The 70,082-nt window shown below is 46.5% G+C and overlaps 5 protein-coding genes across 5 annotated transcripts in view; all 5 read left to right on the forward strand.

Annotated features, from left to right (window-relative positions):
* LOC123034742 (arylacetamide deacetylase-like 4) overlaps window positions 1-4,052 on the forward strand; it is a 4,779-nt gene extending 727 nt beyond the window's left edge. The window contains 4 exon segments of the mRNA XM_044452360.1: window positions 476-689; window positions 1,722-1,785; window positions 3,277-3,550; window positions 3,552-4,052. Coding sequence (XP_044308295.1) covers window positions 476-689; window positions 1,722-1,785; window positions 3,277-3,550; window positions 3,552-4,052 — 1,053 coding nt within the window.
* A 24,508-nt stretch (window positions 4,053-28,560) lies between these two features.
* On the forward strand, window positions 28,561-33,583 carry LOC123034714 (arylacetamide deacetylase-like 3). The gene is made up of 4 exons (XM_044452301.1): window positions 28,561-28,615; window positions 29,119-29,271; window positions 29,533-29,596; window positions 32,803-33,583. The coding sequence occupies exons 1-4, from the start codon at window positions 28,561-28,563 to the stop codon at window positions 33,581-33,583; spliced, it is 1,053 nt and encodes a 350-aa protein (XP_044308236.1).
* Window positions 33,584-43,527: 9,944 nt separating this feature from the next.
* Window positions 43,528-51,940, forward strand: LOC123034734 (arylacetamide deacetylase-like 4). Its single transcript, XM_044452339.1, has 4 exons — window positions 43,528-43,704; window positions 48,177-48,396; window positions 49,814-49,877; window positions 50,863-51,940. Exons 1-4 carry the CDS (start codon window positions 43,528-43,530, stop codon window positions 51,632-51,634), a joined length of 1,233 nt encoding a protein of 410 aa, XP_044308274.1. The 3' UTR covers window positions 51,635-51,940.
* A 4,019-nt stretch (window positions 51,941-55,959) lies between these two features.
* On the forward strand, window positions 55,960-64,474 carry LOC123034726 (arylacetamide deacetylase-like 4). The gene is made up of 6 exons (XM_044452320.1): window positions 55,960-56,590; window positions 58,076-58,292; window positions 59,483-59,546; window positions 59,932-61,012; window positions 62,006-62,099; window positions 64,464-64,474. The coding sequence occupies exons 1-4, from the start codon at window positions 56,414-56,416 to the stop codon at window positions 60,704-60,706; spliced, it is 1,233 nt and encodes a 410-aa protein (XP_044308255.1). The 5' UTR covers window positions 55,960-56,413; the 3' UTR covers window positions 60,707-61,012; window positions 62,006-62,099; window positions 64,464-64,474.
* Window positions 61,858-68,769, forward strand: CFAP107 (cilia and flagella associated protein 107). The gene is made up of 4 exons (XM_044452303.1): window positions 61,858-61,904; window positions 62,033-62,099; window positions 66,178-66,355; window positions 68,561-68,769. The coding sequence occupies exons 1-4, from the start codon at window positions 61,858-61,860 to the stop codon at window positions 68,767-68,769; spliced, it is 501 nt and encodes a 166-aa protein (XP_044308238.1).
* Window positions 68,770-70,082: the final 1,313 nt, after the last annotated feature.

Genomic DNA, 70,082 nt, shown 5'->3' on the forward strand with positions numbered 1-70,082 from the left:
ACCTCCCTGGGAGCTGCAAAGATTAAGTCTCCAAGACGTAAGACGTGAGACACCTCTGCTGGAAAAGTGGCATCAACAGACATGCCTGCTTGACACAGGCCACCTCTGGCAAGTGCCATAAAATGGTTTATGGTTTGTGAGCCGCCCCAAGACTTCCGCGAATGGGGCGGCATAGAAGTTGCCTAAATAAATAAATGAAGCACAGTGAAACAAGGCGTACCAGAATATGACACACACGCTGCTATTGGCAGGACACCTGCAATTACCTTTGCACGCCTTGGTCTCCTCCTGGTCGTGCAGCTGAAGAATTAGAGCAGTCAGCACGACCAGAAATTGAATCGAATGAAAAGCAAAATCCAACTCACAAATCTTCTGTTGTATTATATGAAAATGGATTATTAACCCCTCTTTGAGAGTTGAGTTTGCGTGTGCGTGTGCGTTATTGAGTTCTTCCCCCATGTCTTTTCCTAAACAGGGATTATTTCTTGAGAAACTTGGTATTTGCCATAGATACCAAATGTGGAGGATTGCTCTGAATGGTATTCCAGTAATGAAGAGCTCCTATCTGATAATCAAAGATCTGGCTTTTGACGATATTCCAGTGAGGGTCTACTGGCCCAGAACACCTTCTACTAGCAGAAGAGGAATATTGTATCTTCATGGAGGGATCGGCGTATGTGGAAGCATCTGTAAGTACTTTTAAGAAGGGCTTCAATTTTAATTTGCCTTGTTCTAGCAGAATTTGCTGTTAGTTAATATAAGTATTGCTGAAAGATTTGCTAGCAACTGGAGGGCCATGAATCCATTTCAGATTTTCTCTAGCTTCTTTGCTAATAAACATTAAGCAATCCTTTTAAAAACTGTGGGAGGAAATTCTATTTCACAGCTCAAGGAAGTTCGCAATGTATTTCTAGACATGCTTAGCAATATTTGGAAAAAAGGCCAATACAATATGGCTTTCTTTACGTGGCATGTCACTTCTGGGCTTTCCTGATGTCTCCCTGGTGCCATGTCGACATGGTCACAGCACCTTGGAGAACCTGAGCATAGTATGCCAGGGCACAGGTGGGCAGAAGGTCTTTCTCAAGATAGCTGGGACTTCTTCTGAAGCTCAAAGCTGCTGGAGGTCTACCTTCTGCCTGCCCCATCCTAGGCTACTTCTGTGTGTTCAGTGAAGTTCAGTACATCCTTCAGCAATGAGCAACTTCACAGAATCGTGCCATGAGGAGGAGAAATTCACCAGCAGGTCCTCCAAGGTGGGGTCTGTCACAGGCAGGGGTTGTCACACACATTTTACAGTGCACTGAAAATGGTTCAAGTCTCATTGTCGCCTAGCCCCGATTTCCAATCCTCCATAATGCAGGAGGGGAAGGAGTCTTGTTTAGGGTGTGTTCTGAATTTATGTTTGTGTTGTCGAGTGTTTCTAGTGACTCCTAGGCAGTCACCCGGTCTGTACATGTTCTGTGTGCATGTGTTTTATGTACCAAACGATCTGAAGGTACTGAGCTGAAATACGCCAATGGGAAGAGTGGTGTCTGTCCCCTTGGCCTTAACTGATGAGTGGAGAGCCAAGAGGAAACCAGGACGCTGCCTCAGGCACAGGTGCCTTGATGCCCCTGCTTGCATTTGGATTGCTCTGAGGAACAAGCAGCGTCCAAGAGGTGTGGCACTTGTGAAATGGACAGTTGTTCATCCTCCTTGGAATCATTTCTGTTTTTCAGGTTCACATGACAGAATATGCCGTTATTTTGCTGAAGTAACAGATTCAGTGGTAGTGAATGTGGGGTAAGTGCTTTTATTCAGTTGTGCTGAGAAAGAGAGTTTTAATCTTGCAACAGGAGGGGTCAGAACTGAACTCACCAAAGAGTCCAGCTGTCTGGTAGACTAAACTGTCCCAAACCAAGAGTCTCAGCACCAGGAAGCCACTGGCTGTATCAAGAGCAAAATGTGGCTTCTGCCTGTGTGGTGCAACGTGAGGGACATGGAACAACCAAAATGTTTTTGTCATCAAACCAAGCCTGAACCCCAACTCAACCTTAACCTTATAATCAGCCTGATGCAAGAACATCTGGAGATGGTTGACTGATCCTTAAAAGTGTATCCTACACAGCCAAGGTTCAGATGCAGTTTGCCTACTAAAAACCTGCCCTTTTTCTCTAGCTATGCTTGCAGTGCGTGATTCATCAGTTCCTTTCATAATATAGGTGCACAACCTGACCTTATGCTTAAAAAAGCAAGGTGCTTTTCTAAAGATCAGTGCAATTTCAGCCCTGAATTCAGCTTTATACATTTATTTATTTATTTAAAACTTTTGTAGATGGTCCCATTACCAAAGTCTCCAGATGGTTTAACAATGCAAAATGTAAGGGGATTTTTTTTTAAAAAAATTAAAACACAGCGTCCTAAAATTTAGCTAATAATAAAACCCCAATTAAAATAATCAGGTCTTAAAACATTGGAAAAATTAAAAGGTTTTGGCCTGTCACTGAAAAGAATAAAGTGATGATGCCAGGCAAGCCATTCTGGGGAGTGAGTTCCACCATTGGGGTGCCACTACAGAGAAGGCCCTTTGAGATAAAGACAACGTAGGGTAGCAGAGGAATGGAAGTCACAGAGGGAAAAGACCAAGCAGGACTAGGCCTGGGTCAAAGACACTCTTTAATCCTGCAGCAGTCAGTGCCTGAGCATTTCCGCTGCAAGGGAAAATGGAGGCATTTGAGAAATCTTGTGTCAGACTGGAATCCAGTGGACCAAAGAGCCCAAATAGGAATGTAGGAAGAAAAATTGAATATATGGTTAGAGGAAGTCTGTACTGTTTGTGCACATGTTGTCCATACAGAAAGCACCTGCTTGTTCACTTACATGTGTTGGCACCTAGGAATTAATACCAACAGAATGCTTATGATAACGACACGGGGAAAGTGAAACTGAACCATTGGAAGAGTCACTGCAGAATCTCACACTATCTAATCCCACAAGGAATATTTCTGATTTTTTTCCCTTCTTCCATCTATTTTTGTCCACTTCTTTTTAGAGTTGTTCCGAGTGTTATTAAACAAAGGATTTAAAGAACAATTAAAGGCATGCAGGATTGGGAATACACAGGACCCCATCACTGAAAAAAAAATATGCGGGTATCTATTTAAAAACCTTTCAAAGGGGGAGGAAACAGGAACATGCCCCTATGCAACAGTTGCTCAGCCAGCTCCGTGCAGAAGGATGCAAAATGCTCCTTTCCATTAACTGAGTTTATATTTCTGTACATCTTTGCATTAGATTCCGTTTAGTTCCGGAATATCCCAGCCACGTTACAATCCGGGACTGCTGCACAGCTGCAACACACTTCCTGAAGAACGCAAAGGCCTATGGGGTGGACCCCAACCGCGTCCTCATTGCGGGAGACAGCAGCGGGGGCACGTTTGCCGCCGCGGTTTCGCAAAAGCTGGTGATGAGGGACGACCTGCCGAGGCTGCGGGCCCAGGTCCTCCTCTACCCGTTCCTCCAGGCTGTGGACTTCAGCTTGCCTTCCCACCAGCAGAACCATTCCACCCCCCCCCTTGTTCATAAAACGGGCGATCAGACACGGCTTCTACTTCCTCACTGGGAAACAGGTGGATGTCGACGGAATTATGAAGAACGCCCATGTTCCTGAGCATGTGTTGGTGAAGTGCCGGAAATGGATCAGTGCTGACAACATTCCGGAGCAGTTCAAGGTCCGGGGCTACACACCGCCAGTGCCGGCTCCGTTTTCCAAGCAGCTGTATGAAACGTGCAAAGCCGCGTTTGACCCTACGTTCTCCCCACTGCTGGCCGAGGACTGCATAATCCGCCGGCTCCCGGACACGTTCATTTACACCTGCGAATACGATGTCATCAGAGATGATGGGCTGCTGTACAAGAAGCGGCTCGAGGACAACGGGGTGTCAGTGACATGGTTCCATGTCAAGAATGGATATCATGGAATCCTGTTCACACTAGGCTTTGGGACATTTGAGAGTTCAGGCTTAAAAAGCAGCTTGCCACATGTGCAGGCTTTCATAGAAAGGATGTGAAGTTCTTCACTGTGATGTTATTCTTCCATGACCCTGGTATATATTATTTTGTATCACTGATGTTTCACCTTTGAAAACAAGCCCTTTGACATGCCCCTGATTGTCTAATGATGACCTGGATGTTCATGTTATCCTGAATAAACAAACATTAAGGTTGCCAATGCGGGGAAACCAGCTGGTGGGTGCCAATGCTGTGTTCTCCGTGGTTCTCCAAAAATGCAAATCTTAATTTATTCCTATTTTGTTATCTCATGGAATAAAACGATTTACTGATAACCCAAACTGGCCTCTTGCGCCATTGAGGTCAGATCTGGTCTTGTGAATCAGCAAGACGAGGAGGGAAGCTCATCCCTCATAAAGCAGGATTGGGACGCCTGGCGTGAAGCCCTGCATCCAGCGTGAATTGGGCCGGGGCCACACCTGCTAGCCAGCGAGGTTCTTTCGGCACTGGGGTCATCTGGACCCCTCTAGAAGTGCCGGTCACCACGCGAGCCGCCCGATCCTGCACCAGTCGCGGGACCGTCCTCGAGGGTTGGGCGGAGGATGAGCGACGGGTGCCAAGCCGACCTGTGAGCTCTGTGGCTGAGTGGGGGCAAGGACCCAGGTTTCCATGGTCCTTGGACCAGCATTCAACTTGGCATGTCGAGCATCCCGTCCTTGTGCTTGCCTTCCTTTCCTCTCTTCTGCTTCCCTGTCCCTTGCTGCGCCATCGTCACTGTCGCAACTGTGCTCCTCTGCAAACCTCTGCTGACTTTCTGATTCTGCACGTTGGACGGACCGCACAAGATCCATTCTCCATAGGGAAGGCAACAATAACACGCATTAAGAAAGAGGGTGTGGCCATGTAAAGATCTTTGTCGGAAGTTCTCCGAAGGCAGAAGCTTTCTTCTGTCCAAGAAAACATTCCCTGGGCAGAAGGTAGTCAAAGAATTCTGTCCCTCTGGTCAGTTAATTACAGCACATTAAGGACCCTGCTCTGAATGGGCAAAAGAAAGCTGCAACTTCTGTTAAAATGAGGGAACGGACTTTCGTTGTGTGGGAGCATGAGCTGATGCTGACCTCAGTGGACTTGAGGAACAGGAGAGAGACAGAACCTCAGTGGTCCATGCACTTCTTCTCTCCAGGGTTGTCCGAAGGAAGCCAGAAAGGCAAGGTTTACTTTCCCCTGCAAGGATCAGCTGGACCTCTGGGAGCACAACCCAAAGAAATGGAGAGCAATATCACCTGTTGTGGTGAGACAGAAGGAATGTGAGCTACACACCATGGGCAGCCACAAAGCTAAGATGTTTGGTGTACTAAACCCCTGAGTTTTCAACAGCAGACCTGATGCATGCCTGAACCAGAATGAGAGCATAAAATGGGTGCAAGGAGGAGTTGGGAGTTGTCCCCTTGAGCTTCTCCTCCAAATGACTCGCCACCCAGAGATTTGATGTAACAAGAAGCTGCTGGGAGGAGAGAGTGCTTTTGCAGGCTGCTGTAAGAATGGGTTCCCCAGCATCCGCGACTTCACGGCTCCAAAGGGAAACTTGCTGTGGCGCAGGAAGACAGCCTAGATGGCTCACCTGCCCTGCTGTCAGAGGAAATCCATCACCTTTCCTGGGCAAGAGCACAGTCCAGGTGGGGGAGATGGCTGGGTCACATCTGAAATGAAAGTGTCAGGATCTTGGCCAGCAGTCCTAAATTGATAGAACTCACCAATTCATCCAGCAGAGTAGCAGTAGATCAGGTTTTCTGTTCATGCCCGGAGAGTTCCTCTACAAATCCCAGCCCTTTAGTCGCTATCTCAGGGTGTTTAAGGGTGAGCGCATCTTCTCATAGCTGTTGGGAATGAAAGCTGAAGAGCAGGAAGCCGGTGGAGTGGTAGGTGAAGAAAAGGGCTTCATGCCCCACTGTCCTTCCTGGTATTGGGTTCTTCCCCAGCTCAGCTCAGAATACAACCGTGTCCCTGCATGATTTCACTGAGGATGTGAGAGCTGAGCTGGTGAGCATTCTTGCAGCTCAGGTATTCTGTTCGCAGTCACAGGGCACCCTGGGGGAATGGAGTGGGGCCATGGCTGGGTCTATCAGCATCCCTGATAATCACTGGGGAATCCTCAGCCCAGGAGTTGGACGAGAGCGTCGGCATCTAGTGCCTGATCAAAAAGAAATGTGGGGATGCTACGTTACACCTGATCTGTCCCTAATTAAGCTGGCCAAGATGGGATCAATCAGTGTGAGAGAAACTACACGGTGTTGTCAACTACTCAGAGATCTCCAACAATTGGGTGGTATGGAAATTAAATTAAAAAGCAGCAACTCAGGATGATGGTTCATGGAGCCTCAGCATGAATCCGGATCACCCTCTGGTCCAGCTCAGGACTTCAGGACTTCCAGGACCACCACAGGACAGTTTCAATGTGCCATCAGTCCGCACACAAAGCAGGGCGCACCTGCAATTTAGTCTTCCCCAGGTGTCCTGACAGTCCTAGCGGAAGGTGGAACTGGCCGTTTCTCATGGCCAGACCACTTTTGGCTGAAGTTTGCACTTGTGGATGCAGTTTCTCTCTGCAGAGGTTCAAGAACCATTAGGATGTGTTGTGCTCAGAGACTCATGGAATCCGATGGTTTTCCTGAACGCCCTAGGCCATTTCCCACAAATGGAACTGGTGTGGTTCAGCTTTTGGGCATCCTTCTTGGATAAAAAATTGAGCCACTTAGATGTGTAACTGGGTATTTTCCTGTGGTCTCCAGACATACCTCAAGAATATTCACCTCTGGGTGCCAGCACATTCTCCTCATGACAGAAACCAAATATGGGATGGTGTCAGCCGAACTGGATGGGAAGATGAAAAGCCATTTAAGCACCATCTGCCCTCTTCACAGAGAAGGGGATCAAATGGCGACTGTCCAGCAGCTGATACAGCCATTAGGAATTCTGCTCCCAGAGAAGAGGGAGAAGCCCAGAAAGCCAGAGCCTGGGAAGCTGCAGGGAGGCCCCTCTCCCTCCCTTAGAAGGAAAGAAAGCAGACAACACAGTGGAAGGACCTGACCCAACCCTTTCTCCTCAATCCAAGTGAATGGTGTTCTCTATTTCTGTCTTGTCGCTGTGCGCCTCGTACTGGCCTCTGCAGGAACTGGGAGCCCTCTAACAGGCTCCGCCTACCAAGCTGTGGCAAGCCACTTCAAGAACCCACTTGATCTCCGTTGCCCTCCTGCCATGCTATTGAAATAGACGCCCCACCAGCTTGAAGGTCACAAAAGGCAAACCCAGTTAGGAGAGGGGTGTTCAGTAGGGCTGCATAGATTTGGCTTCATTCCTATCAAATCCCTTCTTTCGTCCATCCTATGACCTAAGGTCAGGAGCACCTGATGACCAAGGAGACCAGAATGGTATCATGCATGGGGTTATTTTATTTATTTATTTATTTATTTATTTATTTAAACATTTCTATGCCGCCCCTTGCCGAAGCCTCGGGGCGGCTTGCAACACAATACAATAAAATGCAAAAATAACAATATAAAATTAAAATTAACAATATAAAATAAATAATATAAAAGAAGTCGCCCCTTAGATTTTTCAGACACGCAGGGGTACATGCTCACTGATTCTCATGTATTATTTTGAAACGCTTATAAATTGCTCCAGTTCTGACAGATACCTTCGGGCATTTGCTACTCAGTTAGCTGGTTGATGTTGGTAATATATTTATTATTAACGAATAAATGTGATGCATGGAATCATAGAAGAGCAGAGATGGAAGTGGCTAAAAAGTCATCAGCTCCAACCCCATTCAAACTTTAGTTTCATGTATGGTGGGCAATACAATACATTCTTCATGGGGTTTATCAAAGTCCGCCAGTCATTGCAGGTGGTGCTAGTCACGAAGTCTCACCTGACCCATCGCGACCCCACGGACCACATTCCTCCAGGCCTCCCTGTCCTCCACCGTCCCCCGGAGTCCACTCAAGCTCACACCAACTGCTTCACTGACTCCATCCAGCCACCTCATCCTCTGCCACCCCCTTCTCCTTTTGCCGTAAATTGTCCCCAGCATCAGGGTCTTCTCCAGCGAGTCCTTTCTTCTCATTAAGTGGCCAAAGAATTAGAATTGGGTTAACATATATAAGCAAAGATAAAAATAATATCACAATAAAACCAGTAACAACTGCCAATAAGCAACAATAATAAAAACAACCCCAGGACAACTAATCAATTTTGACTGTTTTGATGGTACAAGGACTGACAGAAGAAGATTCGAACAGATGTTTTCTGCTGCCCCCTTGGAATGGATAAATACACAGATGTTTGGTCTGTGTGTGAGTGCTCACCAAACTATGCTAACATTGAACTGTGGCGCATGCCCCCCATGTGCATGTCCAGCCTGTCCTTGAACACTCTCACTGATGGGGCCTCAACCACCTCTCGTGGAAGCCCATTCCACACCCTCGGGGTCCTGACTGTCAGGAAATGCTTCCTGGCATCCAAATTGAACCTTGGCTCCCTGAGCTTTGCTCCCTTGGAGCGCGTCTGCCTTCCTCTGCAGGGGAGAACAGGTCTCTACCCACCTCCGTGTGACACCCCCTCACATACCTGTATGTCACCAACAGATCCCCTCTGAGTCTCCTCTTCTCCAGGCTGAAGAGGCCCAGTTCCCTCAGTCTCGCCTCATGCGGCATCCCCTGCAAACCGGCCACCAACCTTGTGGCCCTGCGCTGCACTGACTCAGACCATGTTGCAGACACAGATCTCACAATAATAAAGAATAATGGAGAAAGTGGGTATCACTGCAGAATCTCATCCTATCTAGTCCCAGAAGGAATATTTCCTTCATACGGAGATGTTTCCCCCTTCTTTCATACCCCTTAGGGATTAAAATGCTGAGCACTGCAGATACACAAAAAGATAGGTCAGCTGCAACCCTCCTTCAACACACCGGCTGAGCCCGCAGGCCAAGAGTGTTCAGACCCTTCAGAGCTTCTCAGGAAAGAAAATGGGTTGCAACCATGTAGGGTCCTCCTCACCCTTTCCGTGGAATGGCCAATTTATCTAAAAGTCTGAAAAACTAATTTCCCTTCCAGTGTCTGCCAAACTGTGAAATACATTTTACTTTCCTACAATGTTTGCAAATTACTTTGTGGGAGAACAGGCTTTGCAGCCCAGCTGGTTTGACTGACTGACTGACTGGTTGTATTTGCACTGCAACTTTCTATCAAGGTGACTTACAGAAACAATTCATAATAGTTTAGAACTATTAAAATATTGTGAGCTGCACAATATTTTATGGGCTGTAGATGTGGGCTATTGTAGCAGCATTCAAGTGGAAATAATAATAATAATAATAATAATAATAATAATAATAATAATAATAATAATATAAAAATTAAAACACATGCAAGCACAATAAAATAATTGGAGAATGACAACAGCAAACCCCCAACTGGCAGACTCATTTACAGGTCAAAGACTTCCTTGAACAGTTCCTATTTTAGTCCGCCATTGGAAGGAAAGAACAGAGGGGAAGAAGCTAGCCTCCTTGGCCACTAAAGGCTGGAATTAGCCACTGAAGAGGCCCCCTCTCATGGCGCCACCAAATGTGGCACTCATATGGCAATATGGTGGTCTTCTGGGTACCCCAAAGCTCAAGGGCTTAAAGGTCCCAACCAGCACCTTGAATTCTGCCTGGAAACAGACCAGTAGCCAGGGAAGCTGCTGTTAACAGACAACAGCCCACCAATCTGCCATCCCCAGTCCGGCTGCAGCACTGAAGTTTCTGAGCAGTTTTCAACCAGCCCAGGAACAATTTGCTGCAGAAGTCCACAGGGAATGGAGCGAAGGTATGTGTGACCATGGCCAGGTGGGACATCTCCCAGAACAGGTAGAAGTGGTGCACCAGCCTCAGGTGTGCATGGCCTCCACTGGCAGCTGACAAGACCTGGGCATCCAGGTGTGTATGCAGGTCTGTCAGGGCCAAGTACAAGGGTATACCTGGCCTGTGAGCCAGGATGGGTGGAATTCTTACAAGCCTCCTAAGTGACCCCACGCCAACAGCCATGGCACCGACCACCATGCCCTGAGAGCATCCCTCCAGCCACCAGGACCACCCCGTGTTAGGCCTTCCAGTCCCATCTCCAAGAAGAGCGGAGCTGTGTTGTCATGAGCAAGACCCTGTGGAGGGCACTTCTTCTTCTTTATTTATTTATTACTGGAGGGTACCTAGGAAAAAGAGACCAAAAGCATCGATGCAACTTGGGGGATGCATAACAGAGCCGGGCAGAAGAAGACCTTGGCGTTGTTGTGGACAACAGGCTAAATGTGAGTCAGCAATGAGATGCAGCCACCAAAATGGCCAATGTCTTTTTGGGATGCATTAATAGAAGTATCGCTTCCAAATCGCAAGGAATTGCTGTTCCCCTATCATCCTCACTCGTCGGACTCCATCTGAAATACTGTGTCCAGTTCTGGGCACCAAGGCTTAAGAAAGATGCAGGAAGATTAGAAAGGGTCCAGAGGAGGGCAACAGAAATGATTCCGGGTTTGGAAACGATGCCCTGTGAGGAGAGATTGAGGGAACTGTGCATGTTCAGCCTTTTGAAGAGAAGCCTGAGGGGGGACATGATATTCCTCTACAAGGACCTCGGAGGCAGTCACAAAGAGGAGGGTCATGGTCTCTTCTCGCTGATGCCAGAGTGCAGGACACAGAACAATCAGTTCAAGTTGCAGCAACCCAGATTTAGGCTGGGCATCAGGAAAAGCTTCCTCACTGCCAGGGCAATAGGACAGTGGGCCCAGCTGCCCGGAGAGGTGGGGGGCTCTCCCACACTGGAGACATTCAGAAAGAACCTGGACAGCCATCTGAGTGGGGTGGTGTAAACTGATGTCCTGCAACAGCAGGGGGGTGGACCAGATGACCTTCATGACCCCTTCCAACTCTACTATTGTGTAATTCTTTTGATAGGGTTGCCTAAAGCCAGAGATGACCTGATGGCCATAACATGAATGATGCCCTGCATAGCCCAGCTTGGTAAGATTGTGGCTTCCTTGGTGGAATTGCTCCATCTCATATCTGGGACTCTTCTTCTTCCTTCTTCAAATTATCCTAGCATGATTGCCTTCTTCAGTGAGCCTTGTCTCCTCAGGATGTCCCTGAAGTACAACAACTTCAGGTCCATCATGTTGGTTTCCAGGAAAAGTTCTGGCTTGATTTGATCTAGCACCCACCTGTTCATCTTTCTGTCAGTCCAGGGTATTTGCAAAGCTCTCCTCCAGCACCATGTTCTGAATGCATCGACTTTCTTCCTGTCTGCTTCCTTCCATCAAGCTTTCTCACTCATACATAGTGATCAGGAATATAATAGTGTGGAGGTTCATATTTGCTGCTGGTTTACAAAAATGTAACAATCTGGTTTGTGGCTGAGAGTCTGTCCTGCTTCCTCGGCTCGGCTCCCTGGGCTCCAGCCTGCTTTCTCCCTGCCCAAAGTCCACGCAGTGGCATCTGGCAGGAGGCAAGTCCAGCTGTTGTTCTGCAACAGCTTCCAAGGCTGGATTGCACAGACTCACAGGCAACCCACCATGTGCCCATGATGCAAGCAGAGTGGGAGGCTTTGCATGTTTTGTGCAAGAATTCAGCAGGAAGAAGGGCCTGGCCAGCATCTCTGAGCATTGCCCTCAGCTTGGCTTTCCTCTTAGACTAGGGCCACATGCAAGCAATAAGCCTGGCAAGTGAAAGAGATCCAGATTCCAGGTGGACCTTCACATAACTACGTGGATAACAAATACATAATCTGCTGTACAGGAGGGCCCTCTAACCAGGAAAGGTGCATATGGCAGGCAAATGCTGTCAGTGCGATCGCACCCAAGTGTGGTTTAGTTTTATGCACACCCAAGTGTGCATAAAACTGCACACAAGTAGATACTGGATGAAACGTAGGTAAAGGTAGACGATGCAAGAGAGCTTGCCAGCCATTTGTCACTGGTGGTGGTGAAACAACGGAGTTCTTTGCTCCCTATTTCTCAATGCCCCAACATCAATTCAGTAACTTCAAGACTTAAAAAGGGCAGAGTGAGTGAATATCAAAATGGGCAAAGAATAAAAGAGAGGCTAACAACTGCGCACCATGTTCACCTGGAGTCAGTTCCACAGGCTTTCAAAGAATTCGCTCCACTGCACTGGAGTGAGAGCTCCCCTGTTCATTTGACTTCCTTGGATTCCTGGCCTCCTTCTTGCAAAAGGACGAGCATCGAGTATAGACATGGATGGGCACCTCTCAAAGTGGCACCTCCCCTGGAGTGGCTCCTCCTCTTCCCCATCGCAACCGGCTTGCTCACCTGCTGCATGTTCTGGCCCCACAAGGGCAGTGAGCCCTTCGCAGTCTTGATCCCGGGTGCTACACCTGTCAAGCAAGCAAGACGGAGCATGATGAGAGAAAGGACGGGGGACTGAAGCTGCTGTGACAGGGGTGGCGGGAGAGGAGGGTCACTGAGGGAGGGGGGGCATGCAGACTGGCTTGCCCAGGAGCCCACAAAAACTGAAGCCAGCACAGCTTGGAAATACAAATCTATGTGCATGGAATTCCCACCCTGCTCATCGCCTGTATGGCATATGCAAATCTATAACATCAAGACAGCCTATTTCCACCCAATGAAGAATCAAGTGATTACTACTTTATCATAGTTTCCATCCTCCCCACTCCGTTGCCATGTAACCCACCAGCCACAGTGCCTGAAATTTGATCCCAAGGTGCATTGCTCCCTCCCCTGCTTGTTCCTTATAGGTCCACACATACAGACTGGATGGCTGGAGTGGCGTCTTCAGTTGCTATTCTTTCCAGAGGTAGAATAGTTGCATACCAGGATTGTGGAAACCATGATCCTGGGTTCAGACAACACAACAAGCCATGGTGGTAGAACAAACCACTGTTTCTTACCATAGGTTCTAAGAACCAAATTTCCCATGGTGAGATACCATGACTGGGATCAGACAACACAACAGTTGAAAATGGTTATAAACCATCATGGCTTGCTGTGTTGTGTGAACCAGCCAGTCTGCCTTATTCCACAGACCAGGACTAAAACCATTGGGTGGAAATTACACAGTAGCATACCATGGCTACATAGTAGAAGGAATTCTTAATGGCAACAGCTCTTCAGCAGTGGGACTCTTTGCTGGAGGTGGTAAAGACTAGGTGGAAAACCAAATGGGAAAACCAAATTGCTTCCTGCCATGGAGCAGGGAATAGGATAGATGACCTTGAAGGTGCCTTGGACCAGCCTTCTCTGAGAGATGGAGGAAGAAAGAAAACAAGTAGGGCCAAAGAATCACACAAAGGCCATTGGAAAGTGATGCACTCAGCAAACAGCTGCCTTCCCTCGTTCAGTCATTCATTGTCCACCTTTTCCCTTTGCAGAACTCGAGGAGGCGACATGCCTCCAAGCTCAGGTTAGCCCCAGACCTGCTTAGCTTCAGAGTGGTGGATACCGTAAGTACGTTCAGACCATACGTTGGGCCATGGGCAACTTTGCGTGGGCATCTTCTTGAGTGAACCACAAGAGGGCAGTGCGATGGGGGACAAGATGACATTGGAATGGAAAGCATCATATACTTATGAGTAATCTAATCCTATTTAAATGACTTACTCTGGGAAAATGGATGATAGGTTGCAATTGCAGCTAATGGGTGATGATAGCCTTCCTGAACCAACTGTTCCCACCGAAATATCTTTTGATACCGTCTCTGCTACAGGCAATTCTGTTATGGCTTCTTTGTTCACTCTCAAGGTTGCGCACAGGATGTGAAGATGAGTGCAGACTTGCTTCATGGTTCTTTTAGGATGACCTTTCCTTTGAGCAGGAATGGTTCAGTTCAAACCAAGGGAAGTGGGGGTGGCCCGAGGGGCCCTCCTCAGCGGTGATGCTCAGCCCTGCAAGGCCCTTCCCAAGGTTGTGCTTCCCAAGGATGCCCATGTCGCGGACCCACGTGGTTCTGTTCTTCGGCTCCAGGCAAGCGTCCTCTTCTCCCAAGCACTTAAATCAGTATGATTGTCCATCCATTTTTCGAGGCCATTTATATGTTGTTGTACTCACTGTCTTCCACCTGCTTTATTTCACTTCTCTCTTGAACACGCACACACACACACACAGTATACAACCTGTAACACCATCCAATGTGGCTGCCAGAAACCCTTCCAACTCAGATGAGGTGGATTTCATAAAAGGCAGGAAGAGTGCAAAGGCTCCCCGGAGCCACCAGATCACTTGGAAAGCTGGGCCTCGTTGTAGTTGCAGGCCTCTGTTGTGCTTGACCTTGCCTCGAAATGCCCTGTAAGTGCTTGACCCCTGCCCACGAGGGGGAGGGGCCGAGGCCTCACGCAGTTCCTCCTGCTCCATGCCTCCCCTTCGCTCTGGCTCCAGAATGTGCGACTGCAACCTCTGACCTGCAGCTGGTGCAGAAGGAACCACAGGGGATGCATGGTCCAAATTTGGGCCCTCTGCTCTCACCATGGCACCCTTCTGAGATCTTTCTTTATTCATGTCAGAAGCATCACAGAGAGAATAAGGCATATTATAACACGTGTGATCTTAGAACTAGTTATAAAACAAGAAATATAACATTTAAAATATAAAATTAAAACATGAGTGCTATTAACACATTTGGATGTCCCTCTGGACAACGGCTTCAGGCTGGCAATCCAGAAGCATCCGAAGGGTAGCAAGGCATTCATTCTTACTTGAGATGATATGTGTACTTTACCAATGACTTTCTCAGGTCCACAGATTAGAGGATTAGGCAGCTAGAAGCCATTTCCACTAATATTGAGGGTCTGGCTTCATGTAAGGAAGAACTTCTGAGATGGGAGCTGGGACTCCCAATTTTCCTACAGCTCAGGAAACACGGAGCAAAAATATGGGGGCATTTCCATGGGGTAAGTCTGCTTTTCCCCTTTCCTCCAGTCCAGGCACTTCTTAGAAAGCTCCTTACACAAGACTCGAACAATAGTTTTGCTCAGCAGCAGTTTTGAAGAGCTGTCCCTGGAAAAACAGGAGGGCTATTTGTCTATGTTATGCCCAAAAAGGAAATGGACTGGATATTTTTGTTGCTCATCATTTAACTCAGAGGGCTAGTTTTAGCAAAGAGAAAGATTTATATATTTAGTTAAACCAAAAATAGGCCAAGAGATGCACCATAACATTTTTTTAAATTATTCAGACTGCACTAGTCTGAAACACACTTATAAGTGAGTCAGCAACACTAACCACAATGGGAAGTATGTCAGAGCATGTACATAAGCCTATACTTTGCAAGAAAGGAACAGAATCTAGAATTGCGCTTCGTGAGTTACTTAATGTTAATTTGCATGAACATCCTTACTGTAAACAACGAGATGCCACTATGTCATTACCTTTAACCAGACCTCTTAATGACATACCAGTTATTCATTGATCCCAAGCTTTATAATTATAACATGTGATGCAAAAATAAATTTACATGAAGCATTTGTCTTGTCAGTGAATAATGTATAACAGTCCCTGGGCTATGAGTAAAGGACAGACAAATGACAAATCCACACCTGGACATTCTGTTTCTACCTTCTCTGTCAACTCACATATCCGTCCCTCAAGGGTCACATGAGAAATTCATTCAATGCATATATCATCCAGGCTTCCCCACCTGTAATCTCAAAGCCAAGATTGTATTTTGGGGATGAAAAGTTCCAAAAATTGTGATGGTGTTCAAAAGTTGATGATTTTTTTAAAGCTTACTTCAAATTGCATGATTCTAAAGAAACAGGCATTTTCACTCTTCAATCAAGGAGGGGAAGTGTGTGCTTTTGAGAAATGTGCATTTCCCCACTTGAAAATCTGCATATCACCCATCTGAATAAATAGACAGAGAAGTCACGAAGGAGCTCCAAAGCAAGATGAACCAGGCTACAAAGTGCAGATTAGCTGGAGAATCTAATCACAGAATCATGAATTGTAGAGTTGGAAGGGGCCAGGAAGGCCATCCAGTCCACCCCCCTGCTGTTGCAGGACACCAAGTCACACCATCCCACTCAGGTGGCTGCCCAGGTTCTTCTTGAATGTCTCCAGTGTGGGAGAGCCCACCACCTCTGCAGGCAGCTGGTCCCACTGTCATAAATGCAAAAGCCTTTACCCGAGGCCAAGATGTCATTATGCTTCCCATAATTATAAATTTTTTAAAAGCCACAAGTCATTTTAAATGAAAAATCTCATAACTCAGTTTGCTGTTTTTCCAGCTGCAGCAGGTACAAAATAAGCTGACTAATGTTCTTTCATAGCATGTAGAATTTGCTTTGGCCCATTTAAGACAGAAATATGGGCAGAATGGTGACTTCGGCCCATTGACTTAAACAGCAAAACGTGGAAATACTATTTCAGTGGCAAAATAAATATTTGCCATAAAAACAACTCCAAATGCTTAAAATTTCATCCAGAATGGTATAGCAGAGGTGGTGAAATATCAGAGCAGAATTCGAAAGCTATCTTTTCTCATGTTAACCTTCCTTGTTTAGAAATTTTACAAAGGCAGTCTTTGCAGAATGAGGAAAACACAAAAGCAATAGCTAATTTTAAACCTGGGGAATCCAGCTGATTGGTACAAAACATTTTCAAGCCTTTTAGTTTCTAAACATCATGGAAGGTAAGACTTTATCTTTGAACTGAGTATACTTTCATCAGTGCATAATAATGTTTATATTACTCTAATTCCCAAGCCAGCACACACTTAGTGTTTTAGCTACTGATTTACTTCATTAATTAATGTCAACATTAAAGTATTAACTGCAACTTTAAGATAGGAAACAACACAATGTTTTACAATGTTAGGTCAGGTGGGGTTCATCCAAAACAGACTGGGGGCAAATCATCTCAGATCGGTTATCCATCTGATGGGACTGAATACAGTTGTCACTGCTTCTTTGGATGCAAAAATGCCTTTGATAAAATTCATTAGAAATTTATTTTGGCCGTACTGAGGAATGTTGGTTTTCCTGCAGAATTTCAGAAATGGGACATTTTCAGAAAATTGGAGTTGAATACAGAGAGAGAGAGAGAATCAATGGCTTTTTGTCTGACTTTTTCCAGCTTCTGTTTTCCTTGATCTCAGAACTCTGGTCTTCTGCTCCAGCTTTGATACAGATGATTAATATTTTTGGCTATTTGTCTGGCTACTTCATTAAATGCTCCAACCCTGAACAGATTTTTGATATACTGAGTTGATATGCTCCACAGTGTGCTAACTGACTGGTGATTTAGACTTTGCCGAGATTTCATTACTTACTTGGGTATACGTATACCTAGTGATGTATCTTAAATGGTTGCACTAAATCTAAGTAGGCCAATTCATGAAATATTGATAGATGAGCATCAAGGAAAGCAAGCAGACCAATTAAGCAATTTCTGGTGTTCCTGCCATCTGGACCACAAGTGAGACAAACCTCCCTGAAGGTGGAGCCAGACCTTTTTGGAAGGAAAGGAAGGAGTGAGATACAGTTTGAAATCAGCTCCTGATATGGGCAAGAGCCAACGCCACCAATCAGAGGAATCACTACTTTGATAGATGCTTCCTGTTAACGACGTTATAATTATTCACTCCGTATTGCAAAACCAGCTTAGCTCAACAGAAAGCTGTACTTTAGAAGCCTTTCTCACTTTGATCTGCTGTAAAGAGGAGAGACGAGTTCAGAGCAAAGAGGAATACAGCTACTGCTTCTTTTACACACGTTTGAATGGGCAGTTTTTAAGCATTGTTTATGAATGGATTTTAGGCATTGTTTATGAATGGACAAATACCTGCATATCTGGTCAGACTTTGGGGAAGTCCATGCTTAAATACCTCTAACAAGAGTAACCTATTTTTCTATATCTAAAATATAGAGAGCGATATCGAACATGTGTATTCATTGTAAAAGATTTGCTTAAATATTATTTAAAACTACATTTTTTGATTTTGTTTCTTTAGGGGTTTTTAAATCAGGCTCTGATCTTGATTTCAAAACACACAATGAAAAATAATTTTTAAAAAGACCCCCTCAGTCATCTCTGCTGGGAGGACTATTTGAACTGAACTGCCTTACTATACCCAGTTCATCAGTCTGAGATATAAGACTGGTACAAATGTGGTATTAGGCATATATTCGATATAAAAAGAGTTCTCACCTTATGCCTGATCTCCTGAATATGTGGACACTTCATTTTGGTGAGGTGATGAAGCTTCTGCCAAAGGATTTGCCCTAAGGCTGGTCCAATTCTTTTTATTACTATCATTATTTAGGTGCTTACAGGAAATTTACAAATAAATTACACTTTCCCCTACAAATTCATTCAAAAGTGCAAAATTAACTAATCTTTGCAAAAACTTAACTGAGTTGATTTCCCCCGTTTCTACTCCTATCCCAGCAGCATCTGGGGATCACTGTAGCCTCTTATCAGCGCTTTGCCGCTTCAGGGGATGGGAAGACAGAAACCAGTTTTCAAGTTTCTATTCTCTGGCAGATTCTCCAGCTGTGCCCTATGATCATAGCAGTGAATCTCGTTTATGTATTGTGACCATTGTGTCTGAAACCAGATGGAGAGACAGTGACTTTCAATGGCTGTGCAGGAGACATGGAAATGTCTCAGCAAGAATAGTTTTCTGGCATTCACACACCCCCAGCAAATCTCTTTATTCAAATAGAGAAGGCTTACATACACTGGTATGCGGAAATCTTTGTATAATTGATGGGTCAGTCATCAGATAAGAGGGATCTGCCCCAGATCAGTAGCAGGTTAAAGAACAGAAAGCAAAGACAGAAAGAATAAAGGATTGATTCTTCTGATGGAGCAATGTAAGCAGTGAAATTCCACAGGGATGTACATTTGGACAAAGTTTTTTCAACTTATTCATAACTGATCTGGAATTAGAAATGAGTAGAGAACTGCCCAAATTTGCCAATTAAATTAAAGAAAAGCTAACTGGGAGAATGGGCATCAAACTGGCAAATGCAGTGCAATATAAACAAGAGTAAAGAGATGGACCCTGGGGTAAAAATTCAAACTATGTACATGCCAGGAAAGGGCGACTCTTTCCATTTTTCGCCCTCCTACATTTGATTTAAAACAAAAATCAATAGCTCCCCCCCGCATCATGTATAAGGATTTTTTTACAATTTTGGCAAATACATGCCCAGCCCAATTTTGCATATATAGCTATTCCCAGCATTGCTTGCCATATAGCAACTAAAAATGGAACCAGTCAGAAAAAGGGGGCAACCTTAATTAAGAGTGAACAATTTCAAACAAAGATTTTTAACAGAAAAGTCCTAATTTTAGTTTTCTTATATTCTGTCATCTTTTTAACTCTCAGGCTCATAGAAACATAGAAACCGAGCGAGTCAGAAGGGGTCTCCTGGGCCATCTAGTCTGACCTCCGGCACCAGCCGGCTCCGCTCACAACATGCCCACCATGTGCACGTCCAGCCTATCCTTGAACACCCTCACCGATGGGGCCTCAACGACCTCCCGGGGAAGCCCATTCCACACCCTCGAAGTCCTAACGGTCAGGAAGTGCTTCCTGGCATCCAAATTGAACCTTGGTTCCCTGAGCTTTGCTCCGTTGGAGCGCGTCCTGCCTTCCTCTGCAGGGGAGAACAGGTCTCTACCCACCTCAGTGTGACACCCCCTCACATACCTGTATGTCGCCAACATACCCCCTCTGAGTCTCCTCTTCTCCAGGCTAGAGAGACCCAGTTCCCTCAGTCTCGCCTCATATGGCATCCCCTGCAAACCGGACACCAACCTTATGGCCCTACGCTGCACCGACTCTAACCTGGCTATATCCTTTCTGTAATGAGCGGCCCAAAACTGACCACAATACTCCAGTTGCGGGCGCACCAGAGTCTTATAGAGTGGTAGTGATACCTCTCTTGATCTAGAAGCCACACTTCTGGCTATGCAACCAAGGGTGGCATTCGCCCTCTTGACCACCGCATCACACTGCTGACTTATGTTTAGCCTGCAGTCAACCAGCACCCCGAGGTCCCTTTCACAAGTGCTGCTCTCCAGCCACTTGTCCCCTAACCTGTACTTATGACACCCATTCCTATGCCCCAAGTGCAAGACCTTGCACCTATCCACATTGAACGCCATCCTGTTGTCTCCTGCCCACTTCCATAGTCTGTCCAGATCCTTTTGGATCTGGAGTACCTGCTCCTCAGTTGTGGCCACTGCTCCAGTTTTAGTGTCGTCTGCGAATTTGATCGGGATGGCGGCCAGTGACAAGCAGACTGTTCACCCCTTCTTCCATGTTATTGATGAAAAGATTAAACAGAATCGGCCCCAGGGCAGAGCCCTGGGGGACACCGCTTGTCACTGGCCGCCATCCCGATGATTCCCCACTGATGGTTACCCTCTGCTTTCGGTCAGTCAACCATGCCCTAATCCACCGGACAGTGCTTTGGTGTATCCCAAAACTCCTCAGTTTCTCCACCAGAATATCATGGGGCACTTTGTCAAAGACCTTGCTGAAATCCAGGTATACCACATCCACTGCATCCCTTCCATCTAGCCATCGCAAAACCTTGTCACAGAATTCCACAAGGTTTGTCTGGCAGGACCTGTATTTGCGGAAGCCGTGTTGTGTGGCTGCCAGCCTCCCTTCCCTATCTAGCATCACTAGATCTCTCTCTATTATGAGCCTTTCCATTGTTTTTCCTACAATGGACGTAAGGCTAACAGGTCTGTAATTCCCCATGTCCCTTCTACTACCCTTTTTGAAAATTGGGACCACTGATGCCACCCTCCAGTCCTCTGGAACTTCACCCTTTTTCCATGAGGCCAGCGGGCATGAGAGTACCCCTGCCAACTCTCTAAGTACTCTCGGGTGTAACCCGTCAGGGCCTGGCACCTTTGTAATGTCCAATGCCCTGAGGAGCCCCTTGACTTCTAGGGGGTGACTCTAATCTGTGCCCCTAAATCCACGGCTTCATCTAATTTCCTATGCAGATATCCCCCGTCCTGCTTTGGGGAGAACACAGAGGCAAAATAGTCATTTAGCATCTGTGCCTGTTCCCTCGTATCAGTCACTGGATCTCCTTCCTCCTTATTTAGTGGTCCCACCACTTGTCTCCCCTTCCTCTTCCTATTTACATGTTGAAAGAAGCCCTTTTTGTTGCTCTTTATATTCTTGGCAAGTCTCAGCTCGTAATCAGCCTTAGCCTTGTGAAGAATCCTTCTGCAACGGGCCTCCTCCTCCCGGTATACCCTTTTGTCTATTTCCCCCAGTACCCATTTCCTACGGAGGTTCCTCTTTCGTCTAATCCCTCTAACCACCTCCTTTTGCATCCATGGTGGCGCTCTCCTTCACCTCCCCACCTAGAGGTATCGTCAAGGCTTGCGCCTCCAAAACCTCCCTTTTGGGTGCCATCCACCCCTCCTCAATTCGCTTACCTTCCAGTAACCTATCCCAGGAGACTTTCCGCAGTCTGGCCTTCAGTTGGCCAAAGTTGGCCCCCTTGAAGCCCCAGCTTCTAGTGCTCGACCTGCTGCCCGTCCGCAGTCCCCTGATCTCAAAGCAAAGGATGGAGTGATCACTCGCATCCAGAGCTCCCCTAATCTGTATTTCATCTCCTTTTGTCTTGAATATGGGGAACTTCACAAATGTTGACAAATTCTTGTAAAACCTGAAATGTTTATGCATCTCTAAATCTTCACCTAGAGAACTATGGAACTCCATGGATGGAGATTTGAGATGGATTACAGAAAAAGCTTCTTGTCTCAGTGCATTGTTAATTTGCCCCGACAAGATACAGTGCTGGCTGGCTATGAGAATGGCTTCAAAAGGGGACCAGAAGGACAATGCCACTATTACTCATGATGCATGTCACTTGCTTGGAACATGAGTGACATGACACGGTGGCATTCTTGCCTGCTTGGAGCCTTCTGATTGGCCACAGTACTGGCCCACATGGGCCTTGGGTCTTACGCACTGTCATTATCTGTCAGAACATGGGAAGGTAACAAAGAATTGCCACCATGTGCTGGCCCACATGGGCCTTGGATCTTATGCACTGTCATTATCTGTCAGAACATGGGAAGGTAACAAAGAATTACCACCATGTGTTGTAATTTTTCAGCGCATGCCAGATCTCATGCAAAGTTCTCTGACAGTGTGTGAAGGTGCATCCAGAAAAGCGAGAAGGCACTGGTGTCTCACCAGGATATGACAAGCGCATCACGAGGAGCAAGTCCTGCATTACGAGGAAGAGTCTTGTGTCACCTTCTACGTGGGAAGCCCGGAAAGCTTTGACAGGTTTAGTTAGCATTACTGGTGATTAGATGATCTCACTTCAAGCAGGCAGCAAATGCTCCGGCTGCCTCAAAATCCTCACCGCTTGGTGTCTTTGCCATCTGTCCATAGCAAGACGTTTTGTCAGGTTCGCCATTTGTCAACAAGTGCCACGAACTTGCTTAGGTTGGTTTACGGTTGCAAAGTATATCAGCAAAATACAACTATAGCGTGTCTGCAGCACAAATAGACAAAGGGAATGAACTCATGGGCAAGATCTCCAGCGGTTTTTGCATCTTTAGGGAATCCTCTGAAAGAAATCAGCGTTTGCCCGCGAAGGCTTTCAGAGTAATTGATAGCTGTGGTCTATATCTGATAGCCAGACTTTCTGCCTATTTCTTATTGCACCGTTCACTTGCATGGGCGACAGAGGCACCAAAAATATTTCATGTTCTGATAGTCCAACCTGCTACTGATAAGGAGTAAAAAGGGGTTGTCTGTTTATGAATGCCTTTCCTCCAATTTGTGTCAACAGGAGATGCTCAATCCACTTGTGAATCGCCCAGAAAACTTTGTTTGTAGACCTACCTAATTATTGATGGGGGAAGTCTATCATTTTTATAGGATTTCTATTTATGAATTGATTTAAAAAATAAAGTTTGTAAAGTTTTGCAATGTGTACAAAATTTGTATATTAGGGAAATATAGGTGATTATATATATATATATATATATAGTTTCATTTATTTCTTCTCTATTCTGTCAAGAAGCCAAGTTTCTCTGGGCGGTCCACACAATATAGAATACAAAAAATCTTGTGAAATGTTAACCTATAAAATATTGTGTGTTAAAGACAATTTGCATGAAAATAAATGTGCATTTCCATGCTAAAATGTAGAATAATGTAGAAAATGGAGAGCACAAACTCTGTGTTCGAATACATGACAAGGATCAGAGATGAACTAATTCTTCTCTCTCTAGGTTCACTGATGATGCTACAGCTTATTCGTTTATATATTGTACAACCTTTATTTATTGGACTTGCCTATCACATATCTACATTTCTATCAGATTTTGCTGTTTTGCTTCTCCATGGCTCTAGTATAAGATGGTCCTAGACTCTTATACTAGTTAGGATAGGCTGGACGTGCACATGGTGGGCATGTCGTGAACGGAGCCAGCTGGTGCTGGAGGTCAGACTAGATGGCCCAGGAGACCCCTCTGACTCGCTCTGTTTCTATGTTTCTTGATTGAACCAACGTTGGTATATTTTGGTGGTTTTCCTAAAGATCTGTTTTTAAAGTTTAAGATTTAATTGCACATCACCTTGGGAAGCTGCTGGAGGCATTTCTAGACATCTCTCCCCAAATCTCTACCCTGTCTGTCTTTAGTTCTTTGGGTTGGCACCTAAGTGTCAGGTTTTCAAACTGGAGTTTAAATGTTTAGTGCCCTGCAGCTTTCTGATTTTTTCTTTGTTTCATTTTGCTTTCTTTTGGGGTGAGGCAATTAAAAACATCACTGCAAAGACTGAGTCATGCTAAACATATCTGTGTTTGGATTTCCCTTAATTCCATAATTTTTACCGAGTATTTCAGAAGTCCTTCTAGGACACCAATGCAATTAGTCTTGGACAAACTAGGTTGATTTTTAAAATATATATATGCATCTCTTTCTCTTAATTTATATAGAAAGAGCATGGGGTATGTTGGATGAACTGTGCATTTTTTCTGATATTCTGCTCAAAATTATCTTACTGATCAGTACTTGATGTGTTTGCTGGTTTCACCTGACTTGTTAAAGCGCTAGTAGGAATGGGCACATCTGTTTATTTCATTTTCTCCCTACTTTGGGTTTTTGAAATCTTTCTCCCTCTTATGTGAAGAACTTTGCAAGCTCCTCTCAAAACTACACTGGAATGACTTTTTCACATGCAACAGTCAAATTTGGTAGGGACAACCATTCCCAACATGGAGAGGTCCTTCTTCCACTTGTCTGCCATGGAACTGCTAAATATATTTACCTCTCATGGGGGTGGGGGGATGTAACCCCACTTATGTACAAATATGGTTTAACACACAGAGAATAAACACAAGTAATCTTAGCAATGCACTCAAAGACTTTGAACATACTTAGTTGGTTTTCTCCCACAATCAGTTCTAATGGATGAACGAACAAAATGTCACAATTTTGTCCTGAATCCATAGAAGTTCATGAATTTTGTTAAGATCTTATCAAAGCCAGTTTAAGACTGCTGATGCGGCGTCGTGGTTGAGAGTGTGAGACGGGGACTCAGGCAGGCCTGGTTCTAGTCCCCACTCAGTCGTGGTGCCAACTGGGTGACTTTGCACCAGGCAAAGATGCTCAGCTCAACCTACCTCACAGGGTTGTTGTTTGTTTATTTATTTGTACACATATTTATAGCCACCTGTAACTGCAGAGGCCTTCTTAGGCAGTTAATTCCTTGTTGTGGGGATAAGATTGGGAGCAGCAGAAGAATGATGTAAGCCTCTTTGAGTTTTAACCATCAGAAAAAAGTGGGATAGATATTTAGTCAATCAATCAATCAAAAAGAAATTATCAGCTATCTTTGCCTGTGAACACTTTGAGAAATCCTTCCCCAAGTCCACCATCTTCAGCAAGCCTTTGGCTAAACTGTATATTTTCTACACTATGCAAAACTCATACTCAACTAGTGATGAGTAAATACAACTGAAAGACCTTCTCACACCTTCCCAGTTTACTCCTCACCTTATTTCCCCTGTGCCTAATTTTAGGGGCAAGGCACAACCTTCTTTTCCTTGGTCAAAGAAGGAGAGAAAAAGTGAGCATATTGATTAACCAGATTAAGTTCCTAGTATTAATTGATTTAAAAAGAAAGTGGATTTCTCTTCGCTTTGTAATTGCTGAGCCGCTCTTTCTTGTGACCTCTGTCATGCATGCATGTCTGCGGTGTTACTTGATTGTCTCGTGGGTGTTTCATTCTGGGCGGGGCAAGAGCAGTTTTTAATAGCTTTGCTTTATCAGACTATATATATATACATGTGTATGCATGCAACAGCATCTGGGGCAAAATAACACTGCACCTCTGCTCTTCAGCCACCTGCAAGAACCTGAAGGCGATCCAAGAGGAGGCACCCGCGTTCAACCAAGAACTTGACGCCCACCCCATCCATTGAGTTGCGCTTATCCTTCTGCCAGCAGTGAAGAGGAATGGTGCTTTATCTTAGGTTCCTAGTATCCGCTCTCATTACAGTCACTGGATACCCGGTTTTATTTCTGGTGTGTACTATCATCCAGTATGTCAAAACTGTGGTACCTCCTGGAATTGAGCAGCCATTAAAGGTTCGCTTGTACCACACTTTCATAATCTCAGTGCTCCTTTGGGTAAGTTTTTATGATCTTTAGAACTCAGATGACCACTATGGAAATGTTATATATCAAGGCTATTGTTTTCCCAGTTGCAATGTATGGTTGTGAAAGCTGGACCATAAGGAAGGCTGAGTGCCGAAGGATTGAGGCCTTTGAATTGTGGTGCTGGCGGAGACTCCTGCGAGTCCCTTGGACCGCAAGGAGATCAAACCGGTCAGTCCTAGAGGAGATCAACCCTGGCTGCTCTATGGAAGACCAGATGCTGAAGATGAAACTCAAATACTTTGGCCACCTAATGAGAAGGAAGGACTCCCTGGAGCAGAGCCTCATGCTGGGAACCATAGATGGCAAACGAAGACGGGGACGGCAGAGGATGAGGTGCCTGGATGGGGTCACTGAAGCAGTGAGCGTGAGCTTAGGTGGACTCCGGGGGATGGTGGAGGACAGGGGAGCATGAAGGAATGTTGTCCATGGGGTTGAGATGGGTTGGAAATGACTTCGCTAAACAGCAACAACCTTGGTGGGTCTACCATGGGTTTTGGGTTCTACAGAACTTCCAGGTTCAGAGGCACTCTACTGGCAACCACTTAATGGAGAGCAAAGAAAGAAGTCGCCATCACCTCTATACCTGATTTGTGAGCTTGTTTGTATATGTAATAACCCGGTGCGAACCTATAGGCTACAATCAACATCTGAGGCCCTTCTCAGAGTGGACATTTGTAGGATGGCAAAAAATTCAAAACAAAACCAACCCCCCCCCCAAAAAAACTAGGCCTTCCAAGTGGTGGCCCCACTGAATACTTTTCCCAGTGAGGAGCCTCCTGGCACCAACATTGGCATCATTTTAGCACCAGGTTAAGATTTTCCTCTAGTTCCAGTATTTAATGGCATATGCTTGGGCAATTTAATATTAAGGTGTATTGTTACTATTTGTCATGTCCTGGTAGAGTTATTGTCTGTTGCTTTTACTTGTTTCAGGATTTCCTTTAAAAATACTATGCTAAAAATTTTCTGACCAGTATGCCGTAGCACTGAGAGTGTTGATGGGAAGATCTGGGTTCCAGTCCTTTCTGGGAGACCTTGGTCCAAGCACTCACTCTCAAGCCTAGCCTACCTGCAGGGTGGTTGTTGTGAGGATATGTAGGCTGACTTGATTTTCTCACAAGAGGATTGAAAGGAAGGCTATACATGCAATCTGCTCTTAGTAATATGTTTGTCATGTTGTGAAATGCCTGGAAAGTTTGGGCTGCCAGACGGTGTAGAAATGCAATGAACGTATTTGATTATGGAATGTGTTGGCTGCAGGAAGCAGGGTGCTGACGTGATGTGGAGGAACCTTTCTCAGTGGCAGGAAAGCAATGGCAGGACCAGGTTATGGCCTTTGCACCTCGCTGTAGGCTTCAGAGATAGGCGATAATTCATTCTGTTCACGTGTCATGAAGTGGAGCCAAGTTCAAACTTTGTAACCCAAGCAATTGCTAGTTGCTAGTTGTTCTGTGCCATCAAGCTGCCTCTGACTTACAGCAAGTCAGTGAAAAGTCTCCAGCATCTCCCTTCCATGTCAGCCCTGGGCAAGCCTTGTAAATGCACAGCTGCGGCTTCCTTGAAGGAGTCAAGCTTAGTTAATCCTCCCATATTCATAGATTCCGAATTTTGTAATGGAGTTTTCGGATCAAAAATGTGTGCAAAGGTCCATCTGTTGAGGGAAATATGAAATGCGTTGGGAACTATTCAGTGCAATGCACTGGGAAAGCTGCTTTAATAAGTTTATGTTTGGCAAAAGTCAACAATATATTTAGAGAAATTTGAATTTCCAAGCAATCTTTGCTTCTAAAGTTTCTTTGTGTGTTTTAAAAATCACAATGTTTGACATGAGCCAAGCTTAGGCATAGAGAAATCTTGACAGCCTGAGGCAAAGCCAATGTAGAATTGAGAAAGAGGTAAACTGAGAAGAGTCGGAACAGATAACCCATCCTTAACAGCAAAGGCAGTCTTCCAGAATTATTAGCAGAGAACAAATAAAATTTTCTGTAAATATTCCTCCTTCCCATAGCAAAGTCTGCTAACAGAATTTGGAAATGTTTAAAGCTAGAGATGTGCATAGTTCTTTAAAAAGTGGCAGTGGAGGCAAATTGAATAAGCTGTATCATGTCATTCATCTGCACATGAAAATGAGCGAGGAAGCTGGAAAAAAGAAAAGAAAAGAAAAAAGAAAAGGGGGAGCACACACATGGAAAGCTATTTGTAAAATTTTCACTGCAAGCCATAAGTGTGACCTAATTGATTTGTAAGAGATTTAAAGATTTTTTATGCCAGGCATTTATTGTATACTCAGAACGCCGCATGAGGCTGTAAGCATGAGAATGCATGTGTGTATTGACCCTGTTGAGGAAAGTCTGATATTTCCTTGAATGGTGGAATGACACCTTGAGGCATTTGTGCAATTCTGTTATAATAGGCTTGCATCTGCATTACAATCCATTTAATCTATGCTTTTTGGTTTGTCCACACATGGACAGAAGCGAATTTTTATACAAATGCATTCATGCAAAACAGATCCACGCTCTCCAAAATTTGCAAGTTCGCCCAAAATGTGTAACCAGCTCTCAGAGCATGCATTTTCATGCTTTATCCTAAGAGGAGTAATGCATATATTTGTTCTTGAAGCCCCAGTACTAAGTGTGTGTAGAATTATAGAACTCTTTATTTTAAAAATCTACCCCATCAGTATAGCTCAAAGCAACTCTGTCATGGGACCTGCAAATCAGGTTTTCAGTCATTGGCACCCCCTTGAGTTGGCTGCAGATTTCTCTGAGCTCCATATCAAAATCAGAAGCCTTGGGAAGGAGGCAGCTTGAGAGCATCAAGGGGAAAAGCCACATGGCTTCAAATAACCAAGGAGTGAAGCCAAAGAAGGTGGCAGGGACAACAGGCAGTAACGCACCTTCCCTTCCGAAGGCTAGGAACAAGAACTGCGTGGTGCATAGCTGGTCTTGCCTGGTGAGGAAGCGTAAGGCATGCCACAGCCGCCAGGACCTGCTGCTCGAAGGGACACGGTCAACTGCCGTTGATCGGTCAAACGTTGCAGCCAAAGTCCCTTGTCCCTCAGCCCAAGAATGGTGATAATTGTGATAGATCTGCAGAACTTGTGGCCCACTGAGTTGCCTCTAACCACTGAGTCACAGACTGTGAGTTGTGGTGTTTCACGAGTCCCCTTTTTTCTTTTCCGGTGGGCTACAAAACAACTACTTAGCCCCCCATAGGTGGTCATCTCGGTTACCCTGCCTTTCCCATTTGATGGCTTCCACAGACTAATCCCTCATACCTCTCTTCTTGTTCCCCCTTTGTGTTGCTGTGGCTGCTGCTGCAAACAGGGAATTGTTCTAGAGAAACTGAGACTCTACAACCGTCTGTCTTTCTCGCGGCTTGTATTAAAAGGATTGCCAACTTGCAAGGATTCATCACTATCCATTCAGGACCAGAAATTTGATGAGGTGCCAGTGAGAATTTATCAATCTAAGGAAACATACACTACAAAGCGAAAAGCTTTCTTATTCTTCCATGGAGGAGCTGGTACACATGGAACCCTTGGTAAGAACACCCTGCTTAAGGGGTGATTAAGAAAGAACATTAATTGCTTGCTCTGCTAAGTAAACATGGTTTACTCTTGCTTCAGTGGACCTTTTGTGAAACTATCGCGTGACTGGGAAGCCCCCATCCACCTTCCAGGTTCAGATTTTTTTTCTTCTTTCACAGCTTGGTCATGCTTGTTATGGTTTCTGTTCCCTTCTATATGGTTTCTATATTGTTGGAACTCTCACACATCCTAATTTTAAAAATGCTCACTTGCAGATGACTATGAAAAAATTATGCGGTATATTGCGAAAGAAGGTAATGCAGTGGTCGTAGCTGTCGCGTAAGTACCATCTTCATGCTGCTATGCCTCATGATGAAGTTGTGATAAAAGCTTTCTTCCAAATCTTTGGAAATGATTTGTTTCCCCTGCAAAAGCAAAGGCTTCTGCCAGTTCCTCGGGGCTGTTTGGAACTTCTTCTGGGATTGCTGGCTTTCCTTGCATTGGTGCATCTCTCCAGCATCAGCTGCCCACGCCACCACATGGCCTTATGGGAAGTCCCGGAGAGACAAAAACAAACCTCATAATTATGGCCTCATAATTAAGTTAAGCAGAAGAACCCAAAATCCCTGCTATGAGAATTTCACAGCAATCTTCTCCCCCTTGGTTGTTTCTGAGAGCAACTTCTTTTCTATCAAATGTAAAAATTGTTGGGCTGTGGAAAAGGCAAAAGAATTGTTAGCACGACTGGATTGAGCTCTTGCACATCAATCTTTTCTAGAAGTTAACCCTGATTTTACTTACGTTAATAACCAATCACATCACTATGCATTTGGTTCCACTGCATGCGGCAATCCACCCATGCTCCACCCTCCAACGAATCTTTTCAAAAGAACAAGTTGAATGGAAATGGGGAAAATGAAGATTCGGAGGGGGCACCGCACCATGAAATGCTTGAAACAAGGACAGGAAAGTGAAAATGGAATTTCAGAGTGTTGACCATGAAATTTTGAAATGGTTAGATTTTCTTTAGGTTTAGGTTTAGGTTTTAGGTTTTCAGACTCACACTAGAAAACAAACAGGCAGTTGCGGGTAAGGCAAGGACATCTCATTTCCTCCTGACCCCCATTGATTGACACAATGCTCCTAATTAGGGTTTTCTGAGGGATCTATTTTGAGGGTAGGAATTCGTCAGTTCTAGAGTCAGTGAAGGACCAGGCGCTCAAAGCTCCTCCATGAAAGAGCAACTGGCATTCCAATAACCCAATCAGGTAATGATTAATTTCATCTGTCATGTCAGGGTGCAATCATGTACATGATTAGGCATTTTAAAAAACTTATGACTCCTTACATGCTCCAGCCAATATGATTAAGACCATAATGAATTGATGAATCACCCTAGTCAAAGGTCTTAGGGTGGCCCAGAAAAATGAAGCAAGAATTAAACAAAGGCTAAATCTTGATAATAAAACAAATTTAAGCACTGCTTTTAAAAGCAGCAACAAATGCCAACCTTTAGGAGATAAATAACTGAGCAGGCAGAAAGAGGAAATATGGTTTTACATGTAGCATAAAAGGGAAGGGGAGGGGCAGCATTCAAACATCTTTGAAAGGAAATGGGGGAAGAATCCAGGTAAAGCAAGTCCAATGGTCTTTTCCACTTACCTTAATCCAAATTGCTCAGGTCAGAGGACATTTTGTTTCCTTGTTGAGTTATTAGGTAATTTCCTTCCTTTATTAAGAACCACAAATTGCTGCCATAGAAACAAAGAAACAGAGCGAGTCAGAAGGGACCTACTGGGCCATCTAGTCTGACCCTGACTCCAGCTGGCTCGGCTCATGACATGCCCACGATGTGCACGTCCAGCCTATCCTTGAACACCCGCACCGATGGGGCCTCAACCACCTCCTGGGGAAGCCCATTCCACACCCTCGGGGTCCCGACCATCAGGAAGTGCTTCCTGGCATCCAAATGGAACCTGGTTCCCTGAGCTTTGCTCTGTTGGAGCGCATCCTGCCTTCCTCTGCAGGGGAGAACAGGTCTCTACCCACCTCCGGGTGACATCCCCTCACAGACCTGTATGTCGCCAACAGAGCCCCTCGGAGTCTCCTCTTCTCCAGGCTGGAGAGACCCAGTTCCCTCAGTCTCGCCTCATATGGCATCCCCTGCAAACTGGCCACCAACCTTGTGGCCCTGAGCTGCACTGACTCTAACCAGGCTATATCCTTCCTGTAATGAGGGGCCCAAAACTGAGCTTCCATAGAACCTGAAGTGCCTGGTCCTGCCTAATCTTGGAAGCTAAGCAAGGTCAGGAGTGGTTAGAATCTGGATGGGAGACTTGAGTCCTACACTGAACTCAAGTCTCCCAGTGCTTCGGGACAGGTTATTTTTCCAGCAGCAGATCGCACAGGAACTACACAAAAGAGAAAGGAGATCCCTGAGCCTGTGCAAAGTGTAGCTTTATTGAGACATTATTTATTTATTTATTTATTTATTTATTTAAACTGTGTGTATGCTGTCCTTCACTATCGCGCCTCAGGACAGCTTACAGGATTAAAAGCAAAAACCATAAGAACAATCAGTAAACAATACGATACTATAAAATTATCAATGCCAATACAAATAAATCCAATCAAAACAAAAGTGACTGTAAAATGATGAAAATACTGCTTTTTAAAATAACAATTAAATTAAAAGGTTTTAATCTGGCGCCAAAAAGAATATAGGGTTTAGCACCCAGTTCTACCTCTAAACCCTCAGCTTGGGTAAAAGAGATCTTGCCTTTAAATTGCTTGCAAGACATAACAAGAAATTTGTGAAACACCCCTGGAAAAGATGCGGTGGAACAAGCTCGTGCATTCATTCCTGATGGCAGTGTTCCAAAATCCAAAGATATGGGGTGAGGATAGGATGATAAACTTGCAGGATTTTCATTCGATCCTAAAATATTCTTGTTGGATGTTATGGACATGAAAGCCATGCATCCAAGAAATGAATTAACGCCCTTATTTTCATGGTAACGAAGTTCCAAACAACAGCACACTGGAAAATTAACAGAATAACATCAACTATGCAAGGATGGTACGATATGGGAAATGTCAACCACAAATTAGGTCTCAAAACTGGGATGCTAAATAGAATTGACCCTATTTTGGAAATGGCTACTTAGGTTCTTTATTGGTGGCATACATATTCATTACTGATATCCCAGGCAGTAAACCTTTGTAAGACCTTTTGCTATTTCTAATTCTCATTTTCTTGATACTTATTTGTTAAGAGACACACTTCATATTGGAGCCTAATATTGTTCTACTTAAAGACGATGCATTAAAACTAATAAGACATTAATTTAATTGAATCACTTCTAAGTATGATAAAGTCTTGATCTAACACCCCCATTAGTGAAACTGTACACACGAGAGATTATATTATGCATTTAAGAATGATGCCAAAGAGTATTTTCAAGAAGAAAACAGGAATTTTTTATTTTATTTTGTACGCCTTGTTTCAGATCAAGAGCAATAACAACCTTCTTTGTTCTCTTTAGATATGGTCTTGGCCCAGAGAATCCTTACCCAAACCAGTTTTACGAATGTCTAAATGCCACTTTCCACTTAATGAAGCATGTGGATGATTATCACATTGATGCGTCCCGTATTATCCTCAGTGGAGACAGCTGTGGAGCAAATTTTGCAACTCGGATTTGCCAGGTACTGGCGGGCAGAGAAGACCTCCCCAAAATTCACGCTCAGGTTCTAATCTACCCAGCACTGCAGGGAATGGATTTTGATTTGCCCTCATACCAGCAAAATGCCAGAGCGCCTCTCATGTGGCGAGAGATGGTCCCCTATTTCTGCTGCCTTTTCCTCAACAAGCAACCATCCTTGACCACCAACATTCTGGAGGGCCAGCACGTTCCTGAAGAAATGAGGCAGAAGTACAGGAAGTGGGTGAGTGGCGACCTCGTTCCAGAAGAATTCAAAGTCAGAGGCTACAAACCACGAGACCCGGCCTCATACACATTTAAGCCGGAAGTATACGAAGAAATGAAGACCATTTTGGACGTGATGTTTTCGCCGCTTTTCGCCGAGGATGATGTCATCCAGAAGCTCCCCCAGACATGCATTTTGACCTGCGAGTATGACGTTCTGCGGGACGATGGGCTGCTGTACAAGAAGCGGCTGGAGGACAACGGTGTCCCCGTAAACTGGATCCATATTGAGAACGGCCTGCATACAAGCGCCGTCACCTTTGGCTATGGGCTATTGACCCTTCCATCAGCAAAAAGAATTGTGCAGGACATTGCAGAAGTCGTTAAAAACTTATGAGGCCAACACATGTTGTACCACTTTTCCTCCGCCATATTTATTGGGAAGGTGGGGGCTATATACCATTCCCCACCCACAGAATGCGCCAGAAGAAAGCTAGGCCAGGGTATTGAGGACAATGGTGACCAGTTAGAACAGCAGAAGCTCAAAGAAGAAAATAAACCCTGAGGGAAGAAGCTGTCCATTCATGCTCTGGAGGAATTTCACTGTCATTAGAGTTAATTAAGTCACTGAGTGATTGATTGCACGTTTCTATGGTGACCAATCTACAAAGTTCTCAGGGCTATTCAGAAAACTTAAACTACCTTCACTTTCCTTGCTAGATTGCTTCCAAATGCTCAGCTGAAGAGAAGGACTGAAAATTTTCTGCAAATATTTCTAAGCTCTTACCTTTCCTCACCCCTCAGGAAAAAGACAACCAATTTGCAGAAGTACCACTGAATAACTTCTGTCATGTTCTTGGAGGATGCAAAATCAAGCAAACAAGCTGCTTGATGAAATAAAATTATAAAAGCCCTGATGATCTCCGTTGTACCTGGTCCCTCCATCTAGCTGGAATTTTGCTCAGATGTGCTTTCCTTCTTGCTGGCTGCCTTGAATCTTTCTGCCTGAGCTTTAAAAAAGATTAAATGCTTCCCACCCGCCCACCCCCATGCCAAAGGTGACGTGATCACCCTTTCTGGGTTTCTTAAGCTCACTGGAATTCTTTGAACATCGATCTATATAGCTATCTATTTATTAAAAACTGTTCTATACCGTTTGCTACCAAATGGTCTTGGGACAGTGTTACAGTAAAACTAAGTGGAGCACAGTATCCATTGTATAAAATAAAACCCCACTTAAAATTCCAATCTAAACCTTAAAATACTGGAAAAATAAAAAGGTTTTGGTCTGACATCGAAAAGAGTTAAGTGTAGGCACCAGGCGAGCCTTATCTGGGGAGCGTATTCCACATGGGAGGTGGATTTCAGCTCACCTTCATTTCTGCTAGTTTGTCTGTTCATTTGCTAGAAGTGGGAAAGTGTTCATTTTTCAAAGTGCAGACTTTCCCATCGTTAAGCAAAGTGGGAACCCACATTTTCGTTTTTTGGAATTTTGGAAGTGTGGTTATTTATTTATTTATATTAAAACATTTATTTATTTATTTATTTATTTATTTATTTATACATGAATTTGGAATTTTGGAAGTGCGGTAATTTGTTTGTTTGTTTGTTTATACATGGATTTATAGGCTTCCTAGAATTGCCGAGGCCTTCCTAGGCAGGTTACATATTTTTTAGAATGTGTGTATTTCTTAAATGTACATTAAAGCTGTGCATTTTAACATGATGTATTTCTTAATATGTGTGCTTGCAAACTACCTATTTTGCACGCACGAAGACAAAGGACATGCACTCCCGTTCCTGTTAGGGGTTATCAGCGGGGTATTTTGAAGAGCCTGCGGAACTGAAGCTAAATTCTCCTGCATCCTCATCTTCACCTTGCATCTTGGTACAATGTGCTTGAGAAGGGAAAGGCCCCCGGAACCAGGCACTCAGAAGGCTAACCTGGCTTTAGTCCCAGCCTGCCTGAGCATCCCATCTGCTGCCATCCCAAACAAGCCTCTGCCTGTCACACCTTAGTGCTGGGCTGAAAACCTTCTCTCGTTTTCACGGGAAGCTTCTTCCCACACCGCTGCACGGAAGATGCTCGTGGAGCAACCGTCTCAGCAACCCTACTACGAGGACTGCAGGCGAGGAGGAATGTGCCTTCCATTTCCCAACCCGTTGACTCCAACATGGGCAAAATGCATTGCTCCCACAATCCCTACGGTGGCCATGAAGGCCTTCTGCCCACCCCAGCTTTTTATCCATCCATCCATTGACTGAGATGGCGTTACAGAGGCACAAATGTTTTCCTGCGAAATGCCACTTCTAATATTTCTTCAGCCGGCATCCAAGCGGAGATGGGATTGCTCTCTGAAGTACTGAGTCCATTAACATGGACACCTAGACGAAGATCCTGTGGGGATTCCCTGGTGGACTCTCAAGCAATATCAACCCAACCTGGACAAGCTCAGCTTCCGCGAGTTGACTGCATCGTGCGCCCCCAAGAATTAGGAGTGTCCTGGCCTTCCGCCACGGCCTTGTTCAGTGACGTGGAGCAAAAGAGCGATGTGGATGTGAAAGAAAGGTGCAGCTCATGTATTTGTCGCATTCTCCTTGCTGTGTAGATGTTCTATCAACACTGAAGTTATGATCATGTTTTAATATGGTTTTTAGAGTACACGATTCCGAGAGCCCTTTGGCTAACGAATGGTATATGAAAGCTTATGTAAATAAATGATAGCAGATGGAACAGGGCTTTGGCTTTTCATTGGCTTCCTTCATGTAACTTCCATCTTGTGATGCCTTTGCAGATTAGATTGAGCGTTCCTGTTGATGGATTATTTATTTATTTATTTATTTAGGATATTTATATGCCGTCCTTTGCAAAAGCCTCAAAATACAAATATCACCATATACCAATATTTATTTATTTTATTTATTTATTTAGAAAGCTAAATAAATATGTATCAGAAAATTAAATATACCATTAGATATGTATATTTACTGAATATTTAAATAATTAGAAACATAGAAACAGAGCGAGTCAGAAGGGGTCTCCCAGGCCATCTAGTCTGACCTCCGGCACTTGATTGTTTTCACAATTTCCTCTCTTCTTAATTGTGTAAGAAGATACTTGGCTTGCATTGTCTTGTCTTCAAATTATGCAAGCAGCCCTGCATAAGGCATTCCCTCCCCTCCTCTTCAATGCATCCCACATCTTTCTGATGTCTTTGTTCTGAGCTGTCAGATTTGTGCCCTAAGTTGAACTCTTTCTTCATCACCCTGCTTCCAACTCACCCAATGCCTGAGTTGTAACTCAGTGAGGAAGTTCCATTAACTCCACCTCCTTGACCAGGCATTTTGATGGTAAGGATCAGGCTTCATCTATGGAGTACTGAACATGTTCTGAAGGCTTTACAGCAGATCTAAGCAGACAGCTTTTGAAACTTTCTTTACTTGAATTAGACAGGGTGTTGTGATACCGGGTGCTCCATAAGAAGTTGTTCTCAGGTAGCATCAATCAGATTCCCCCGGGTCCTAGGAGAAACTCTGCTCATGTGGAGAATTGATTCCAAACTGGAGACCCTCCCCTCTCTTCCCTTCCTTTCCAAAAAGGCTTGACCCCACCCTAAGGGAGGTTCATGCTGCTTGTGGGCCAGATGGCAGTTAAGCAAGATTTTCCTTAACTGGGTGGCTCCTGTGGCTTGATGCTGGCTCACTTGAATTCACACCCCTCTTCCTCAAACTGTTCTACAGTGACTCCTCACTACAAACCCAAGGTAGTTTGGTTCTCTGCAACTGTCTGTGTCTGAACAATCTTGCTTGTTAAGCTTGACATTTCCATGCCACATTCCAACCCCTCTCCACCTAATTTGCATCCCAAGTCTGAGCTTTCTACTGTATTCGATTTGATCAATACAGGCAGGGCATCATCTGATGTGTCTGCACATAACCTCAAAGGATTATGGGCATTCAGCAGAAGGACACAGAGCACATTGCTGCCTCTCTGCATGTCTTCTCACCTTTCCCTCCAAGAAATGGAGATGGCTAATTTGGCCATCTAAATATGTTTCCCCTCCTTGCAAGGAGGTGATGCTGAGGCAGCAGCAGGAGTCTTTGGAGAACAGTGCCTCACTCCAACCCCAACCCAGAGACCAGCTCCAGAGATGGTCCGCGGAGCCCATGCTGGCTTCAGGTGTGGAGAGAGGGCCTAAGGTCTGCATCCCAGCTCTGGCCCCTGAGTGTTTCCCCGGGGCTGCAGACTGGACTCTGACCTGTCCTATGGCTCCCCAGACAGTGTGGGAGGCCATAGACTACAACCTCCCTCCCTTTGAGCTCTTATGCACATAGCAGTGAGAAAAACGTTGGCCACATTATGGGATCTTATCTAATTGTGCATAACCAGCCTTTCAACTGGATGCCCTGGTAAAGTAATTCAGTGATAAGCTGTATGCTATCTCTGATCAAAACAGGAATTGCACCTGCCACAGTTTCAGGGCCTCCCTCCCTCCCTCATGTGGGCACATTCTATATCGACCTGCGGTGGCAAAAATCTTCCCTGAAGTCCTACCAGGGGCAAGGACTTCTGGTGCCCTGCCAGGAATGCTCCAACTCAGAGGATCACGTTCATCCTCTAAAGAACAGGGGAAGTGTGGAGGCAAAGGTGGCCTCTGGGCCTCTTCCACACTGCAAGTCTTAGGTGGCTGATTTTATTTATTTATTTAAAACATTTTTATGCTGCTCCCATCGCAACAAATCCTCGGGGCAGCTCACAACAAAAACAAAATACATAAATATAACAAACAGTGAAAATATTAAAACCTGGTGCATCTCGGCTTAAAAGATTTAAAATCCTATAAATATAAATAAATTAACAATTAAAACAAGTTTTAAATAAAAGGGTCTTAGCCTGGCGCCGAAAAACAAATAACGATGGCACCAGGCGGACCTCTCTGGGGAGTGCATTCCACAGATGGGGCGCCACCACAGAGAAAGCCCTCCTCCGAGTACCTACCCTCCTAATATCATTCACAGAGGGTTCCCGGAGAAGGGCATCTGCTGCTGATCTCAAGGGGTGAGAGGGCATATATGGGCACAAGCGTTCCTTTAGATACCCAGGTCCCAAGCCGTTTAGGGCTTTATAGGTCATAACCAACACCTTGAATTGGGCCGGACTTCAATTGGGAGCCAGTGGAGCTGACGGAGAACTGGGGTTATATGAGAACAACGCCCAGTCCCCATCAGCAGTCTGGCAGCTCTATTCTGCACCAACTGAAGTATCTGGACCGTCTTCAAGGGCAGCCCCACATAGAGCGCGTTGCAGAAATCTAATCGGGAAGTTACCAGTGCATGTGTCACTGTCGCCAGGCAGTCGTTCTCCAGGAAGGGACGCAGCTATCTAAGCCTTTTGTATCTGCTCACACAGAGGAGAGCGAGGCATTGGTGGGATTCATCATGTCCAAGAGGTCCCCTCCTCATTCCCCAGAATGCCTCTCCAGCATTGGCCCCAAGGTCGGTCTTGCAATCTTGAAATCCCAGCCAGCCATGGTCCTGTCCATGCCGCTTGCAAGAGTGACGGGTGGGTGCTCCAAATTTGGAGTCCCTGCTCTGACCCTCAAGAGAATTACCCAGGCTGGAGCTGAGACTCCAAATTATCACATGGTTATCTAGGCGGATTTCCCGGATTGTCTGGCAAGTTCTACAAGATTATGCATTCTGAAGAGAAATCAGATAAGATAGTCTGATACCATCAGGTAAAATCCAGTGAGCAAACAGGGATCAAGTTCTCTTACCCAGAGGATGCGGACTTTGTCTCTCTTCAACTATTTACATAGCGCTTTGCAGCTAAAAGGCCATCAAGGCAGTGTTCAACAATTTAAAACAATAAAAACTTGCAAAAATGCGAGGAAGAACTTGGATGGCGGTGCAGCAGAAGGAGGGCTTGCTGGTCCCCTTGTGTGCCAGTGCTGCCTGTCCCTCCTTGAGAATTTCTCTTTCCTCTGAGCTTAGCTCCATCCCTCACAAAGGCTAAAGGAGGGTTAATTTCATATATTGTTGTAAGTTCTTGTTGCACACTTCCAGTATTGCTCCAGAGGCCAATGGATGTCCTATCAGGAGCAGAACGATGAATGCAGAATCCTGCCACATGAAGCTGCAAAGCTGGAATTAATTTGCTAAATGTCAAAGTCTGGCTAAGCAGTGATGTGAACCGCTTCCTGTATCGCCACTGCAAAAGGCCGTTCGTTACTTCTTTGTGCCCTCTGTTCTTCTTGTTTTCTCCATTCATGAGTCGTTGCAAGAAGGCCACGCCTATCGTGACTGGGTTATTTATCTTCTTGATCAGTTTTCATTCACTCTGCATTGTAACAGGACACATCTCTGCCACACCAACAAAGGACTTCCACTTCCCTTAGGAAATTCTGCCAACTCCTCCTCCTCCTTCCATATGAATTTTATTTATTTATTTATTAAAACATTTTTATGCCGCCCCATTCGCCGAAGCCTCGGGGCGGCTTACAACAATAAGATGCATCTGACTTAGCAGGCTCTGTTCCTTCTGCCAGGGCAAACTGGTTTGCCCATGTCCCTAATTATCTAAAATACATATTTAAATATCTAAAATACACGTTTCCTTGAGTTTCCAGATTGATAATATTCATACTCCTTCCAGTGCCAGGTAAAGACCTTTTTATTCAACCATCATTTTAATAATCAAGCATTTTAGATGTTTTGAGATTTTTTTCTCTTTTTCCTCTCTCCACAGTCACATTTCCTATTCTTTTCCTCCCTTTTCTTTTCTCTTCGTTTATGATGTCCTGTTTTATATTGTTTTAATAATTGTGGTTTTCTTACTGTATTATTGCAATTTTACATTGTGTAAGCTGTCCTGAGCGCTTGTCGGAAGGGCGGGATACAAATATTTGTAATAAATAATAATGAATAATAACGTAAAAGTGGGGAAAATGTGCGCTTTTTAAAAAGCGGGGGACTTTTCCAAAGTTATTCACTTTGAGAGAATGGTGCATTTTGAGAATATTGTTCCTTTCCCATGATCACACTTGGGAAACATGATTGCAAGTTCAGACATTTATGGACAATTGTGGGGGGTATGCATGCCTGTTCTCACTTGGGACTGCAAATGAGGAATTTTTGGAGGATTTGTGAGCTGAAACAAAATTCGCATGCAAGCCTAACCTGATGCAAGTGTCTGACAGTAGAGGTGAGGAAATTGTGGCTCTCCAGATTGTTTTCCACTAGTTTCTTCATTGCTACTGGTTGTGTTGGCTTAGGGCAGTAAGACTTATAGACAAAAGTATTTGGGTGCCCACAAAGGATTAACCTCTGTTCTAACGGAACACAGATATATGGCAACACCTAAACAGCAGGAGCATACTCGCATGTTGTGAGCTCAAATGCACATTTACTTGGAACAGGAATCAAAGAGCTGTATGATGTAGAACTCATTGCAGAAGAAAAATAATACTAAAAATCAGAACATCACTCCTAGTCAACTTGGGTGGTGAGTGCCAACAAGGTTGGATCCAACATGAAAATCAGACCCGACATGAAAAAGTCTTAAAGAAGGACACAGAAAAAAAAAGGAGAAAGGAGTTCCAAAAACTGACAGCCCACAAAGGAGAAGAGAATAAAAAGATCAAATAAATTGCCTTATCTGCTCAAATAAATAGCTTATACTAATATCCTGGATCTGTGATGGGAAGGCCTTTGTGCCCTTCAGGCAGGACTTTCCAGAGAAGCTGTCCTAGTCCACTGCCACAAGCCCATGAAAGAGCCTCTCACAGCCACCGCTTTTGTTCAGGTGGCAGCGTTCCTGAGCTCCAGTCTGCTTTCAGGGATGCATGGAGCATGGTGGGGGCTTCCATAGTTTGCATGAAGCCCATTTGATGGTAGTGAGTGTCAGGAACTGGGCAGCTCCAGGCCTCCCTCTGGAACAGCCACCATACCCATTGCAGGAATAGTCCCATGCCCTGCGGAAAGACCCGGAAGAAGAGTGATAGAAGAACAAGCTCCTTCCTCCAGCAGCTGCATCCACGGCGCAGGTCTTCTTGCCCACTGCAGTGTGGTTCAGTGCCTGCCTCTTGCCTGGCCGTCGCCGCATCCTGCCTTGCTGAAGGCCTCCGCATCTCACGTCTCCTGCTTCCTGAACTAGTGCTTGCCTCGCCACGATTCCTTGCTTGCCGTACTTTGCTGCTCCTGAATCCCACCTGGTTTTCCTGGCTCAGGTCCTGCTTTGCTTGCCTCCTTGGAGTTCACCCCTTGGCATATTCCCAGCCACGCCCTCGTCTTGTCCAGATGCCTGCTCCTGGGGGCTGAACTCGGCTTCTGATCTCGCTACTGGGCACTGAGCTGCATCTGGACGCTACCCTGCTTTGAGTTCCGTCGTCTGTGTCCCGGTGCATCTGTGTTGACGCCTCCCATCCACATGCCAGACAGTGGAGCCGGAAGGGAATTCCAGGCGGAAGTGCTGATGGTGGCAATTGCTCCCCTGAAAGAGGTCATTACCTTCCAACACACCCTGCTCGCCTACACTGCGGGCAAGAGGTAAACCAGTTCACGTGTCTAAGCATTTTCCAAAAGTATTGTTTCTACCTGGCAGGGGCTTTTCTTCCTTCCTTCCTTCCTTCCTTCCTTCCTTCCTTCCTTCCTTCCTTCCTTCCTTATTATTATTATTATTATTATTGCAATTATTCTCATCATCATCACCTTATTATTCATTACAATATTCATGATGCTTCTATGTGAGATTATATTTCTGCCTAATAAACCTTTTTAAGATTTATGTCAAAGTAGTTCCATTCAGCTCAATCAAATCAACAGTTTAGAAGCAACAGCCTCCGCCCAGAGAGATCTGTCAAATTCCTTCCTTCCTTCCTTCCTTCCTTCCTTCCTTCCTTCCTTCCTTCCTTCCTTGCAAAGTCCCATCTGACCCATTATGACCCCATGGACAACATTTTTCCAGGCTCCCATCCTCCTCCACCCCCCGGAGTCCCCCCAAGCCCACCCCACTTTGTATTCCAACAAAGGGCTCAAGGCAGCTTCCTCCATCTTATCCCCGCAACAACAGCCCTGTGAGGTAGGTTGGGCTGAGAGTCTGTGACTGGCCCAAAGTCACCCAGGTGGCTCCATGGCTGAGCGGGGACTCGAACCCGGATCGCCTGGGTCCCAGTCCCGCGCTCTCAGCCACTGCACCACACTGGCTCTCCTTGCTTTACTGAGATCCTTGCTTTATTCCCGAGTTGGAAACCAGGCAGGTTGGCCCTTGCCAGGAGATGAACAAGTGAGCATTCTGCACTCCATCACAGCACCTTAAATGTTCCAGTGCCACCAAGATGGGCACTGCAAAAGGATACTTTTTTCTTTCTGTAATGCCCTGGAATCGACACAGAGAGATGTGACTAGAGCCGGGGGTCAGACTAGATGGCCCAGGAGACCCCTTCTGACTCCCTGCTTCTATGTTTCTCTGACTAGCAACCATGAGGAAGCAAGGAAAACAAAGTCATGCTCGAAGCAGATCCACAAGCCTATGAGTTCAGATGGCCGTAGCGCTGGGCATCTTGCACATGATCAGACCGAGGAATCTGCACCATAGGACACCTGGAACTTACACATGGGTGGCACAGTATGGCCGTCTCATTCACCCCATTTCTACCCTGAGGAAGCGCATTCTTCTCCTTTTTTTAATTAGTTCAGCAGAAGAACAGTATGGCTACTATCCTGCCTTCAGTTATTGAAAAATGCATGTTTTTTTCTCCTAAAATTAGGGCTCAAGATGAATCTTGTTCAAACACCAGTTACTACTTATTTTGGCTACATGAATGTGGTTTTCTAGCTGCAAGAATCAGGAAATAATTATGTACGGTTGCATAATTTCCCCTGCCTCTTTGCAGTTGCCTGTTGTTTTGGCATGCCGTTGCAGTGAGTAATCCTGGGGAAGCTCTGACAGCCTGATTTTCCTGAATCCAGGAATTAGTGCCAAAGCTTCCACCTTTGCACCTTCCCCCAAGAAAACAAACAGCCCCACATGGGATCTGCGACACGTGGCCAAGGAGCATGTGGCCAGATTGTGGAAATCGTCCTCGCTTCCTGATCTCCTCGGCACACTGTTGACTTGACTTGCACAACCTCCCAATGAGTTTGTGAAGTCAATGCCCCGTTTCGAACACTTTCCCGGCCGCCTGCATTTTGGCTGCTATCAGAGACTACAAGTTGGGTCACTCCCACAAATGATGAACCTGCCAGAAGAATTTTGCTTGCATCACTAGAAAACTACAAGCACTGGAAGGGACAAGGATCGGAAACTTCCAGCCAACTGGCCCACATCACTTTCAAGAGAGCATGGAGATAAACTATACCTTTTTGCTGATCATTTTTGAAATACTGGTTATTCCTTTTGCCCTGTTGGTAGCCTGGGCCATCTATTATGACCTCTCCACATCAGAAATTCCCCATGGAATTGACCAGCCTGTGAAGCTTCGAATCCTCCACTGGCTTTTAATCCTTTCCTCTTGTCTGGTAAGTGAATTTAAGCTGTTTCGTTTTCTCATGAGTTCGAGGGAACCTTGCATCTGTCAGAACTCCAGTGTTGTATATTTTATAAAACCACCATTTCAGCTTGAGATGAGCTTGGAAGAGAAGCCATTGGGGATGTGCATCTGCATGAAAGGTGGGGTCTTGTCCAGAAAGCAATGGATCTATCGGTTGGGTGCAGATTCCTTGAGAACTGATGCACCCAGGAATGACTGGGCTTGAAACGATCTTGGGGTGGCTGAGGACATAGCAATGCAAATGTTAGCCCGGTGTGCAGCTGCTGTGAAAAAGGCAAACTCCATGCTAGGCCGAATAGCACTGCCAAGATCTTACTCCCCGTGCACCAAGTTTGGGCATGACCACACTCAGAAAACTGTGTTCACTTCTGGTTGCCTTACCTGGAAAAGGACATTAATGAGTTGGAAAAGGTGCAAGGAAGGGCGACAAAAATGATCAGGGGGCTGGTGCAGCACCCCTCTTAGGAACAGCTACAACAACTAGGAGTGCTGAGCTTGGAAAAAAGCCAGGTGAGGAGAGACATGATGGAGGTGCTTAGAAATGCATGCTGTGGAGACGGTGGAGGAGGAGACATTTTTTCCCCTTCTCCCCGAACACTGGAACCCCGGATCACCCCATGAAGCTGGTGGGCGGGAGCTTTGGGACAGATAAAAGGAAGTCCTCCTTCATATGGCCTATAGTTAAACTATGGAATTTGCTGCCACAGGAAATGACGATGACCATTAATCCGGGTGAAGGGGATTGGGCAGATTCATGGATGGGGGAGGCGACTAGCGGCTACTAGCCTTGCTGGCCAGGGGCTACCTCCTTCCCCAGGGCTGGCCAGCCTGCTGCACCAGTTGCTTGGGCAGGAGGAGGTCTTGCACCCATCCTGCTGGAGGGATCCTGTGGGCAGCTGGTTTGCCACTGTGCGTATAGATCACTGGGCTAGATGGTCTCCAGGGTGGCTTTTCTTATGTTTGCAAAGCTCAGGGAACCAAGATTTAGGGTGGATGCCAAGAAGTACTTCCTTATGGTTAGGACCCCTGGGGTATGGAATGGGCTTCCACGGGAGGTGGTTGAGGCCCCATCGGTGCGGGTGTTCAAAGATAGGCTGGACATACACATGGTGGGCATGTCATGAGTGGAGCCGGCTGGAGCCAGGGGTCAGACTAGATGGCCTGGGAGACCCCTTCTGACTCACTCTGTTTCTCTGTTTCTATGTTCTTATAATAAATTGGCCAGTTCCTATTAATTGTCCCACTGCTCTGTATTGGACTAGCTGGACTTTCCAGACCTTTTTCCAAGGTAGCCCCACTTGATCATGATCCAGTGGAGGTTTACCGGAGGGAGAACAACTCTCACAAAACTATCTCTGTCCAGGTAGGGTGGTAGCTGGTATATCAGGCTCAGTGTTCGGAGCCACCGAGCCCACCTTAGCAGGGGGATGCAGTTGTGTAAGCAAGAGTCTTCCCCAGTGATGAACCTGATAATGTTCCTTTGGAAAAGACCTCTGTCCAAAGCTCAAAGAGCTGCAACCCATCAGTGTTGGGAATCCCAAGCTTGGTGGACCCATGTCAAGGCAATCGTGCTTGTTCATGAGGAGGCTTTGAGGTGGAGGATGATGGACCCCAAAGTTTGCAGGTCCAGTCACTAGGCTAAAGGGATTTGTGCGACATGTGGCTCTATCCTGCCACTGTTCTCATGCCTCTCAAGATCGGTGGTGCAATGCTTCATTCATGCGCATGCAAAGATAGTGGAGAGGAGGAGGAGATTCAAGTGACTGAACTTTCTGGGAATGGCGTAGAGACAAGACCAGACAACTCTGAGTTCCAAAATCTCTGGGGCAGTTTGGCTCAAAAGATATTTGTAAACATCCCTGCTTTGCAGAGGGGAATTCCTCATGCAGGATCCATCAGGCCCGTTGGATCGACTCCATCCAAGTCCATGACTATGCACAAACTTCTATACATACAGGCTAGAGTCTTCCCTCTGTAGAATATACCTGCAGTTGATGTCCCTATAGATACGGTGATTTTAACAGGCATAGGCTAATGGAACTATCCATGTGTGCTTTGTCCCTGAGAGCCCAGCTAGAGCTAGGAATCCAATCAGCTGGGAATCCAGCTGACCAGAAGCCTGGCTTAGGACTGGGATGGAACTCACCAGAATCCATCCCTCTAGTACGGCTTCTTGTCCTCAGTCTGGCCTCAGAAAAGGACCTGAACAGAGAGGAGCTCCATGAAGGTTGTGCAACCTGCAGCTTCATGGAGTGGGGAAGAGGGGCCAGGAATGTCAGCTCAGCCAATGCAAAGCAGACTGGAGTCTGTGGAGCTGCTCCCAGAGAATCCTATCAGTCACTGCTCCCAGAGAGATTCCTCAGATATTCCTAGTTTAAGCTGTACAGGAAATCTGGAGGTGTGGACTGAGATGGCACCAGTGTGCAGATGACCTCCAGGGCACGCTCTCCTTTCCATCACAGCCCGGTGGAGCAGTGGCTGTTCTCAGTTCGTGCCTGTGTATGGCAAAGGACTGGAGGGGGTGCGATAAACTGGGGCTTGACCGAAGACGGAGGTACTGTTCGTGGGTGGTTCATCCGCTTAGCTATGTGAGGTCCAAAATGTTCTGGGGGAGATCAGCTGTCCCCAAAAGATCAGGGCCATGCTGGGGGGATGCTCTTGGGTTGGATGTTGTCACTGGGGGCAAGGGCGTGGCGTACCTTTCCTTTTGTCTAAGCTGCCCTGCTCTGCTGGCTCTTATCTAGACAGAGATGGCCCAGCTGCAGATGTGAATGCTCTGACAACCTCTTGTGTGGATCACTGCCAAGTGTGCCCAGCAATGCCTTTGGAAAGGGCCCAGAAGCTGCAGCTTCTCCAAAATAGGGTGGCAGGATGGTTGGGAGGGGCTGGTGGAGAGGAACACATTGTGCTCGTGATTCGGGTTGCACATCGCCGGTCCTTTTCAGGTTCCCAGTCAAGGTGCTGCTGTTACCCAGCTTGGGCCTGGGTTGCCTGGAAGGTAGCTTCCTCCTGTACATACCAGCGTGGCCTCCAAGAACCTCTTCAGAGGCCTCTTGCAGGGTCCCCACCAAATGCCTCACCTGGAGGAGGCTTCTTCAGGGGTGGCCTCTGGGCTGCGGGATGCCTCTCAGGGAAGGCTCGCCTGCCACCTGCACTGTGGTCCTTCTGGTACTGTGTGAACCAAAAGACACTCCTCACTCTTCCACACTGTTTACGCCATCAGTTTAAAGACACTGCATTGTTTTTTTAAAAAATCTTGATAATATTGCCAGGCTTTACTTATGCAGGAGTTTTATATATCATATACACCCTCACGCCCTTTAAGTTCTGCCGGAGAAGCCCTGCTCCGGGAACCTCTCAAAGAGAGGTTAAAGTCATCAACTCAGAGCAGGGCCTTCTCTGCCGTGGCCCCCAGACTCTGGAATGTACTTCCCAGAGAGGTACGCCTGGCACCGAGCTTATACTCTTTTCGGTGCTAGGTCAAAACCTTTTTATTTAAACAGTATTTAAAAATTAGCAACTTTTAATGTTCAGTCACTCTTGTTTTGCTTTGTGATTTACTGTTTTGTTTTATATATTATTCTGTTTCAATTTATCTATTAGAAATTGTTGTTGTTTTAATTGTTCCTTGAAACATTGTAAGCCATCCTGAGATTTTATATAATGGGATGGCATATAAAGGCTTTTAATTAATAAATAAATGTCACCTTTTAGGGCTTTAATTATTCTGATCTGCCCAGAATGCTTCGCTTAATATAAGCGAATATATTTCTTAAATATAAGACAGAGGCAGAAGAACATTCACTGGGGGGGGAACTGGAGCTATGGATTTTGCCAGGGACTCTTCTGTGACATGGGGGATTGGGATTTTCCAACAGCCAAGTTGGAATGAGTGAAACATGCACTAGAAATGATCTTCCATGGAATCCTGGCTCTGTCGATGCTAAAGGAATCTATATGCATCCTGGTGTGTGAAGAAAGCTTTGGGCTAAGGGAAGGGAATGCATGAATTAGAGGCAGCGGCTAATCATAGCAAAGCCATAAAACACACAGAGAGATCCCAGAGGAGTCCAAACTTACTGCCCCTGATAATCAAAAAAGGCTGATGCTGCAGCCCCAGCACCAGTACATCACCAGTAATTCCAGCACCGGAACACCAGTCTGTAAGGAAAGGGGGCAGGGCTTCCTTGGGCTCGTGGGTTTCATGGAGAAGTCATTGCATGAGGCTGGCCTGATGTGGAACCAACAAACTTCTCCCCTGCTCCAGTTCAAAGGCAAAATATAGGTGCGGAACATCCTGGAAGGGGATCTGTGGGGTTTGTGATGGAAATATCCCTCACATGAAGCAAAATGTTGTTACTTGCTTGCTTGCTTGTTTATTATCTTTTGGCATTTACTAGCAACTCCTTGCAAGGTCTTTCCTTCTTTTCGTTGAAACAGGGCAAGATTCTGGAGAACCTCTCCATCTGCTCCAAGATTAATTTCATTCGTTACACCCAAGAGGGGAAAAAACTGGGTGATGACCCCAAACTCAGCATTGAGGATCTCACATTTCAGGAAGTCCCTGTGAGGGTTTACCAGCCTGCGGGATCCAGACCAGATCAGAGAAGGCGAGGGGTCGTCTACTTCCATGGAGGAGGCTGGATGTTCGGAAGTATAAGTAAGGCACCCGGAGAAAGCAGCAGCAGAGAAGATGCAGCCTTCCAGATGCTGCTGTGCGCCAGTTCTTGCGATGCCCGTCCCAAACGGACTTCAGAGAAGATGCGGATTGTAGTCCAGCAGCATCTGGAGGCCCATAGGAACCTTCGCCTCCACTTTACACCCTTCTGCCCACCCTCAAATGTATCAATACAACTTTAGATACCTGCTTTATCAGGTCTTTTTTAATCCCCCAGGGTATCCCCTTTTAGTCACCATTCTAAGTATTGTTCTACAACTCCTACATGTCTATTATCGTTTACTGTTATAGATCATGAGAGGTCTTTCAGATGTTGACCTCTGTGAAATCTGGATTGGGCGGAGAGAGGTGCTGGGCTCTGTGTACTTCCCCCTCCTGCAGTGAGGCTTCTGTGAGAAATGTGCTTTGGAAGGGGCAATCTGCCCTCTTTCTTGGCTCGGTGACCAGGCCCCAGCCCACTTCCCTGTGCCATGGGCCTGACCCGGTCCTTCGTGCGCCCAGCATTCCCATGGGAGCCCACCAGGAACGGAGCTCATGCAGCCACCGCGCAACTGGCATCTCGCTTCCTTGCGTGTGACTCACAGTCTTCGCTTGTGCAGCTTGTGCTGCAGAAGGAAGTGCCTGGTTGAGCAGTTGGACCTCCTCTCAGCGCCACTTGGCTCGCTTCCTAAGACCCCGAGCAGGAGAAGTCTGAAGAAGGAAGGGTTGTTGCAACACCCCTGCCATCCTGTCCCGTCAGCTCTGCCCTTGTGCCACCCGCTCAATGGAGGGGAAGTCTGTTGAACATGCTCAAGCTGTCCCCGTGTTTGCTCAGAGCTGATGTGATCTACGGACGTTACGACTAGTCCCCACCCTGGTATGCCGCATTTTAACTCTGCCTTTCTGCTTGGAGTGGGTGCCGAAACAAACATAACACCCTTTGAGGTTCTTATACTCTCCCTCCATAAGTCCCTCAAATGATGTCGCAAAGGGGAAGGTCAAGATCAAGAAGACAATGAGGTGACATGATAGCTCTCTACAGATATCTCAAAGGCTGTCTCAAAGAAGAAGGAAAAGACCTCCTCTCTCATCCCAGAGTGTAGGACACAGAATAATCAAGTGCAAGTTGCAGCAGCCCAGGTTCAGACTAGATAACAGGAGAAGTTTCCTCACTGTCAGAGCAACACGGCAGTGGAAGCAGCTGCCTGGAGAGGTGGGGGGCTCTCCCACACTGGAGGGATTCAGAAAGAAACTGGACAGCCACCTGAGTGGGATGGTGTGACTTGGTGTCCTGCAGCAGCAGAGGGTTGGACCCGGTGGCCTCCCTGGCCACTTCCAGCTTTACTATTCTATGATTCTATGGTCATTAGACCTTCATGGTAATAAGGCTTCTTCTGACATACACATATTGCCTTTTCAGATTCCTATGATCATGTATGTCGGTACCTTGCCAAAGAAAGTGATTCTGTGATTGTGTCTGTTGGGTAAGTAAACAATTTCTACAAAAATTATGCTACTGAATTGGCTAGACCTACAGTGCACTGAAAGGGGCATTAACTCAGCCCACAAGAGATGCAGGAGATTTTTTTTTCATCTGCCATTGTGATTTGAATGTACCCAGTGCCACAATTTTGAACTACTCTGCAATCCAAGATGCCACTCCTGCTAAATTCACACTTCTCTGAATTTTGTAAGTTTGTCAACCAAATTATGCATGCATAAAACAATTTGTGAATACATAAATATTAGGTGAAAGGTGCATAAAATGCTTATAAATTTTCATCCAGACATTAAATAAGATTCAAAGTGCAGGGTGAACTGGAAAAAGGAATAACAGAGAAATAAAGATTCTCAGGCTTGTCCATTCCAATTACTTAAAAAAAGTCACACAAAATTCTGATTAAAAAAAAAGAAGCTAACTTTGCCAGGCAAATAGTATTCTTATTTTTACTGCAATAATTTGGGATATGCACATCAATCAAACAAGGCCTTTGTAAGAGCTGACATGGTTGGAAATATAACAGCAGTCAAAACCAGGTGAAAAGTATTGACAAGAACAGAAGCCCCCTAAAAACTGCAGAGTAGAAATTATAGTTCTAAAATGCCTAAAGTATTGAACAGGTGCACAAAAATATCAGTGTTTTCTCATGGCATTCTCCAGTCTTTTCTTCTAAGTCAGACTCAGAGCGTATTTGAGAACTGGAGTGCTACCTCAGGGAAGAAACACAGAAACAGAGTGAGTCGGAAGGGGCCTCCCGGCCATCTAGTCTGACCCCCGGCTCCAGCTGGCTCCGATCATGACATGCCCACAATGTGCATGTCCAGCCTATCCTTGAACACCCGCACCATGTCCCCATTCACTTCTGTGGATGAAAACTCACCTGAGGATTATCTTGAGAGTCAAAGAGGTTCTTTTGTGCAAGAGTAGATTCTTGATGCTCTCTAGAAATCTGTCTTCTGGTGTTCTAGGTACCGTTTGGCACCCGAGGAGAAATACCCATCCCAATTCCAGGAGTGCCTGGCTGCTAGCATGCATTTCATCAAAGCGGCAAAAGATTATGGAGTAGATCCTTCTCGCATTATCATATGTGGGGACAGCGTTGGCGGGAATCTCACTGCCTCTGTTTGCCAGGCTTTAGCAAGTACAGCTGATCTCACCAGACCACTGGCCCAGGTACTGATCTATCCTGGTCTTCAGGCCATAGATTTCAACTTGCCTTCCTACCAACAAAACCAGGCTGTCCCAATTTTGTATCGAGAACACGTGATCTGTGCTGCTTTGCAGTATCTTAACAAGGACTTATCGGTGCTGGAAAGTGTTGTGCAAGGATGTCACGTCCCCAGTGACATAAAAAAGAGATTTGCGAAATGGATTAGTTCAGAAAACATCCCCGATGAATTTAAGGTCAGAGGTTACAAGCCACCATCAACCAGCTCCTTCGTGGATGATGTCCATGAAGTGGTGAAGCAAGCTTTAGAGACAACCTTCTCTCCGCTTATGGCCGAAGATGCGATTATTCGGCAGCTTCCCAAGGCGTGCATCATCACCTGTGAGTACGATGTTCTACGGGACGATGGGATCCTGTACAAGAAGCGGCTCGAGGAGAATGGCGTGCCAGTTACTTGGTTCCACATTGAAGACGGTTTCCATGGGGTGATAAACCTATTTGATGGGTTTCTGTCATTTCCCTCTGGCAAAAAGGTGGTGGACAGCATTGTAGCATTTCTAAAAGACTTGTGACAGTAATTTTGTGTTGGGTTTTTCTTTTGCTTATAATTACATTCTAGATTTCTCTCTCTAGCTGCTTATGGTTAATAGCAACTTCCTTTGAAAGTAGGATAGGTAGGTAAATTACTCCAATTTTTTCCCAAATTTTATTATTTTCTCTACAAATCTAAAACTAAAACAACAATTATTCCCAAGACATTGGACATACTGGGTTGAAATCTTACTCTTTTTTACCATCAATAACCATATTCAATTCTACATATAGTCCTATTTCTCTAACCAATAATAAAAAAAGTTCCAAGTTTGGTAGAAGTATGTATCTTCCTTCTCCTTCAAAGACAAAGTCAATCAGTCCATTTCCACGCAATCCAAAATCTTTTAAAATCAGCTCTTTGATATGTGGCTCTTCATTCCTCTAGTGTTGGGCAAATGCAATCCTCGCTGCAGTAATTACATGTAAGATCAGATGTATACATTATTTATCAAAGTCATCAGGGATAATGCCTAATAGAAAAACTTCAGGTTTGAATATTAAAGGTATTTGTAGCATTTCTTCAAGCCATTTCTGTATTGTAACCCAATATTTTTTTGCCTTAACACAAGTCCACCACATATGATTAAAAAGTACCAGGTTTGTGTTTACATTTCCAACATCTATCTGACATATTTGGGAAGATTTTTGCTAATCTATTTGGCAATAAATACCTCTATAAAACATTTTATAAATGTTTGTAAGAGGTTTGCTATATAAGAGGTATTGCTAAGAGGTTGCTAAGGTTATCTTAATATTTCTTTTCCACAGCTTTTGCCATTTCTGTAACTCAATATTATAGCCAAAATTTTGTGCCCATGTTATCATAGTTTCCTTAACTTGTTCACCTTCCATTTTCATGTCCAAAAGAGAATTATACAATCTTTTAATCATTTTTCATTTGCTTTTAAAATCATTTGATCAAATGCTGTTAGCTCCTTATAAAAACCATACATTCTATAATCTTTAGTATATCTCGATTGTATTTGAACCTTGTGCCACCAAGAGAGATCAATACCCTGCTCCTGTAGTTCTTGATTCGGTTTCAATTCTCCATCATTATCTAAAATATCATATCTCACAATCATATTAAAATTCAATACACTTGGATATGTAGGACCTTCCATAGGAGAAAGCCATCTCAGCAACTTAGTATAAAGCTGTCTTTAGCTTTTCCCAAACTGACATCAATGAATTTCTAATATAATGATTTAAAAAATAGCCATGTGTCTTACACTTTTCATACCACATATAAGCATGCCATCCCATTTGTAAATCATGTCCTTCAAGATATAAAATTCTCTTGTTTCTTAGAATTATCCATTATTCATCCATACTTCCATTTGCTCACGAACCTGAATTTTTAAAAGCAGAAAAATTCATGCAGACATTGAAATGTAAATATAGATATATATCCCTATTTCTAAACATATTTTTCACAAAGTGCACCAATGTCGGCATACTTTGCCATTTTCTCTGAGTTGGGAACTGATGCGGAGCATCTGGATAGTGCAAAGGCTTTGTCAGTGGCTCCCTAGACCCTTCCTCGTATCACTCGCTACCTGTTTCCTTAAAGGCAGAAGGAGAGAAGCGATGCCATCAGGTGTGGAACTAAGCATTATGTCCTGGACACTTGCTGCCCCCTAATGGTCAAAAAGTAAAAGTGTTAGGACCAAAATGAAAGCATGTTCCGAGCCTGAGCTCCTGATGCTTCGAGATCGTTTGAAATTACTGGTGCAGTCAATCTGTATTTCACATGGCCAGGCCTGCCTGTTTCGTGTAAATTTTGTAAACTGTAAAAGGTGATCTCAGCCTACCAGCTCTTATTGTGTTGATCTCCATAGTCAAGTTTTTGTGTGTTACGTGAGCAGAAATGCATCATCATCATCATCATCATCATCATCATCATCATCATCATCATCATCATAAATGGAATGCTGGTGCTTCTCAGCAGGAGCATCTCCTTTCAAATTGAAGCCTGGGAAGCATCTTGTAAAACTACAGAAATAACATTCCCAGAGAGAATTCTGGAAGGACCTGCCATGCCTGGTCAGACCCTAGGTGCCAACCCAAAGGAGGCATCTGAGCTTGCTCCCCTTATCTCTCTCATCTTTGTGAAGTTCTAAGCCTGAAGCAGCAGCTGCCATGTACGTGCGTACAAACCAAGAAAAGCAATTTGCCCTTCGCCCTCAGCCTTCTGAACAAGGAGGGCCACATGCCATCTCTCTTTGAGGCTCCAGGCACAACAATGCCCACATGCAAAGCTCATTGAAACACTGCAGTGTCCCTGGCAATCCACTCATTCATTGATCTCTTTATTTAGCTAACATCTATACAGCCCAGTGGCCAAAGATATCTGACCAGTTTGCAGCCATCCAGCGAGACACAGTTGGCAGTCATCTCCCCGTTTCTCCTTCGGGTGGCATCCTGGTGCCTTCATTCATTCATACCTGTGGCTGTATACAGAAACGTAGAAACAGAGCGAGTCAGAAGGGGTCTCCCGGGCCATCTAGTCTGACCTCCAGCTCCAGCTGGCTGTGCTCATGACATGCCCACCATGTGCATGTTCAGTCTGTCCCTGAACGCCCTCACCGACTTGTCTAAGTCAGCTCTTCACTGATGGTGCAATTCACTTAATGCTTCTTTTAAACAAATGTGTTTGCAATGTCTCCTCCTTTTTGGGAGGAGGTTATGAGAAAGATAAAAGTTGTACTGGAACAGTGATTAGTGTACATGTTTGTAAAAATAATTTACCTATGTCATGGAAATTAATAAATGAAAGGGAAAATCGATTCTTGGTGCTCTTTTGACAGTTGAAATTCCGATACTACTGTTGTGTGCACACACAGGGAAAAGTGAACAGCAGTCGGTTGATAGATTTGATGGGAATTGGAGTTTGGACAGTGAAGACGAAGCAGTTTTGGATTGTCAGCAAATGGTGGTATCAGATCAAGGTCGGGGGATGTCTGCAGTTCAGGCACCTTCGCCTCAGCTGGTTGGGGTGGTGACCAACCATCCCATGGGAGTAAAGAAAAGGCCCAGCAAGGAGAACTGGGGGTGGAAGAAGACAAGAGCTCTGATCTGCCAATGGGGGAGCAGGAGGTGGGTTCAGGGTCTGCCCAGGGCATGAACCAAGAACTGAGCAGCCTGTCAGCTGTAGAGATGCCTACCTTGAGGAGGTGTGGCTGGTTGCTAGGGGGCAACACAGGTGGGAGATGCTGTCACCAGGGATACGGGAGGAACAGAGATAGATGAGGAATGCCAGTGCCCCATCTCTGAGCTGGTGATGGAGGAAGTCTCTTAAAAGCAGCAAAGAGGGGAAGGCTCAGCGATGGTTCAACACTTTACCTTTACCTTTTGGCTCTGGCTTCTTGGCAGAGCAGCAGAGGCACAGGCTGGGAGAGAGGCTAAGTGGCCAGGGGCTGGCGAAGGCAAGGGAGGAGCTGGGCAGCGGATCAGAGGGCCAGGAGCAGCAGAGAGGACCAGGAAGGAGCAGGCCTGAGGGACTGATAAGGCGTCGTCCCTTGTCTGCATCCCTTGGCTGCGGCCCGGGCTGTCCGGAGACTCCCTTCCCTGACACAGAGGTTTGATTGTTTGTTTGTTTGCTTGTTTTGTTTGTGCTGTGCTGTGCTTTGTTTTTCTTCCAATTTAAATTTAAGTTTATTTTATCCTTGCGTGTGTGTGCGAGTGGGTTTTCGTGTGGGAGAACTGGGCGAGTGAGGGGAAGTGCAGGACTCACAAGGCAGGGGACCAAGGTAGGGTCTCAGAAGGGATACCGATGGCAGACCAGGAGATGGCCCTGGCGGGAGTCACGGGTGTTGCTGTCCGCTGCTATTCTTTCCTTACTACGTCTTTCCTTTCTCAGTGGGAGTGTCCTCTTCCCGCAGAGCTAACCAGGACAGACTGTCAGTATTTTTCCGTATCCAATTACATAAGGACACCCATGTCATCTGCCACATACCTACAAGAGTGACGGCCTCTCTGAGTTTAGTGGCAATCCCTTTAGTAGTGGGGAGAATGCGGATTTTCCCCCACACAGGATCTCGTCCCTTGACGGGACCAAATGGTTTGCATTAATGAGGAAGCAGAGCAGTTCTCCTTACAACAGGCCTGCTCAAAGATCTTGCAATAAGATGCTGCTCCTAAATGTTGGAATCCCTTTCGTAAGACCACATGTTTGCCCATATTGGCTTTGTGTTACGACACAGGGGCCTTCTTATTGTGCTGGCTGGACTTCCACCCCATCCACTTTTATCCTCAGTCCCACCCAGAACTGGAATCCAGTGCCTGAAAGTTTGGCTGAGCCAGGACTTCCCTTCAGAGAAGCTGTCCTGCTTCTTCCGCTCCAGCAGCAGGTCAGACTACAGTGCCTACGATCCACAGGCCACTCTGGATAAGAATGCAACCAACTGACGTGCCTTCAGATCCCTCTGAGCTGCACCGAGAATGAAACTCTCCATTTACAAGCTTAGCGGCTCCGAAGAGGCTGGAGCTTCGCAGTAATTCAATACTCCCCTCCAAAGGGGTTTTCCTTCTGCTGTTGCACAACGAAAGAAGCCGGGACCCTGGAAAGCCAGACGCCGCTCTCCCTGCCACTCCGAGGGCCCGGCGGGCTCCTTCCCAAGGCTGTGGGAGGGGACGTGGAGCACTTCTGGCATGCGCTGACAGATTGGTGAGTGCAGGAGAAACGGACGCGCCACCCAGCCCAGGGCTGCCGGGAACCAAGGGCAAAGCCGAGCGTGCTCCGGAGCGACTCCGAAATGGGTTTTCTGTTTGCCTTCTTCATGCTGCTGGTAGCCATGGTCTTCGCGGCGGTGATACTCCTGGTTGTGGGAAGCGTTTACTTTGACGCCACCAATTCTGAGATCCCTCCCGGAGTGGAACACGCTGCAAAGCTCCGAATCATTCATGCTTCCTTGATTGGCGTGGCTGTCCTGGTGAGCGGGGGCTTGACTTCAGATGTGTGGGGGGAGCAGGGTGTGGGGGAGAGGGGCTTGAGGACATGCACAAGGCCCTCCCCGCGTCCCATGCCCTTCCTTTGAAATGTTGGCACTCAGGTGGGCACGGCAAAAGGTAGCATCCAAGGTACATTTGACCCACGGCAGATTGAGAATGGATAACTTAGATTCAAAGTGGAATAAGGTTAAGGGGAGTCTTTCCAAGTTTGCAGAGCTCTTTTGACCTGGGTAGTCCTTTTCTGATTTCTTAAAAGTCAACATTGGAAGTGTTGCTTGTCCTTTGGATAGAACAAAGGGGAAATTCTTTGCATCAGAGTCAAACTGCAGGGAAAGAACAGGCAAATGAAGGAAGGAAGGAAAGAAACTTTGGGAGAGGAAAAGTAAGGTAGAAAAGTGACGGGGACTGGAGCTTGTTTCTCCCTGTGCATTGCTTCTGTACACCAGCTGCCCTCCTTCTGCAATTGCCCTCGCTGGCAAAGCACGAATTCCAAGTGCATATTTGCTAGAAGGGAAATGCAAACAAGGCTTTCAAAGTCCACCGTGAAGAAAGAGGAAGAAAGAGGCGCTGGGGGGAAATGGAGGACACTGTTCTGAGTTGTGGTGCCTCTACTTCCTTAATTCTGGTTTAAATCTGCCCTCTCTGTTTCCTACACTCTTCCCCTGGGTGACAGTCCCTCACACCTGCCCTGTGGAGGCCGGAGCATGAGGGCAAAAGTGCAGACATAGGTGCTGTTTTTGCCACGTGTGTGCGTTAGTGCCATGAAGGGGGCGTCATGTTTATGCAAGCACTCCATGTACATAAGGGTTCTCCTGCTTGAGAGATACAAAAGAACTGGAAAAACCATAGCAATGTTGTTGTTGTTGTCACAAGGAACTGAAGGGGGCTTCCAAGCCTTTCCTCCCCTCTGTCCTCACAACAATCCAGGCAGGTGGGTGAAGCTGAGAGGCCGGGACCGATCCAACGTCCCCACTGAGCCTCATGCCTGCATGGGGACTAGGAGCCGGATCTCCTGGCCAGCTCTCCCGCGACACCCCATGCCGGCTCGGATGCCTTGCCTCTGCTTGCGTGCAACGCCCTGCCTCTTCCATGCCTTCTCGGCCAACTTCTTCCTCTCCCTCACAACGAAAAGGCCCAGATCCACCTGGCTCTCTTCATGGGGAAATTCTCTCAGTCCTTCGGTGACTTCCGTTGGCCAAGTTGTGGTCAAACAGGATTGCCCATTCCTGGACTTCCTCTTGACCATTCTTCAGCTACTTCCTGAACTATGCTCTGGAAAGTCCTGGTGTCCTATTGCTTCTTTGGACTACCAGTCCCATAATCCATGGCCATTGGCCATGCTGGCTGGAACTGATGAGCTTTGCACTGCAAACATCGGAAAGGTACCAGGGTGGGGAAGACTGCTCTTCTAAGCACACGGACATGACTTTTCTTCCCCCTGTCTCACCCTATCCCTTCTCATTAAGGGAAAGATTTTGGAGAATCTGTATATCTGCCCACAACTGAAATTCATGAGGCTTCTGAGCAATGGACGGAAACCAGGAAAAGACCCCACGCTTTTCATCAGGGATGTGAAGTTGGCGCATGTTTCTGCTCGCATCTACCAGCCCAAAACTCCCTCTGCTGGGCGAAGGAAGGGCATCGTGTATTTTCATGGTGGTGGCTGGGTAATCGGGAGTATCCGTGAGTTTCTCTATCGGGGTCCTCAGACTTTTTCAACAGGGGGCCAGTTGAAAGGCAGCAGCGGTGGGCGTGGGGCGCTGAGGCGGCGGCGGGCGCGCATCCGTGTGGCAAGGTGGCAGCTTGCTCACTCGGAGATCTCCGAGCAAGTCCCAAACGATCACATGGCGAGCCAAGCAGAGGCAGCGGCAGGTGCAGGCGCAGGTGTGGGGAGTCCAGAACCTCTGAGGGGGGCTGGATAAATGGGCATGGAGGGCTGGATCCAGCCCACAGGCCATAGTTTGGGGACCCATGTTCCTTATCTTCTCCATAATCTCAATGATCTATAAGCTTCCCCTGCCCAGGGCCATTACATGACTCTCCTGGTGTAAAGCAACCCAAGCTCTCCTTGTATTCAGCAAGGGGTTTTGAAAGGAATCCGAACTGGCTGTTCTCACCCAGATGTGTCTGGCCAGGCAGTCTGGTGCCCATGGGAGTTCTGGTTTTGGGGCAGCTCCTCAGGATGCATTGCCACAAAGCTTGCAAGGTGCCCGTTTCTAGCCCTCAACCCCGTTAGCAAGGAAGACTGAGGATCTCCTGTGAAGATGATGGTAAACAGGCACAGCAATTGGCATGACTCTCTTTCTGAGCATTAAAATAAAAACCAGAAAGGGGATTTAAAATTAGGAATCCTCTGAGCCCCCTTTGGGTTGGCACTTGGAAGAAGACCCTGGAGTTGCGTCAAGCGCCTGAGCAGATCGCAGCTGAAACATGTATCCCAACGGCTATTGTTCTCCCAGGCCATTGTTCTTTTTGCTTCTGCTGCTGCTGCACCTCACCTTACATTCAGATCCTAGTTGCCCGGCAGTATCCACCTCAGCTCTTGTTTTCAGTCACTGGCACATAGTTCTTTGCTTAAAAATCTTGATTTCAGGAGTAGGAAGTAAATGGAGTGATTTCTAGGAGGCGGCGTTCTTTCTGATTTCCCTGATCAAAGGAAGAAATTGCTTTTCCCATTCCTAATGACTCGTGGAGATTCTTTCCAACTTGTCCTTGCATTATTTCTATGATATATCTCAGGGCTACATGTTCACTGCTGGTTTTATTTGTGATGAAATGGGAGGTCCATGATCGGATATTTAAATCCGAGCGCCCTCCACTTCCTCTCGCATCTCTCCATTGAAAAGACAATTCTCAAAATATTTGTATTTCAGAAACACACGAAAAAAACTGCTGCTACCTTGCTAGAGAGAGCGAATCGGTGGTCGTGTCTGTGGAGTAAGTCAAGCCATGTTGGCTTCAAAGGGGAAGGGCTATTTTGCAGGGATCATCAGTATGGCTTAGCAAAAAATTTGCGGGGAGCAGCTTCATGGACAGTTCGGTTAACGATCTGATCCCGGGAACGGCAATGATCAACATTCCCCAAGCGGTGCCCCTTCCTAGTGTGCTCCATACTGGACCACGCACTGCTGGACATGGGACAACATCAAGGCCTCCTCTGGAGATCTCAGGAGAACAATTGGTGTTGAGACGGCTTGTCTGGTGGGCCAGATGGTTGGCCAGGTGGGGAAGATGGTTTGCTAGGTGGGCTCCAGCCCCAAGATCCCATGATTCCATGGCGGCATTCAACTTCTTACAGTTCTTGAAACGGTCTTTGTTTCAGCTACCGTCTTGCTCCTGAGCACATCTTCCCAGCCCCACTCAACGACTGCCTCGCTGCCACCACCCACTTTCTGGAGACTGCAGAAGACTACGGTGTGGACAGGGCCCGCGTCATCGTGGCTGGGGACAGTGCCGGTGGCAACCTGGCCGCCATGGTTGCTCACACCTTAGCGAGCAGGCCAGATCTCCCAAAGCTTCGTGCTCAGGTCCTCATCTACCCTGTCCTCCAGGCTGTAGATTTCAACTTGCCTTCCTATCAGCAGAACCGAGCTGTGCCCCTCTTGTACCGGGAACAGGCGGCTTTTTACGTATTGCAGTACCTGAAAGGAAACGCTGCACTCCTCGAGGAGGTCCTGGAAAGCTCTCACGTCCCCGTGGAGCTGAGGTTGCACTACAGAAAGTGGCTGAGTGCAGACCACATCCCTGAGGAGTTCAAGGCCAGAGGCTTCAAGCCCCCCGTGGTGGCTGCCTGTGGCGATGAGGTCCATGAGGCCCTGAAGAACCTGAGCTGCTCAGAGAGCTTTCCCCTTCTGGCTGAAGATGCCGTCCTTCGCCTGCTCCCTGAGACGTTCCTGCTGACATGCGAGTACGACGTCCTCAGGGATGACGGACTGCTGTATAAGAAAAGACTGGAGGAGAACGGCCGGGCGGTGACGTGGTTCCACATCGCTAATGGATTCCATGGGGTCATCAGCTTCTTCGATAGCGGCTGGTTCAGTTTTCCGTCTGGGAAAAAGGGGATGACTGAGATTGTCAATTTCATAAAACGTTTATGAAAACACCCAGCAAAGTCGTCTCAGTGCAACTTAACACCTGAGATATTAAAACAGGGAATGGAACAAATACATATTTGAATGTTGAATTTCAGGGATGAAATTTTGGTTCATGGCTGATGGCTTCTCTGTTGTTGTGGACGGTCTCATAGGATAGAAGACCAAAGAATACGCTTGACAGATCCATCCCAAGTAGAAAATCTTGGATTCTTCAAGAGATGCACAATAATAACTGTGTTGATGAGGTCAATGCCTTTATTTCCTTGCCACCCAATAACTGAAGCTCTCTGGACGGTTCACAACGGCCAGGTGAGCTGTAGCCCAACCTCTCGGGGGAGTGAGGATAGAAAATAATTTCCCCTACTCCTTTTTCAATTCTTCTTGTTTACTCTGCCTTGACTTCCATTCCTCCTAAAACTAAACTTACCACCTTCACACTCCCCACGTGCCTGAACAAACCGTCATGCCATGGTATCGTCATGTTCACATTTTCCCCTTTTTTGGGATCCATCTTGCAAATTTAAAAAGTGCATCCCAAAATGTGTAGAATGTACCCGTGTGTATATTCAGTAAAAGGGCACACTGAATTGCATCTGATTAAACATAGAAACACAGAAAACAGAGCGAGTCAGAAGGGTCCTCCCGGGCCATCTAGTCTGACCTCCGGCACCAGCCGGCTCTGCTCCCAACATGCCCACCATGTGGACATCCAGCCTATCCTTGAACACCCGCACTGATGGGGCCTCAACCACCTCTCATGGAAGGGTCCCCTTGCAAAAAATATATATATACACACATTTGGAAAAGTGTGTACAGAAAGGCATACATTAGATAAATATCGTCAAATACACCCACATCTTCCATTTGGATATGAAAAGAAAACTGATGTGAGGCAGGAAAGAAATAGCTCATTGAGAAACAGCACTATCGACCTTCATGGATTTCTCCAACTTGATTCCACTCCCAACACAGACTCCCATGCAGCCATTTGGAAGCGGACCCTCTATCAGAATCCTATGAAACCCAACTTCAGCAGAAGTTGCAGCCATCCCTTTCTCTTGCTTGTATGCAAGCACACCCATGTTTTGAGGAGTTCAGTGAATAATAGCATTGATTTCATGAGAGTAGAATCCTCCGTTGCCTAGAGGGTTGCCATGGGGATCGTCAACAGCAGAGAACCTGAGACCGCAGAGTGCCAAAGGTTAGATGTCTCGCTCTGCAAATTCAGAGATGGAAGTGTAGGACCTTTCGGGTTTGCTCTTTAGCAAAGCATGTGAAAAGAATCATGTTTACCCCTTACAGGGATGTTCAGGCATGGTATGTTCCCAGTTGGAGAATAGAGCCCAAATATTCTACTAAAGTACTGATTGGAAACTGGCTGGAAGAAAGAAAAAAGGTACGTTTGGGGGAAAGAAGAAGGAAAGAAGTGGGGGAAAGAAGCAAAGGGAAAGCAAACCCAGGGGAATGTGGAAGTCAGTGTTGTTTACAGAAGAATTGCTGGCAAACATTTCAAAGGGACACATGCAGTCCATTGAACCCCAAGCTGTTTGCAGCCACATTTCAAAGTTCTGTCTTTGTTACAATGCTCTATGTGGTTTAGGAAGGCAGAGCTGGAGAAGCTCTTCCAGGCAAAGGGGCAATTTCAGTTTTGTAGAAGACCTTGGTGAGTGGGTCAAAGTGGAACAGGACGGGACCAAAAATGCTTGTTGTAGTTTAAGGTTCCTTCCGTCAGCAGCTCAGCCTTAGGGGAGGCAGTGCATCCTTCAAAAATGCTGAAAAACTTGTGCCAGTGCTGGGAAATCATCAGCTCATCAGAGGTCTGGAGAAGGAGAAGAGGCCAAGCTAAGGAGGCATGGTCACCTGAGAAGCCAAGTGGTCCAGATTTGACTCCTCACCTGCCCGTAGTTTAGGACCTGAGTTCAGCAGCTCAGGGGTGATGCACCTGCTTTGCTTCTGGCTGTGCTTCTGTCAGCATTTCTCCAGGTGGGACTCGGAGGACCACTCCAGGCCTGCTGGAGGGGCCTGCGGACTGTTTGCAATGGCCACGCTCCAGCCTGCCGGTGTGTTCAGACGTGCCTTGGCGAGCCTTTTGTCTCAGTTGGAGCGGGAGGCAAGTGTGGGACACCCTTCTCTGTGGTGCCTCTCCAGGCTTATTATTTTCATCCCAGGCCATTCTGATCTTTGCTAGTTTCTGCCGCACGTTTGCTGGATGCATGCCTGAGGGTGTGGAGTGATGGTCGCATTGCTGTGCTGTTTTTGAAAGGGCCTTTTGCGGGTGTTGCTTCTAACTCAGTTGTTGTTTCTTTGATCTTTCGGCTGGGAGCTGCTTTGCTAATTCTGGGCAGATGAGTGGAGTATTAAATAGCTGAACTCAGAGAGAAATGCAATTCATTAGTCTTGAAAAGTAAGTCCCAGGATTAAAATAATTCCCCTGTTATGTTTTGCTGGTTAGCAGCCTCTTGGACCATTCTTGAATAATACAGACAAACTTCTCCTTTTATGTTCAGTCCCAAATTAAAATCATGCCCTCCCAGTTCTACCTTTTTCAAACAATTTAGCTATCGGGAAAGGCATGGGAGTAAAGGGCTAAGCAGCCTGCCTTGGAATCATCCCTCTTTTTTCAGAGAAGCCCATGGATTTGCAAATTAGCACAACAAAAGGTGTCGGGGTGAGGGGGTCCAAGGTGTGGGTCTTGCCCTTTGTCCCCACAGAAGGGTGGCAGATTGCTTTGTTTAAAGCAGTGATGGATGAATCAGTCTTTCTGGTCCAGGTTGGTTTCACATGGCTGTTCCATCAACTTTTTGCATCCCTCTGTGATGATGATGATGATGATGATTTTCAAATAATAACTCAATTGCACAGACTGTGCAAACATCTGCAATTTGCCCTAACAGGTGTGTTTTGGACACAGCTTTCCTTAATCCATGCCTGACTCTAAAGCCACTTTGCAAATGCTGGAGAAGTACACAACCTGGAAGAGAATTGTTCCCATCCCAGTATGAACTCAGAAGCGTGAACTTGATCATTTCTCTTAAAAATGGGTAGTGAACGAAGTCCTGTCATTTAAACCTGGCCCTATACAAACATGTAACATGAAGGACCTGGTTTTAAGAGCTAAAGGGCTGCTGCTCTGAGGAAATCTTTCTCCCCAAGTTGAAGAGAATCAGGTCCAACATGGAGTGAGGAAAAGAGTAGCAGATATCTGCTTCCCGATGCTTTCAGATCTCTTTTCTTTTTCATCTGATTTGGGCATATGTAGGTTAAAATGTGATGCTGGGAATGATTGAGGGCAAAAGGAGAAAGGGAGGACAGGGAGGGGTTGAGGTGGCTGGATGGGCCCACTGGGGCGGCAGGTGTGGGGTTGGGTGGACTCCGAGGGATGGAGGAGGACAGGAGAGCCTTGAGGAAGGTTGTCTATGGGCTCATGAAGGGCTGGGCACAACTTTGTGAGTAAACAACATCTGAGTGAGTTATTCTCACTCTTAGGTTGGCCATCAGGCAGGGTAGCTGGTTTTGTATTATGGGCATTTGGGGAAGAGGATGCCTGCATCAAACAAACTCGCTTATAGTACCATTTCCTCAAAGCAGGCCCGTGAGTTGGGCCTGAGGTCAGTGAGGGTCTTCCAGTTCCCCTCTGGAAGAACCACCATCATTGTCGAGTGACAGCAGCTGTGATATTTTTGCTCCAGGCTCTGAGCAGAGTGAGCAATCCAGGTTTGTTCCAAAATGAGTGACCTCTCCTTTGTCTGAATTGCCTTAGTTTATAAAAGATCATGGGGGATCCGGTAAAAGTGTCTACAGAGAAGACTTTGTTAGCTTTCCAATCGAGACTCCAGACCGAACGGTGGTGAGGAGAATTATGAAAAAACTGGATGTAAGTCATCGCAAGGGAAAGGGCCGAGGCTAGATTTTGACCACAAGAGGGTTCAACTGCAGCAGAAGCCTTACTGGGGATTTGAGGAGCTCCAAAGGGGTCTCACCAAGCTGGGAGAAAGGGCATGAAATGGAAGTAAAGCTCAGTGTAAACCAGGATAAATAGGATGTCGGAGCAAAGCATCTCAGTTTCAAATGGAGGTTGATGGGGTCTTAGCAAGAGAGGATCTTGGGGTTGCACGGGCAGCTTGGTGACACTGTCAGCCCAGTTAGCAGCTGCGGTGAAAATTATTCTCCATGTGAGTCATAAATAGGGAAGGAATTGGAAATAAAGCTGGCAAGATCATACTCCCCTGATACAAACGTTTGGGAAGACCTCACTTAGACGATCGTGTGCCGTTCTGGTCACTACATCTGAAAGGGGACATTACTGAGTTGGAAAAAGGGCAGAGAAGGGCAGGGTAAACGATCGGGGGCTGGAGAAACTCCTCTCTGTGGAGGGGCTACAACTTCTGGGACGGTTCAGCTCAGAAAAGAGGCAACGAAGGGGAGATTTGATAGAGGGGTTCAGGGTTATGCACGGCGTGGAGGTATCTTCTCCCTCTTCCATGATACAAGAGCCTGGGGCCACCCCATGTAGATGAATCATGGGCAGGACTTCTTCATGAAGCACAGAGATGAAAGCTGGGATTAGGTACTCGTGATGCTTGCAATGTTCTTGCGTTCCTATGTGCTAAAGAGAGGCAGGCAGGTGCTGGGGTGGATTGGGGCCTCAGCTTTTCCACTTGCTGCAAAGGAGGTCTGCAGTGAGAAGCGGCCAGTGCTGCAGGCAGCAGTTGAGGGACAGGTTACCTTTGTGCTTCTTCCTCCAACCCCCGCCCCCTTCTCTGGGTTGCAAAGCCCTTAAGGACAAGTGCAGGGAACTGGTTGCCCCCCCCCCCCGGGGGCTCAGCATAAAGCGGCCCTCCGGTCCCTTTCCAGGACTGCTGCATTGTTGCAACCAGCATCAGTACCAGCCTCCCTCAGCCCCTTTCCAGCATCCACTCTTTGCTTTCAAGTGCCAACTGGGCCCATGGGTAAGAGCAGCAACGAAACGCTGTCCCGCCTGAAGAGACCACATCCCAGTGAGCAGGCAGCGTGGTCTCCAGCAAGGCCGAGGAGGAGGTGCCATTGCTTGTTGCAAGCCTCTGCTCAACATAGAAACAGAGCGAGTCAGAAGGGGTCTCCTGGGCCATCTAGTCTGACCTCCGGCACCAGCCGGCTCCGCTCACAACATGCCCATCATGTGGACGTCCAGCCTATCCTTGAACACCCGCACCGATGGGGCCTCAACGGCCTCTCATGGAGGCCCATTCCACACCCTCGGGGTCCCGACTGTCAGCAAGTGCTTCCCGGCATCCAAATGGAACCTCGGTTCCCTGAGCTTTGCTCCGTTGGAGCGCGTCCTGCCTTCCTCTGCAGGGGAGAACAGGTCAGCATGGGTGAACCTGTGCTTGCAACCGATAGAGGTCTGGGAAGACACTCCATGCTGTCCCCACTCACCTCTGGCGGGCTCAGAGAGGAGAAACGCCACCGTTGAAATCCAGTCTGTTGCATTTTAGGGCCTGCCAAGGAAATACGTGTTGACCCATCATGAAGAGGCAAGCCACCAAAATCTAGTGTCCCAGTATGACGATCAGTACAACAGGCATGGATATAATCCTTGTCTTCCTCCCCTTCGGAAGTGGAACGGGCACAAAATGGCGTGGGTCCCAGAGAAGACGGACTACCCGCTTGTCGGTAGGTGCCTGCATGTCAGAAAATGAGAGGCAACTCAACCGCGAAGGTGGGGCCGTAGCTGCCTGGGAAGTGGGTGGTTCTTGTCCTGGAAGTCTGTCCTGTGGATGAGCTTGGCAATCGCGTAACAACGACCTGCCATTTACAGCTTCTCCCCAGCAGAGGGCTTGGCGTTCCAGAGCAGCCGCTCATCCCATCAGCATCCGGCCATGAAAACGTGGCCCTGCTGCTTTTTTATCATGGTGCTTTTGAACAGCCCTCTCTCAAATTTCTCTCTGGATTTCAAAGGCCTGAATGGCTCGTCCTCTTGCTGAAGGGAAAGGCAAACTCTTAAGCGAGGCAATTAGATGTGGAATGTGACTTAGAGAGCTCCACCTAAGCGAAAGAACAAAGTGGAGTGCTTGCGTTTGCTCAGTCCTTGGCTTTCCCTGTGCAGGCAAGCAACAAATACTAGCAAATCTTAAAGCCTCATTATGGCCTCATTTGACTAATGACAGGGTAGGAGGCAGGAGGTGCCCACAGGAACCACCGCATCCCAGGTGCTTTCCTTGGCATCACTGAGAGATGCCCTGCGCAAGGCATAGGTGTGGAATCCAGTTTGGGGGAAGGAACTCCACCACATGCCCTCAGTTCGGCTCCCTGGAATCCAGCTCACTTTCTCACACCACGAGTCCAGCTTCCTGGCCAGGGCAGGGAAGTCACCAGCCACCAAGTCCTCGTGAATATGGCACAACCCTCTCGCAAGCACTGGACTTGTGGCCGCAGGTGTTGTGAGAGAAGGTGGCACAACCAGACCCCTGTGAGCAGCCGCAGGTTTCTTCTCCACCCAGCTGGCTTCCGAGGTCAGGCCCACTCTTCAGCTGGGCCACCCATGTTCGGTGGAGTTGTTTTCTGCGGTGCGTTGGCTTGCTGCCTTAGACTACTTATAACAGTGCCTGCCATTTTTAATCATCTCTGTGAGCTGAAATAAATGTTACCCTCAGGTCTCTATTTCTAAACTTGGCAGCGGGGCCAGTGTCAAGATAGTGCCTAGTTAGTGCCCTCTCTGCGGTGGCGCCCCATCTATGGAACGCGCTCCCCAGAGAGGTCCTCCTGGTGCCGTCGTTATTTGTTTTTCAGCGCCAGGCCAAGACCTTTTTGTTTAAATGTTATTTTAATTGTTAATTGTATTTATTGATTTTATATCTGTGCCGAGATGTCTCAGGATTTTTTAGATAATTGTATGATGGTTTATTTGTTTTGTAAGCCGCCCCGAGGCTTTTTGCAAATGGGGCGGCATAAAAATGTTCTAAATCAATAAATAGTTGTGCCCGTGCCACTTTTGGGTCCACACACTGGCCAAACACACCGGCTGTCGCTGCTTGGGTTGGCTTCTCCTTCTCTCCCCGGCAACTGACTTCCTCAGCCGCCTCCCCCTCTCTGGTCCAGGCAGCAGTGGTGGTGAAGGTCTGCATCTGCCCAGGAAGCAAGGGATGGGCACGAGGGGGAGGAGCGGGGCAGGTGCTGGCGAGGCGGTGAGGAATCCCGGAGGGAGGGGATCCGCTGAGGATCCTGCAAGCCTGGATCGGGCGCTGCTTGGCGTGGAGGCCGGGCAAACCAGCACACTGCGAAGCTGCCCCAGGCTCCCCCTTTGCCAACAGAAGTTCGGGGGCCTTCCTTGTGCCCTCCCGGCCATTCTCAGACTGTCCTCCGGGCATGTATTGCCTCGAAGGGTGTTTAACAACATGGCAGGTTATTCAGGCCAGCAGATTCTAACAGGTAGCATTTGAATTTAAATTGCTTGAGCTGTTAAAGCACTTCAAACTGGGCATATTCAGAAACGTTTAGGCTACCTTTTATTATACCTGTGGCATGTTTTAAATGAATCGGAGAAAACCACGGAGAGGATTTGGCTATTGGGTAGAATGCAAATGTAGACGCTACAGTGACTCCTAGAAATAATGTGTCTTGATGAAGCAGACCATGCACAGACTGACCCCAGGGCACTTCCTGTCGGAGGGGCAGGAAATCCGTCAAGGAAGGTGTGGTTATCCATGGTGGGTTCCTAGAAGAATCCCATCTGCAGAAGCCTCTTGACTCCGATCCGATTCCACGCAGCTGCCACGGGGAATCCCATGCCTGAGACTGCCTGGTGTGATGCAGTGGACGGCAGAAACTCGTCTTTCCCTTTTTAAATCTCACAGCTTCCAAAATAATTCTGTGTTTCAGAGCCTCCAACGAACTATGGTCTTTTTGAGCACCTTGTGAAAAAGTGGACTCAGAAGGAGCCTGGGGTGATGAACAGTGTCTACACCCTTTCCTACAACGAGCCCCCAGCCTCGGCTTACGCCATCCGCCTCCGGCCCATCACGAAGCCCATCCTGGACCCCAACCGAGAGCAGCTGGGACTGCTGAGAAATCTTGATACGTGTGCGTGAAGGGCTCTGGAGAGCCACCTTTCTGTGCAATGCTGGAATAAACACGGGGCAGTTCTCCACCCGACAGCGATGAGTCTGGTGCTTTTTGCTCCTTTGGCAGGATTCTGAGGGGGCTGAGCTGCAACCACGCCCAGAAAAGAGGAGTGTGACGTGAGCTATTTGGCCGGTGAGGGCTAGGGCAGAAGGGCTTTGCAAAGGGGTCAGTGGCCCAGGCCCAGCTGTGGGTGGCTCTTGCCCAGTTCTGGGCCAGTGCAGAGGCTTTGCCACACCCTGAGTACGTAGCCCTTGGGCCCCACAACGTGTGACGTCCTCAGGACCGTGTGTTCCCTCCTCTGCCTGCAGGTCCCACAGGTGTGGCAGTCAAGTCACGTGGACCTTCTTGGAGCCTCCCAAACCTCATTGGACAGGTGCTCCTGTGAGCTTTGCTCTGCCAGACCTACCAATGTGGTACCCAATCAAGCTTGTTTAGAAACTCCTCGGTGCTAACAAGCTCATCATAAAAGCGTATGATAGTAGAGCTGGAAGAAGCCAAGCAGACCATCAAGTCCTACCCCCTGCTGAGTGCAGGACTCCAGCTTATCCTTCCCTCTCAGATGACTGTCCAGCTGCATCTTGGATGTCTCTGGTGTGGGGGAGCCCATGACCTCCCTGGGTACCTGGTTCTGCTGCTGGACTGCTCCAAGGAGCTGGAACTTCTTCCTGATGTCCTGCTGGAACTGGGCTTGCTGTAACTTAAGCCAATTATTCCGCATCCTGGTCAAGAAGAGATCTGGCCCTCCTCGTTGTGACAGCCTTTCAAGGACTTGAAGGGCACTGTCATGTCTCCCCCAAAGACTTCGATCCCTCTTTCCATGTCTCCAACGGACCTCGATGTGGTGGGACTGTGAGCATTTACGTCCCAGGTGCCCAACATGCCTGCTCTGCGACATGAGACTAGCACTTCCATGTGAGAATTAGAAAAACATGTCTGATTTGCAAGTATGAGTAGAGGAACTTTTCCCTAAAGTGATCTGTGCTGACATTCCTGAATACAGACCATATTTGAAAACCATGCATTCCTGAAATCTGTGTATTTTGCAATATGGATTATGGAACATTCTTGTTATTCAGAGGTAGAATGCTACAAGAGGTAGAATCGGAGGTAAAGCATCAGAAATGCGTATTCCTTTCTTATTTGAATGGGCCAAAAAAGAACCAAAAAAGAAAAAGCAGTCAGTGATAACTGAGAACAAACTGAAAAGTGCTTAAAGTGACGCTGAGAAAAATTTAGCCAAGAATGAAAATGTATTATCTTCTCAGTGCTGCCCATAGAA

This window comes from Varanus komodoensis, unplaced genomic scaffold (genome assembly GCF_004798865.1).
Source record: "Varanus komodoensis strain SLA01 unplaced genomic scaffold, ASM479886v1 scaffold71, whole genome shotgun sequence".
In the NCBI taxonomy this organism is placed as follows: Eukaryota; Metazoa; Chordata; class Lepidosauria; order Squamata; family Varanidae; genus Varanus; species Varanus komodoensis.

Excerpts from the sequence above, each read along its gene's own strand:
- LOC123034714 (XM_044452301.1), top strand. The coding sequence starts at position 28,561 with ATGGCTTCAAATAACCAAGGAGTGAAGCCAAAGAAGGTGGCAGGGACA. Across the intron at positions 28,616-29,118 it reads GGTGGCAGGGACAACAGGCA|GATTGCCAACTTGCAAGGAT; the intron begins GTAACGCACCTT and ends TTGTATTAAAAG. Across the intron at positions 29,597-32,802 it reads GCAGTGGTCGTAGCTGTCGC|ATATGGTCTTGGCCCAGAGA; the intron begins GTAAGTACCATC and ends TGTTCTCTTTAG.
- LOC123034734 (XM_044452339.1), top strand. The coding sequence starts at position 43,528 with ATGGAGATAAACTATACCTTTTTGCTGATCATTTTTGAAATACTGGTT. Across the intron at positions 48,397-49,813 it reads CTGGATGTTCGGAAGTATAA|ATTCCTATGATCATGTATGT; the intron begins GTAAGGCACCCG and ends TTGCCTTTTCAG. Across the intron at positions 49,878-50,862 it reads TCTGTGATTGTGTCTGTTGG|GTACCGTTTGGCACCCGAGG; the intron begins GTAAGTAAACAA and ends CTGGTGTTCTAG.
- LOC123034726 (XM_044452320.1), top strand. The coding sequence starts at position 56,414 with ATGGGTTTTCTGTTTGCCTTCTTCATGCTGCTGGTAGCCATGGTCTTC. Across the intron at positions 56,591-58,075 it reads TGATTGGCGTGGCTGTCCTG|GGAAAGATTTTGGAGAATCT; the intron begins GTGAGCGGGGGC and ends CTTCTCATTAAG. Across the intron at positions 58,293-59,482 it reads CTGGGTAATCGGGAGTATCC|AAACACACGAAAAAAACTGC; the intron begins GTGAGTTTCTCT and ends TTTGTATTTCAG.
- CFAP107 (XM_044452303.1), top strand. The coding sequence starts at position 61,858 with ATGGGGATCGTCAACAGCAGAGAACCTGAGACCGCAGAGTGCCAAAG. Across the intron at positions 61,905-62,032 it reads GAGACCGCAGAGTGCCAAAG|TTGGAGAATAGAGCCCAAAT; the intron begins GTTAGATGTCTC and ends GTATGTTCCCAG. Across the intron at positions 62,100-66,177 it reads GGCTGGAAGAAAGAAAAAAG|GGCCTGCCAAGGAAATACGT; the intron begins GTACGTTTGGGG and ends GTTGCATTTTAG.